A 67,444-nucleotide genomic window follows, 5' to 3' on the forward strand; every position below is an offset into this window, starting at 1 on the left:
TTGGTTCACTAGTTTATTAACTATGGTCCTCTAAAGTTTAGTAAAATATGCATTAATACTTTTAATTGAAATAATTGGTATAGGTTTAATTTACAAGAGCTAAATAGTTTTTTCTTATAACTAACTTTTATAATTTGACATTTGAACCATAAGTTCTCTATATTGGTAGGTATCGCAAGCAAAGTATGAATTTAGCAGTTGAAATTCTTTAAGAATGATTTAATAATCGTGATTTAAAATAAACTATTTGAAAGATATTTAGATAAATAGTCAATCTCAATATAGGTTTGTATCTAACTTAGGCATACTTTTAATCTAAGTTAATTACAGATTTCCAATATTATTATAACAAAAATCAAATACTATTAGGTATTAACTTGGTCCTTAGCCACCTAATAAAGAATCCCAATTGATGATATTGTAATATTGTAAGAAAAGTATGGTTGGAATATTCAAGTAACGAAAGAAAATGTAAATGTCCAAAACTAAAAAATAGAAAAGGTTATGAATTTCAACTTCTTAATTCATACTTTGCATGTGATACGTACCAATATAGGGAACCTATATGGTTCAAATTTCAAGTTTATCCCACTAAGAAAAGAGCACCACAAAACATTGCACTTTTTTCTTTACGGGAATAATACCTAAGACATTAATTTCAGCAATCGAATACCATTTACCAATTTACCATTATTACTTTAGCCACCTAATAAAGAATCCAAATTTATGATATTGTAACTTGTAAGAAAAGTAACTGTGAAGTAATTAATTACGATTACCTATAAAACAAATTAAAATAATAATACTGGAGCATGATTTTGATGATTGTATGTTAAAATAAAAATGAATGAATTATGTTTGCCAACAATTTTGTTTAAGTTTTTTTTTTTGAGGGTGTCATTAGATTATCGTTTAAACTATAAAAAGGTAGTTAGGTATAAGAAAAAATTATTTAGCTCTTGTAAATTAAACCTATACCAATTATTTCAATTAAAAGTATTAATGCATATTTTACTAAACTTTAGAGGACCATAGTTAATAAACTAGTGAACCAAAATTGATGATTTGACTATCAACATTTTCAAAAAAAAAAGTTTTACCAGAATCCATTAAAAAATATAGTAGTTGCCATTTGAAAAAATAAAGTTGATTTTGCTATTGGTACACCTGCGTGTTTAAAAATTTTGAAATTGTTATAAAAAAAATTGCCTGTTAAAAATAAAGAAACACGTCTTTTTTCGTTTTAACGAAATTCTATGTCATCGATCCATAATCGTTAAAAAAAAACCCGCATACAATGACATAGGATACACCCTGTATATAAGATGATAACATAGACACTTTGTGAACATTTCAAGTATCTACTGTTATTCGTTATTGAGTTACACAAAAAAATACTATTTTGTCATAAACTGATTACCGGTGGGTACCTATTACATTAGTATACCTATACTGAAAAAAACCATCAACACTTTGTACGAAATTTGATATGATAGTATGATAAATATGATAACTTTTGACCTTTAAAGTTATACAAATTAGTATTTTATCTATTACAATAAATAAATAATATTATTAATTTAATTAATTTACAATAATATGGTCAACCATAGTTTTAGTTCTCTGAATCGGCATCACTGATACATTAGTTATCTTGGTCGTGCCACTTTGCCCCGCCAACTATGCATGTTTCGTCTATGATGTACATATTATCATACTTCCTTAATAAAGATAGGTACCTGATTATAAATATTTATTTTGTACAAAAATTGAAATACCTAAGAGAAAGTTTGTTACAAAAACACCCTTTTTTGTTATTGTTGATATAGGATATAAGGCTTTTGGTCTTTTGGATATAAAAATTAAAAAATTCTATTAGATTGTGAGAATTGTTGGAAGATTCTTTTCGTTGATCGATGAATATTTACTACTATAGGTACAATCCTTGCGCCACCATAGCACTATCGAAATGTGTCTTTTTGACATTCAAATTTCAAATATTACGTGATTATACTTTAATTACCTTACATTTTATTTACCTGGTGAATTGTTATTTATTAGGTATATTTAAAATTTATGACATTTAAAAATGCCCTCTGCTAATATGTATTCTGTTTGAAAATGAATTAGGTAGGAACTATTGAGGCAATTTTTATGTGTACCTACCTAGTATCTACGACGAAAAATATGTTTCCTTATCACTATTATTTATTTGTATGATTGCATAATGAATTTCATTTTATTCTTTATTATATAATACAATCAACAATGGTATATTTTTAAATATGATTTGCTTATCAAAGACTCAACTATATGAAATTTATAATGTGGCTTTATAATTACGTTACTTATGTCTTAAGTTACTTATTTTTAAATACAACTATTAACATTATGTGGTTGTGTATCTTAACGACTTGTGTACATTTTACATACCTAACAAATATTTATATTTATCAATATTTATATTTTCAAAACGATTGGTACCTACATTATGTAACATTTTAAACGATTTTGATTAAAGCGTTCAAACTACGGAAAATTGTTTTCACTATAATCAATGTAATTTCGAATAATATAGTATAGGTAGGTAAATAAATATAGAGCTTTCAGAAAGCTAATTGAAATTGGCTTACAAATATAATATAATCCTACTACGCCAATGAATTTGTACAGAAATTGAATTCGTTAACAAAACTCGTTAGTTTATTATTATTACTAATTATTAGTATGTAGGTAATTGGTAGTAGTAGGTAGTTGGCATGGATAACCAATAGTATTATAGTAAAATGTATAATTTATGTAATTAAGTTGAACATTATAAAAATAGCGAAATAAGTTAATATAGTAATATATCAATTAATTGTTATAAATTTGGCACTACTAAACACATTTAAACTGAATATTTGTTGGAATAATAATAAAATAAAGGTTTTTCTTAATTTTAATCAATTATTATATGCTTATAATTTGGATTAATTTAGATAAATACACTTTACTGTTCAAATAAATATAAGAGGACAAAATCGTCGTCGCCGTCATTTTCTTAATTTATAGGTGCTCATCATATCAGATACAAAAAAAAATTTCTTTACAATATAAATCATTTATAAAAAAACGGATGGTGTAGGTAAATGTATTTTATTCGAATGGTCATCATCTGTTTTAATCACTTTCAAGATAGATATAAAACTGTGATGTTTTGTTACATTTTTAACCTTTAATATTAATTATTTACATGTTATTTACATCTATTGTAAATTTCACGCTTATAGCATTTGTAGGTATCAAAAATAAATTGTTTTAATACATCGTTGTTCGTCACTGAAATGATGATTTAGAATTTTATGTTTAAATATTGATGTAAGTAATAACTATATATATATAACAAGTAATAAACTAATAACTAGGGCTCAAAAGTTTATGTTTAGGTACTTTCATAATTTTTTCTATAATGGCATATATTAGTGTTTGGCAACGATATAATTTTCTGTATCGATATCGTTCAAATTTTTCAGATATTGTATCGCGATATCGTTATTTCTACGATATCGATATCGTATCATAAATATAATTTTATGTTTACCTAAATAATTAAAAAAAAACTTTTTGTATTAATTTAACTAAATATATATCACACTAAGGAATTTACTTTATTAAGCTAATTAATATTTATTATTTATTATTGGTACACCGACATGGTACACATTTAACATACATACTTATTAGTTATTACTTATTACTTAGTTATTTTTATTTATAATAAATTTGTTACATTTGTTTTACATTTTTATATTTTATGTTAACCTACAAATGTCAAATAGTAAATACCATGTATTTTTCTTGAAAAATATTATTTTCGATATCACGATATATCATACAATTCAAAACGATATCGATGTCGGAAATTTGTCACGATATCGATATCGTATCGGATTATCGATATCGTTGCCCATCACTAGTTGTTAATTAATAACTTAATTATTATTACCAACTTATCGTATATTATTATTATAGTATAATAAATTATTACAATAGCAATATATCAAAAAATATATACTTAATAATATAGGCTACGGACAGAATCGTTTTTCGTATTTAGTATTTACCATTGAATTCAAATTTGCCTCATCCATTACAGTGACTTACCTACTCAATGACGAGGTGCACTAGACACATACTGCTGGTACCTATAGAAGTCAGCAGAGCGGTTACCTATATAGGTAGTTTATACTTTCCTCCTTTTTTAGTTTCATATTCCCAAACAGAATATTTGTATGAGAATTTCTATAAATTAAAATATTATTTCGAACAATTACTTAGTTAATAATAAGTTATAACTCATTGTAACTTGTTTAATTATAAGCTTTGATGAGAGGATTATTGAGTGGTTTAGGGGTATCTACCCCCAAATTATTGGTCCACTACTCCGATAATATAAACGTAAAATACTCATAAAATAATTAACTACTCGTTAAGAATTCAATTTTTCGTAAGCCTTTGAAAGAATCATCTTGTATAGCTGTAGGTAGTAGGTACTTTGAAATGTTAACTTACATAATATTATAAATTAGTTTTTAAAAATATATTAACGATTAATAGTATAATAACTTCAGCTGAGTGAAAATTTATTATAATTTACTCAGTTTTTTTTATTACACAGTTTAAAGTAGTTATTTTCAAATGATTAAATTAAAATTAATTAATTGTATGATTCAAAAATATTTATGGAAGTAAACAATTTTTTTAAAATTCTTGCTTAATGTTTTAGTGTTTTACTAGAACTTAAAAAAAATATTCTCAAATGGGTAATAATCGTAGGCGCAATTTCAACTTTTGGCTTGGGGCGGCTGAATATATTAAAGGCAAGCAGACTATTGCAATATAGCATATTACAATTGTATGTCATAGGTTTTTTTTCGGGGGGGGGGGGGGGGGCTTAGGTAATAATGTAAAAATTAGTTTAAATGTATGTATGTAACAACTATAGGTCTAAGATTATATATTTTATGTACGTGGACCATACATCATATAAAGAATGGAATAGTAGATTTAAACATTTTTACTCTAGTCAGACTCTTCATAAATTAAGAACAGTTTAGATATGGAAAGATGTGTCAGCCACTGTTACTAAGAAAAAAAATCATTATTAGGTATGTATAGCTTATCAATTTCTGTTATAATATTGTTTGTAAGATCGATCGGAAAATCGATTATTAATTATTATAATAAATTCATCAAATAACCAGACTTTGACCTGGTTAAAGTGAAAAAAAAAAAAATATGGCACTACATTGGTGTATGGCTTATCTCAGTTTTAGTGTAGATGTTCAAATTTAGTGCAAATCAGCATCGCTCTACCTCGATTTCTTAAGAAATTGGACTGAGATGAGAAATCCACCTGTGGCGGATTAAATATAGCACTTAGTACACCTATTTTTGATCGTCGTCTACCTGCTCTCTAAACTTTCGTGATATCTTTAAAAACAATCTCTGAAACTGTCGTCAATATTCAATATTGTTCGACTAGTTTTTGAGTATATACGCTTGAAACACATGCGGATATTCAATTTTGTTGTACATCAAAATAACAAATAATTCATTAAAAATTATTTTCTTTTATTGAAAAACAAAATTTTCTAACAGCGCACTGTGGATCGGCTAGTCTATAGAAATTGTATTTATTTTTAAAATTGTATTCCTTTCAACTTCAGCCTAAGCCAAATTCATGTGTTAGCCATCTTATAACAAATTGGGGACTGTAGTCAATTATTTGATAATATAATTTATATATTATAATCATTCATTTACCTAGTTAAAATAATAAAAAGTAATAAGGTAAACCCTATTTGATATTTAATAAATGCAGTTCTGAGTTTACGTCAAAAAAAAATTAATTTTTCGTAAATAAAATACAATATAAATGGAATATATATAATATCATATTAATATTAATATATTATTACGTTAATATGATGTAAATAAGATTATATACAGTTAACATAATATTGAAAAGACATGTTATAATCTTGTACCTAATAATATAATGATTTGTGATTAATTTAAGTTCTACTTACGTTTCAACAGATGTCAGTGAGATAATAACAGCGAGTATACGGCTCTGGCAACAGCGTCTGCGCAAAAATTACGAACGCGGTCTTACGACGATTGTCCGTGGATGGTGATGTAACGATCATAGGTTATAATGCATATTATTATTTTCTTCTACGACCTATACGGGATAAAAAAGCGCTGTTCAGTGTTGATAAGAGCGCGTGAAATAAAAAATAAATACAAATTTTAAAAAAACGGCTTGTACAAGTTTTATCCCAATAAAAAACAGCCTAGTGCCGCCGAATCACGAACACACACTAATGCAGTTCACGCGGACCGTCGACGCTGCGCCGTCGTAGGTACTCGTATATAATTATATTGTTATTATTACTGTTATTTTCAACTAACGACGAATCGCGGGAGGTTGGGCTTGACAAGGATAACACACTGGTTCCCCTACCAGGCATACCGCGTCATATAATGTCTTCACGTGGTATTAGTTTAGATTTGATGTGCTTTAGTATTGAAAGTAATATAATTTATGTGCTTGCCATATGAGATCCTAAAAAATAAGTAAAACCTCGCAATAATTATTAGTGACCTTGACGTTGAAATTTGTAATAACTAATAGGTAACTACTATCATAGGCAGAATATTACCTACATTATACGTCAGTCGGCTATCGGTCACTTGACGCGATTTTACAACATAGTGTTATCTAACCAGTTTTACTGGTCACTACATTATACAACTGCAGCAGAACTACAAAATATGAAGAACCTTTAGAGGCAAGGCTGTCCGTAGAAATATATCGTGGGGACTTTAGAAAATATTTCTTAAATCGTTAATGGTAAATCTGTGATTTAAATAATTGGGTGTTTGTATAACGTAGTAGGTATATCATCTAAAGCGGGAGGGGGCACGGTCAACATATACAGGGCCCTCTGAGGGTGGCCTTTTCAGAAGTGAAATTATCACTAGAATTATATAATTGAATCGGATATTTGTTGGTAAGTACAACACGTATATCAACAGCCTTCAATATCGTATTTTTTTTCGTTTGTACATTTTATTATGCCTACTAAACTATTTGAGAAATAGTATTTTAATGTTATGGTACCTACTATCTATGATAATAATATTATATATAGTTCAATAAACTATATACAAACTCGTATAATTTAACTGCGTGCTGTACTGTCATAGTTATTTTATAAATAATATGTATAACGTAGTTTGTTATATAATAATATTTTAATATATGCGTGATTACTATTGGTTTAATACAATCATTTTACAAGGAAATATTTGTTCGTTATTATAACTAGTTTCATTGGATACGGTTATGTATACTCGAAATGTAAAGTATACATAATACAAATATAGATTTAGTCGATATGGGTACCTAAATACACACCAATGGAATATCTGTTTAATATATTTGATACTTTGATAGTATTTTTTTGTTTTTACTTGCAGGATTTTCTTACACCATACAAGTGGACGTGCATTCTATATTTCTATGTATGTTATACACTAATGTAAGCTCGCGAATAGTGAATACCCACCGGAAGAACTTCACCAAGTAATGACGTGACATGTTTTATTGAATTAGAGCTGAGAAGGTCGCGTTACAATTTGTTCGAGCCATATCGAATTTATATAAATATATATATTTACTTTAATACTTTGTAACAATATTTTTTAATAATTGTTTATTTAATCGTTTTCTAATGGCATTAATCGTTATTCATTATTATTTACTTACTCCGGAGAGGGCATAATATAACATATCAAAAAAAATCACATTTATTCCCACTACAGATTTCGAATGTATATATAACTTTGGACTGTAAAAATATAATAAATATATATATTTTTTGTTATATACTGACATACAATCGTATAACTTTTATACCCAAGTATAAAGTATATTTCTGGACAGAAATCTACTGATCTCCCGGTAAAAAAAAAAACACGTGAACTTTAGAAATTCGGAAAGAATAAATTTACAAGCAACGCGTTAGAAGTGTGATTAGGTATTTATACCATATACCTAGTCCATAGTATTGATATCTTTGTATTTTTACCGTTAGATGTGTTACTTGAAAAGTCACAAATAATAAAAGCTATAATGCTTGACATAAATAATATGACCATCCATAATAATTTATGAACAAAATACAAATATATTTTTTTAAGAGGTGCTTGAGCACAATCTATAATATTATACTATATAATATAATATATTCCTACATATTCCTATACAGTCTGTAATTCTGTATACATAGCATAGGTAATATAATATTTTCTAAATAGCCGTAGCTATCGTAACTATTTATTTGTGATTATGTTTTATATTTTAATTTTTAAGTTTGGGTGATACCTAATTTAATTTCTAGGTTAGGTATCATGTAATTTAAGTGAGTAGGATAACATATCATTTGGTCATCTATAACTTCGACTAGTAGGCATGGTTAAAAATATTGATTATTTAATGGATTTATTATTATTTTTTATGCATATCGTTATGTAACTTAATAATAAAAAATAAAATAACCGAGAATCATGATTTTTTTAGCATTTTATCATGAATGATGTGACCTAAAGATGGCTTTTATTAGTTATAAGTTATAACTAAATATGATTATCAACAATAATTGATAATTATTATAAATTACGTAACGTTTTTGAACACAATCATATTATCAAGAGTACCTATAAATAATATGAATGTATGAAATTGGGTTCATATTATATTATGATATTTACTAGATATTTACTAAATATTTATGATTTATAATGTATACCATAGGCAATAGGCATATACAAAAAAAAAACTACTTCATAAAAATAGTCAAATTTTAATTGGGTAATTGAAATTAATTTTGTCCAAAATAGTCTTTCAATCTATTTCGAAGGATTCAAATGTATCTATAATAAAATAATAATAATAATAATAATAATAATAATAATAATAATAATAATAATAATAATACATAATAAAAAAAACAATTTTGGTAGTTATTAACACGATTAAAGATAGTATCTATAGCCGTGGTTATTAACAAGGTTCATAGTTCATACGGTTGAAATGAAATGACTTTATTCAGTTTTAATTTGTTTCAAATGAACACATTTAACAATAGAACATGTAATTATTATCGAAATATACAATGCAATGGCTAATAAACTTATTGAAACTAATATTATGACCAATATAACATCTAACTGATGATACTGATACCAAATCATATCGTTTGATGCAGAATTCATGTGTTTAGTTCCATTATGTTTAATTACATAATCGGTCCAGTATGCAACCAGCGCTTTTGGAGACATTGGTCGATCTTTAAACAACTGATACAACTCTTGAACATTTTGTTTGTACCTATATATAAATAGAATATAATATGTTTATACGATACAAATTACAAATATATTTTACATGGAACTATATACTATTAATTTAATAATTTTAGATCACCATAATAATTATACTTTTTTAGAATTTTTTAAATCATTGTTTTTAAAAAATGTAATGTACTTTTTGTTATTGATTATTTCTTTAGCAGCAGCTAGAATTGATTTTTTATCGATTGTTTTATAGTCTAGACTTAAACCCATTCCCAAGGATACTGCGTTCGCTATGTTTCTAGGTTGGTCGCTAAATAATGGTATGCCAAGTATAGGCACTTGATTGATGATGGCTTCATTTATACCAGACAACCCACCATGGTAAATAAATAGTTTTAATTTTGAATGTGCTGTAAAAAAAAAATTATTTATATTTTCTTAATAATATTATCAGGAATAATATTCTAGTACCCATTATGTCTCTTTGGGGAAACCATTTCTTGATCATAACGTTGTTTGGTTGGTTTTCCATTACTTCACCATCATACTTCCACAGTATCCGCTGTGGTAGTTCAGAAAATGCCTCTTGTAACGAAATTTGCATTTTCGCAGGAAGTGAATCCATTTTTACAGTGGAACCAAATGAGAAATATATTACCCCTTCTGGAGCGTCGTCAATAAATTGTTGTATATCCTATTTAATATCCACAAATAATGTATTTAATTATCAATAAAAATGAAAGTTTTAATAGATTATTTAACAATGTTTATATTATACACGTACATTTTTTAAACGTCAAGGATTTATTTTGGATACTTTGCTAAAAAATATAATAATCAAAATGTCTAATGGCTATGTTTATTAATAACATGCCTATCATTACTTTAGCCCTCAATATCTGTACTCTATTCACTACAATAAATTCTTATTCTTCCAATAGATTTAGATAATAGGAATACCTATAATCCGTTAAAAATAATAAACATAATAGGATAGGATGATTTTTTAAATGTGTAACCTAATACAATATAACAAATAATAATTTTTAAAAAAAAACGTACTTTTGGCAATGGTTTAGGATCAATTACGTGAATACCTCCGATTTCTATAAGATTTGGCATCCAAGGTCTGGGTAGGTTGAAAGAGAAATGGCTGTTGACGAATATTAATGATATTTTTTTCATTAGCTCATAAGAATCCGGCACGTCTTTGCCGAAATAAGTTCTCCCAATTACCGTTGCATTGCGATTGTACCACCAACTTTGACTAATCGAATGTACGTAATCGTAAGTGTTTAAAAAACGGTCCCAAAATGTTTTAGGACTAGCCATCGCTACGTTTAATGTGGACGTGTATGAAGTAATCAAAGGATTGCCAAATTCGCCGTTCAACCTAATAAACAGGATGACGTATGTTTATACGCAAGTATAATGTTTAAAATACAAATACACTGATGTGTATAAGGAGCCAAGAAATAATGTCTAGTTAATTTGAATATGAAAACGTACCACGTCTGCATGGAAGATGTAGTAACGGCGATCATCGGAACTTGTAGTTTGTAGGCTATATACGAATCACAACCCGAGCCCAATAACTGTGTGACGAAAAGGTCATATTTTTTGGACTCGAGCACGGTCCAGAAGTCTTTACGCTTATAAATAACTTCGCACGAAGTGAGATGTGTTTGGATTAAATATTCAATACCGTCAGATCCAACCACGTAGTTGAACGGTGCCGACGCCGACCGTCTCATGTAGGAAGACGAATCTATCTTAAAAACGATAAAATTATACAAATTAGTTGGTACCATAATAATATTATGTTTAGCATTGGCATTTGACATGAAACTGTTGAGATAAAATTGAAGTTTATATCGAAAACCATTGTTGCTGTAATGCTGTGCCATGATATAAAAACAAACATAATGTAACAGCGGTAATAAATTGTACTCTTGTACATAAGCTTTACTACAGACAATGAGATAAATGCCATACCTACCTGCGTATAGTTTTCAATTTTTTCTTTTTTTATAAAAGGAGTTATAACGGTAACATTGTGGCCAGCTGACACGAGAGTTTGTAATACAGCATCCATAACGTTCCAATGACTCTGTCCATATATCGGCACGAAAGCGAATATTTGAGCTCCATAAACAACAGTCATTATAAAGTGTACATTTAAAAAAACTAACATGAAATTCATTTTAATATTTTATATAGTTTAGACATTTATAGTGAGTACCTATCGATAAACTATGTTAGGTATACGGTAAAATAAAAACTCAATTGATTGACGAATATTTTCGAACAAATGTATGATACACAATTAATGTTACATTAGATAACACAAATATAGTATCTATATTATTATTTATTTATTTATTATTCATTAAACGCCATCGATTGAAAAACACATTGAACCTAACCAGTAACCTGATTCGTATTATGCAGTACCGGTGAGTGAGAAGGCATATTATTTGTCAGGTTTTTGGTTTACATAAAGTTGAATTATCAGAAAAATTAATACCAAGGCAATATTCGTTTTCAATATTGTTATTACATTATTATTACGTTAGTTATTACTCATTATGTTTTGTTTTTGTACTTAATTGTGTGATTATCAGTGCTACCTACGACTTACCTATATAGGCTATAGATAAAAATATATACCATTATAAAAAACACAACTGCAGGTTTTCAAGTTAAGCAATTGTGAGTACTAAACAAAGGCAATAAATATGCGTATTAATAAATGATAATTTTAATTGTTTCATTAGTTAATTAGATCGTAATTATTCGTTATTATTCCACAATATCAGCAGCATTTCATAAATGCGTTCTGAGGCAGCGGCATCATCGTCGTTTGTCGATTGTCGTGTCGACGTTGCTTTGGCCGATCGATTGCTTGCGAATGGGCTGAAGAGCTTGGTGACCACGCCGACATGTTGAACTCGTATTCCAGATACACGCAGGTGGGCATATGGCATGTCACCAAACGTCTTGAGGCGTATACTACGCGCAAGCGATGAGAAACTGACAACTGTCTGCGTATGGTTCATGGTGGTAATCGCCACGAGCTTGCGTCAATTGCTCAATGTAATATAAAGTATGAAATTCAAAAATATGAAATTGGTCAAGCTACAAATTTGTAGCATGCTTTAGGTTGATAAGTCGACCTTTTCGTCGAGATAATTAGTTTGATTATGGTATGTAAAAATGTACAATACTGATAATAATATTTCCATTTAATTTACAATGATTTATTTAGTTTAATCAATATTTATCAGGGACAAATTATGATAAATTTACGGAAATATGGTATTATTTTTTTCGATAACTTCTAATAATTTAAAACATCATGTACAATTTTTATAATCATTTTTAAAAATTTTAAACCACGTAATGCACCATTGTATATTTTACTAATTTTAAAACGTAATATAGGTACATTTCATGACTAATTTTAGATTCTGAGTGAAACGATGAATGTACCTATTGGTTTTACAATGATGTGTGTTTTTTTTTTTTTTTAAATTTTTTTTTTATGTCCCGTCATCACCTTTTAGGACGGTAAAAATGCTTTAAGATTTTCTTCAACAATATCTTTTCTGATAGGAAAGTGAATCTAGTTGGTACTTTGGGGGTCAAAAGTAAAAATTTCCCAGTAGTTTAAAAGTGCCGTGAAAAACATAAGAAAAATTAAAGGAAAAACGGGAATTTTAACGCAAAATCTGTTTTCGAGAAAATTGATTTTGGTTTTGGTGCAACTCTTAAACAAATCATCGTAGGTACATGAAATTTTGACTAAATGTTTATATAAGCATTTTCTATACACCATAATATTTTCCAAATATTTTGACTTATTTTGAGCTCTTTACGGATATTTTCAGTTTCCATTTTTTTCTATAAATATCAATAAAATTTTGTTTATTAGTTAAAAAAGCTTGAAAATATAATAGAAGGTTCCTAGTATATTCTTTCAAAGGCAGATGAAAACAATAAAAAATTAAAATATTAACAATATACGTAAAAATGAGAAAAATTTGCAAATTATTTTGAGTTAGAAATTCATGAAAAATTTTCTTTTTAAATCTAAGATTTGAAAATGTAATACAAGATTCCTCATAAGTTTGCCTACCTTATTCAAAGAAAAAATGTCTACAAGCAAGTCAAATTAAATTTTTATGAGCGTTTGAAATTCATATTTTTACAACATTTGACATTCACTCGATATCTCATGTAACTATTTTCTTATTTTGTTGTAATTAAAAAACGAATGACTGTAGGTACTTGAAAATTTCATTGAATGTTTATATTAGCATTTCCTATACACGATAAAATTTTAAAAATAATTTTACTCTTTTTGAGCTGTTTACGGACATTGTCAGTTTTCAATTTTTTTAGTTTTTTTTTCTATAAATATCAATAAAGTTTTATCTGTTGGGCCAAAAAGTGTAAAAATTTAATACAAGGCGCCTGATTATTGTTAACTGTAATAGAAGTTGAAAAATATTAAAAGATAAGCATTTAAAGATCGAATTTTGACAAAATTTATCAAATCTAAAATTGAATAATTATTTTGTAGTTAAAAATTCATAAAATGTTCAACTTTTATATCTAAGGATTAAAAATTTAAAAAAAGTTTCCACGTAAATAGTTAATTCTGTTACCAAAAAATCTATAAAATACGTAAGCACAGTTTATTTTTATAGTCATTTTAAGTTCAAATTTGGACGAAATTACATATTAAAAAATCTAGAATAACTATTTTAGTTATTTTGTTGTGATTGTATAATATTATTCGTGGATACTTGAAACTACTAAAGTATACTATTATATATCTATGATAGTATCACGGTTTGTTGTTGATGTATAACTCGTTATAAGTACCTAATGGATATTGTGATATTCCTGTGTATATTATAGTGGATAATATACGACAATTTTTTTTTTAATATAAGTATATAATATATCTTATACCTAGACTGACATACCATCTCCGCTCAGAATCGTTTTTCTTATACAATGATATATCATTGAATTCAAATTTAATACCATCCATTATACAGTGACCCACTTGTAACCTACTGTACAGCATATCGACATCCACTTGCCCACCTTTTTTTTATTTGACGACCAATAATTTACCAAACAAGCAATCTCATACAACCTATTGAACCACATAACCATATTGGCAATGCAGTAAAAACATTGACTGTACCGTGGTGTTGCGCGCGTACGTACACGTCATGTCCAGCGTATCTGACATACCGACTGACAGCGGCAATCACTGGACACGCATGACCGCCGTCTAAGTTTTCAATCATCCATGGACCACAAGGTCAACCCGGAATCCGACGGCCACGGACGCCTCCGACCACCCGTCGTATCTAGACGCGCTGCTCGTCGGCCGGGCCAACACCCGTGAGTCGTGACGTTCGTCCATACCGCACGCTGATCCGGTGGTACAACGGCACGGGCCTCGACCACCGGTGGCCAAAGCCCCGGCACACCACGGTGTTCGACAACACGCACCACTCAGACGTTCATCGTACTCTGGAAATTGGTGCGGCATACGCCCGAATCGCTCACCTCTGACGAGCGTAGGTCCACTGCATCCAGTGGTGGATCCAGGGGGGGCAAAGGGGGAAATTCCCCCCCTCCCCAAACGTCCTGTAGTTGCCCTATCTTTTATGTCGTAGATATTAATACTTCTAGAGTTACAGTATTCAATAATACTTCCATACGAGAGTTTTATTGTACCTAAACATGGAAAAATTACAATCCTGAAAATTTCTCACCAGTCTAATAATAGCACATAAGTTATTAGGTTTCCTTATCATAGTTCTGGTGAATATTGACACGATAAAATCAATTACGTAATAACATAGACAACGTCCTAATGGCTAATGTGTTATTACTTATTACCTACTTATCGTACGTTTACGACAATCAAGTTCGACGTTACGTGTGCGTTAATTAAAATAATTAAATAAATAATAAAATTCAGGATGGACAAAAAATCAGTTTCTTTCAAGGAAAAATTAAAGAAATTTATGTTTTCTGAAGTTAAACAAGTACAATCTCTTGAATCTAATCAGCAGTAATTGTTGGATTCAATAATTGAAGACGCTTTACATTACCAATTATAGAAGCTTATGATTTAAGTTTATTTATACCAACAACTTTTTTGCAACAAAAAATGTGCTGTACTTCAAAATATTAAGATAGAGTATCTAATGTATCAAAGAGATTTAATTCGATTGAACCAAATATACTACATGGCAAAACTATTTTAGGTACCTAAATATAAATTGTATATCCTAGTTTTACATTGATATACATTTTTTAAAAGTGTATTAAATATAATTTTTACTTTAGGCGAATTAGAAATCTGGTGCCAAAAATAGAAAGTAATTGCTGAAGAAGGAGTTGAAAAATGTCCTGATAATGTAATAGAAGCCTTTTCTTCTTATAATGCTTAAGTTTTTCCAAACATCAAATTGTTTTTACAAATATTATCTACAATGCCTGTTGGAGTAGCATCGGCTGAAAGAAGCTTTTCCACTCTTCGCAGGATGAAAACTTGGTTGCGGTCTAGGATGGGTGAAACTCGGCTAACAGGTCTTTGTTTATTACACGTGCATAAGGAAGTAAATGTAAAAAAATTAATACAATCTGTCATAAACGGCTTTGCCAATAGAAAACAGCGACGTTTAGATTTTGTTTTGTAAACTGCAGTAAACTATAAAATATAAATTTGTGAGATATTGTGTAAATGTTGTAAAATGTTTTGAACTTTCCCCCCCCCCAAAAAAAAAAAAAAAAATTAAGCCCTGGATCCGCTGTTGACCGCATCGCCCAGTTCATGTGAGAGGACGTTTGCGTGCCGTGTTACCCGCGGGCCGCGGTTATTTTGATTTCGTTTATTGCTATGTACAACTGAATCACTGTTTACTGACCAGGAAGTGAAAACAACCGTCTACATATTATAGGTATCGTATAGTATAGGTATCTAGTCGTTTAAAAAAATAATACCTAAGATTAAGTACATAGATACGTATTAATAATTGTAGGTACCTCTATTTAATATTTCTGGCCTTGTAAAGTACATTTTTACTAAACATTTTAAAAAATCCTCCGTGACGTTTTTATCACTTTGTCGTTCTAAACATTTAAACGATTAATTTGTGATAATAACCATATGTGTGTAATGCGTCTTTTTTGACCATCGACATCACATAATATTATCTAACCTAATATATTATTTAATTTTTCTCTTTAGTGTTTTTGTAATAATATTGTGTGAAATCATCGTACACTGCAGTTCATCATCTGACCGTTTGCTCAGACACGAAATGATATATCTAAATCAGTGGTTCTCATCATATTATTTAAGTTGTGCAGATCACCAATTTTGTATAAGTATAAAAAAAACTGCTCTAAAAGTTGTCATATCGATGTATAGCTAAGTCGGTAGTAATGTTAATTCATTCAATACATTTTTGAAGAATGAAAATTGAATGTATTTTTTATTTGTTAGGAAAATATCTATCTAGGCGGGCTAGGTCCATGAAAATATTTAATTGATTAAGTAGGTACACGAACGCTCTCAGACTTTTAGCTTTTTTACCCAGGTTTATGTGTGTCATGACAGTCTATCGTGGAACTAGTTCTGATATTTTGAAAATGATATTATAATAAGTGTTTTGGTCAGGTAATTAATTGGACAATGGACATACAATGTTTTTCTGTATGGTTTAAGAGATGTGATGGACAAGAGAGAGTAATTTATTCGACGTGATCATCTTATTTTACTAGATGCGACTTCACCAAACGGTGATTTGGAAGTACAAGAACGATAATATGTACGTAGTCTGACAGGCCAAAAAATGTGACGTTGTGTATAATTAATGTATACCACAAATGTGCTAGTTACGTGAATTAAATAAACGGATATAATTTAATATTATACATTATGTTAATCCATTAAAAATAACCGTTGATGTCTGATGATATTGATAACCAAACCTAATAGGATAATTTAGAATCGAATCTATAGGTACCTACCTACCTCTTAAAGTTGTAAACTCTTCAGATAATTAAAATTTTATCCTAAGGGCATACTTGTTGCAAAGTATTGTAGGTACCTAATTGAAATACAAATAGCACATTTATATTTTAATATTTATATAATTTGATACCTTGTGATAGTGTATTAGTGTAATAGCGTAAGTACAAAACTATGCGGGATTATGGGAGAGTTTGATTAAAGAACTACATTAAGTTATCGAAAAAGTAATATTGTTGTAGTAATATTTTATATAGGAATGTAACATAAAAATTTAGAACTAGAATTGTTAATTTTAAAATAATATCATAGTTTATCAATTAGATCGCTATTAGTTTACATACACATTTTTATTTTAATTTGTGTGTTTTATTTTATATAATACATAAAATAAAAACTGTTATCGAACAACACTCATTATTTAAACTGCTTACGTTATTTGTATTAATATATTTTTGTACATAATTTTAAGTTGACACAAACCGACTTTTTTGTTGGAAACCATATTGTGGGTAGTAAACCAACATTTTGGGGGGGACCTACCACCTACCCCACAACAACTGTGCCATTCTACTTCACTAATCTAAACTTAAATGTTTAAATACTTATAAGCTACAGTACTCGGCCAAAATTTGATTTAGATATGTCGTCAAAGTAGATACCTATTACAAAAAATATTCTTTTTAGAATTAAAAATGTACACTGTCATTAAAAAAAGTAAAAACTTAAAAAATTATTACAATAAAACATAGTAACAGTATAATTTTTATGTTGTTTTGTAACGACTTGGAATTATGTAAAAAAATTATAATGCCGGGTCCACACAGTCTAGTTTTTGTTTTTAAAAACAATTTAGATAGTCCCGTCTGTGTTGGTAAAAGTTGAGTTTATGTTGTTTTATGTTATTTATTTGTTTTGTTTTTACTATTTTCATCCTACCCGGCATAATGAGTGTTCTTAGATAAAACCCGGTATAATATATATATATATATATATATAACATATAAGCGTGTGTATATTTATAATATGTATTGGTACTAATACTATGATAGCAATAATTTATATGAGTTTTTTTCAGTATTTTCAGAAAACGCCAAACGGTTGTCGTCCATTTTTCGAGACCTATATGGGTCATACGACACCCGCCGAATCTCCATGTCGTCTTCTAGGTCGAGTATTTGATTCGACATGGTACGGAAGTCGACATTACTACACTAGGCTTTTGTCAGCCGATGCGTCGTAGACTTGCCATTTAATGTTGGACATGAGTATACCTTTGTCGCACTGGCGACGGCGTCGTGACGTTACTGACACTATGGTTCGTCGTATTCTACATTCCGTTCACACTCCACTGTAAAACTACGTTTAATAACTTATATATCTATACGAACAAACATGTTATAAAGCTTGTGAGTGATGGTGGTGTGTGTTTGTTGGGAGGGGGGCGGGCTCATCCAGTATAAATGGCACTAATATTCGAGTACCTAACCAATAAATTCGATATCATAACATCTACGCCTATATTTTATATACATTATTCTAGCTTAAACAGTATCACACCCTGTTTAATTTCACTTTTATTTTTGTCTTTTGAAAAATATGTTTTCCATTTTATCCATTTACATAAAATAATGACTATAGCTAGTCTATAACGTACTTAATTTCAATATATTCCAATTTAAATATAAGTATAACAAATACTAAACGTTATGTTTACAATATATATTTAAATCGAAAAGTAATTAGGCAGAATATATTATGATGTTTCTCATAAATTACTTGTACAATAAATGTATGGTATAAATTATGATAAAATACAATTTCATTAATAGGTACATACTATACAATCTATTGATCGCTAAAATATTATAAAACAAGAATTCAGTCAATTCTTAAAGATAAAAATAAAACTTATTCTAAAATACAATACCAAAAAATGAATATTTATTTTACATTCAATATTTGAAAATACTTATTTTAAATTAGAATTTTCAGTATTCATTCTTTTTTTGTTTTACTTAAGTTACCGATACGATTTTTAATAGCTTTTAATAAAAGAAAAATAACACTAAAGCTAACTAAAGCAGTTAATACAATGGTAATTAGAATATCAATTAAAAAATATTGATACCAAGACAATTTTAGGGCAGCTGTTTTTAAATGATGTGCGCCTTTGTGTTTGATGACATATTCTGTCCAATATATTACTTCTTCTTTTGGTGTATTCGGTCGATCCTTAAATCTTCTAGAAAGTTCCATCGCTTTGAATTTGTATCTATAAATGCAAAATTATATTTTGTTTTTGAACATTAGGAAAAATAATATTACCTAAATTGATCATGTTTATTAATTCGATATAATAATATTATACTATAGACTATGTAGAGAGCCGTGATATGCAAGAGTTTGGCCAACCGCGATGTGATAGCAGCCATTAATCGTCCAAAGAATTCCCACGTTTTTTTAATTTAAAAAGTATTGACAAGTATATATTATTGCTATCGAATCAAATCATTCATGACTCATTAGAATATTCACAGTTAAATTAAAATTCAAACCAGCCAATTTATAAAATATAAAACAAATACACATACTATATATTAAGGCTCACTATTATAGACCAATGGTTTTCAACATGTGTGTCTCGAGTTTTTGAAACTCATTTTTTATAATATTTATAATAAATTAATACAAATAATATATTATTATTAGTCATATTATAAAATTTAAATAAATAAATATATAATAATATAAAAATATGTGTTTGCATCCGTACACACGACAAAAGTGAATACTTAAATTAATATTTAACTTTGATTGGAATTAAAATAATAAAATCAAACTTGACTGAATGATGTCGAATGTCAAATAATGCTAATATTTGATAGTAGAGCGATAATAATTTAGAAAAACAATAACTTGATAATCAAGAAACATTTTATAATGAAATCTAAATATACGTTTACTTTACACTTAAACAGACAACTCTAATTTTAACAATACGTCGCAGCGATTACCTGCATTCAGACAAAATATTCTAATATTTCACAACATGTACGAGGGATCGATTGAGGAATATTTTTACAATCGTATTTAGTTGATTAAATATTTAAGTTTGATATATCAAAGTCACTGATTAAAAAAAAAATCTGTTGAACGGTCCGCTGTCACCTATGAAGTATTTAGGTACTTCAATTGAAAAATGGAATTTTGAAAGTGCATTGAAATTGTTGTGAAAAGGACACGTGTGCTGTGTTTAAAAAAAGCTGAAAACCACTGTTATATACTAAAGAATTCTATATAAAATATCTTACTTGTCATAGTTAGTGATCATTTCTTTGATAGCATTCAAAAATATATCTTTGGTCAATGTTTTGTGATCTAACATTATGCCTGCACCCCAATGAGCTATGTTAGCAATGTTGTGTGATTGATCGAAAAATAGAGGTATACCAAGTACAGGTATTCCACTATCTATGGCTTCATAGATCCCAGACATACCACCATGAGATATAAACAATTTGACATTCTTATGTTCTGAAATAAAAAAAAGTGAGCAAAATATTTGATAGACGAAATATGTTTAATTTTTAAATATAGATAATCTTAATAAACAGTAGACTGCTAGTAAAGCATGCATATTAATAAATTATATTCGTTGGTGAGTTTTAACTTTTAAGTTTAAACTTATAAAGTATTAAAGTATAAGCTATATTAAACAAGTAAACTGCCTGACCTTAAATGGCCTTAGGCGGCCTTAAAATATCCTTCAATATAATTAAATAATTATCGCACAATACATAATATACATTAATTAATGAAGTTGAGTAAATAGAGTAAGTACCCACTCTAACATATTTAGCATATCTCATTATTTAATTGCTTTCTTTAGTGGTTACAAATTATTATGATACAGATAAATAAAAGCGTACCTAAAATATCTCTTTGTGGAAACCATTTCCCTATTTTGACATTTTGTGGTAAGTCTCCTATATCTGGAACGTCGTACTTCCATAGTACTCTTTGAGGTATCTCTGCCAATGCTCCGACGAACGCTTTCTGCAAATACGCTGGTGCTGTTTCCAACCGAATTACAGATCCTAACGTAAAGAATATAACACCGTTCGGAGAGTCATTGATATACTGTTCAATATCCTAACAAATAAAAATAATAAAAAATTTTAATTTAAGAGGACCCTACACATACATTTGTTGTCTACGTCTTACAAGTGCGTAACATACCAAATGTACGCTCAGGAGAACGTGTTTAGCTCCGTTGGTTTAAAAATTGGAGTGAATTGACCTATATTGAAAGTTGATGGTAAGTACATTATTTGTGTTTGTATTTATGTTTTTTACGATAGTTCAATTTTTTAGTTAGTTATGTATAAATAATATAACGTAAATTAAAAATACTCATAAATCACTTAAAAACTGAATCATCGTAAAACACCCTCACACAAACACAGATAATGTTCTTACCATCAAGTTTCATAATTAGTTGATTCACTCAAATTTTTAAACTAACCGAGTTAAACGTAATCTGATGAGCGTAAATTTGCCATGCTATGCACTTGTAAGACGGAGGCAACAGATTTCTATGTAGCGTCCTCTTAAGAGTAAAATAATATTATGTTTCGATCATATAGTTATATTGTACCTATATGACTTACTTTGGGCAATGGTTTTGGTTGGACTAAATGAATTCCACCTATGTTCACGAAATTAGGTAACAGAGGCTTGGCCAAGTCCACTGTATGATGCCCGTTGATGAACACTAATGACGTATTTTTCATTAAGGTGTCGGCATCTGGTGCGTCGGAACCGAAATATTTTCGACCGATAACCGTCGATTCCCTGTCGACCCATTTGAACACCATGTGTGAGTACAAGTAATCGTATGTGTTCACCATTCTCTCTATGAAGTTTTTGGGTACTGCGAACGGTGCGTGGTACGTGGAAACGTGCGCAGGGTTCATGTGACTTCCGAACGTATGATGGTACCATGTATGAACATGGCTAGAGACAATGACTATCTGTGGTATTTGTAAATAATATGATACGTATGCATCACACGACGAGGCTAGTAATTCAGTGATGAACAGGTCATATCTATAAGAATTAAAAATAACGTCTCAATATTATATTATATTAATATAATATGCTATATTGCTATGTATTACTTATTAGTGCTTATTACTGACTGTTTATTTTTAAAAGTAAAATGTTGATATAAAAACTATTGAATTGTAATAATTATGCATTTTATATTTTAATATATAGTAGGTACTGTAAACTTGTATAATATATTACTATTATCTAATTATATTTAAGTTATCTATCTTATCTACTATATTTTATAAATGCCTGTCGACGTTTATTTTTATAGCAAATAAATAAATAATAATGAATATAGTATTATAAGTTACTCCTCTTTTACTGACATATAATATAACGGTAAAGGGTCTTTACTTAAATCAACCATCTTTAAATTTAAAAATATATTATTATTATAAGTTGAACATAAAACGGTATTATTATTTATATTGTATTAAATTTAATTTTTTTTGTGGTTACAGGATACTAAATTTGATGAATTCGTGGATTACTGCACCAATATATTTGGCCCTTATATAATATTATACATTGTACAGTCATTGATTTTATATGTCAGGTGCCTAGTAAACTATTCAACGTATCAAACATCACTGGTACGAAAACGATAAATTGTGAATTTCGTATTTAAGTGATATTTTTAATACCTAGTTAAAGGTATTAAAATATCGACACTTTATCAAAGCACAGTACACTTGGGTTTTCACTCGTGTACGCACCCAACAGGTGGTATTACGGAATAAAAATAAACGGGCAAATATCAAATTACTATAATATTATTAATAATTATTAATTAATATTATTGTTATTTGTTCATAATAATATGGTCTCCTCACTTGTTCGTTTCGATTATGCGCCAGAACTCGTCGTGCTCGTACACCACCCGGCACATGTCCTTGTGACGACCTGAGAGAAACGGCAGGTTGTTGTGCACCGAACATTCGCCCAAGACCGTGTCCCACGGCACGCTGACGCCAGACGGCATCAGACGCGACATGTCCAGTTCCGTGTAATTGGCCACCGGCGACTTCTTGGGGAACGGCGTGATGGCCGTCACGTGGTGTCCGCGGGCCACTAGCGTCTGCAACACCGAGTCCACCACGTTCCAGTGGCTCTTGGCCGCGATCGGCATCATGGCCAGGATTCGGGCGCCGTCCGCGGCGTGGTAGTGCAGTCGTCCCGACGACGTCAGTACGCTGACCGCTATCATCGCGATGCACCAAGACGCGTTCATCTCCGCGACCTATTACGCGTCTTATATTACAGGTGACAACTGCTATTAAAGTGTTCCTGAAACGGATCACCATCAGGCACGGATCCAGAGCAAAGATCTGGGGGGGGGGGCCAACAATTTTTTTACAACACAAATACAATTATAATAAATTATTATCCTTTATTCTTAATAAATAGTAGATATTACGTATAATAATATATTATATTATCAGACATATATTATGTGATTTGAAATATAGTAATATAGTAAGTTTTAGGATCTGTAGAATTATAAAAAAAATATGTCTAAAATATGTCTGGGGGGGGCTGGGCCCCTAGGCCCCCCCTGGATCCGTCCCTGATCACCATAGGTCAGAGTAGGTCAATGATACACATAATAATATTATTATACGGATACGTATGAATACGTCATAATACCTGCACTGTATTTGATTTCAATTGGTAGGTGTTTAGATTATAATTTATCCAAAGGATGATTATCATTTTTCGTTATAATTTTATAATAATTTAGATATTACCTGTGCGATTAAACTAAATACTTTCATCAAACAAACAATTCAACGGTTGGCATTAATGTTTGTACAGAATGCTGTATATGAGTGTAAAAATAATGAAAAGAAAGACTCACACATACATCGATTTTTAATCCATTTAGATGAGACTTAATAATTCATTATTTTTAAATACACATTAAACTATACGATACATTTTATCAAAACCCAATTCTAGAAACAATGTATAAAATATATTTACCTAAATAAAATGTCTGGATTGAGAACTTTGGAAAGGGGCTAAAGTATAATATGTACCTACTTTTCAAATAAACAAAGTCCACGACATGTATATTGCTATTATTTCAATCATATTTTGTGTATAGTAATCTCATCTAAATCCGTTAAATAATGTTTAAACATAAAGTGTCCAGCTATACTATCATTATACCGTCCAGGCGCCCGCCCGCCCACCCACTGACCAGCTAATACTGAAAAAGAGCGTCTATACAGCATTGTTAAACGGTTTAAGTGCCAACGAGTATAATATCAGCTATCAATGGGTTTGAACAAAATATAAAGATCACATTTTCAGTGACAGCTGGGTGTTAATTAGCCCATTATTTATACTTATGAAAAGATAACGAAAAATAAATAAAATAACAAAAGTTCGTCACTGTGTAGATTACAGTTTTAACTACAAAACAGAAAACACTATAGTCTATAATAGAAAAAAAGTAATACCGACGAACGGACGAAAGAATACGCACCTTTACTTAATTTGCTGACCTGAAACGCTGTTGCACTACTACTGATATTACCGTAGGTACTATAACCTAACCTATACGTAATAAATCATGTTATTAATATTATTACCTATCACTGTGTTAATAATTTCTTGTAGGTACATTGATGTACCAATTTAAAATATACCACCGTGATTATAATATTATGTTTAATCTTTTTTTTTTCTGAATCATAAAATATCATCCATACACAATCATTTATACTTTAATATTATAATATCTAGGTTTTATTCGTATATTTTCTATAATAAATTCAACGATAAGATTAATTAAATTTAAAAACAATATAGCCGTACGTATTGTTTGTTAAATGCTGTTATATAGTTGTGTTGTCCACTTTATTGTCTTATCAGTTATCGAATAATTAATAACTATCGATATCAATGCTTGATTAGTATTAAAGAATAATACTCCATCAACGTAAGATAATGTACCGATTTGTGGGGAGTGGCGTACCTACAGACGACGTACATGCTTGACTCGGTGGGGCCTAACCGGCATGTGACATCCGAGGTTCCTTCTTAACGTGAATGGAATATAAGTTATTCAATAATAGAGCTTAATTTTTAATTTAATTATCCAGTGTATGACAGTAAGAGGTCATAATAGTTGTATACTTGTATACAATCATTATGATATAATTAGTTGGATTTAAAATATTACTAGGAAAATGATAACAAAATAATATAACTTGTGATAACTTGTGATAACTGTCGATTTGAGTGCACACTATGTTACACACTCTAATGCTCAAAATTAAATTATGTTTTTCACTGACTCACAATAGGATACGTTTTATTTTGTAATTTCTTATATATACAATGTAACTAGTGTCCAGACTTGAAATAAGTAATAAGTAATAACAGACTATTGCTTCTACCTGTAATAAATTGACTTCAAATAAAATAATGAAATTGAAGTTTATAAATACATTATAATAATATCTGTATTTATAAGTTATAAGTTTTAACCTAGATAATTAATATTACTCGTCATATATCATACCTACCAATTTTAAAAGTGAATAAACAGTATTGAAGACAAAAAGACCATCAGGCATGTGTTAGTATACCTAAGTCATTTTCAAAACGATATAAACAATTATAATAATTATTATAGAGACACAAAATAGCGAATTTCGCAGTGGGTTAAATCAATAATAAAAAAAAATATTATTATAATTTATAGATATAGAATATTAATACCATTCTATATTATATTGTATAGCCGTGTAGCCATAAGTACTGCAATAATAATATTAGTTAAGTTACAATTACTACGAACAAAGACAAATTAAAATACCTATTACAAATATATAATAATAGCAGTAAAACATGACGTAAAATGTCATCGCCAAGAAATTATTAAATATAAAATACGACGCTATATGAGTGCATCACAGTTTTAGTGTAAGTACCTCAGTTCAGGGGCAAAATATCGACATCGATATATTATAATATAGATATATATATAGGCTTTGTGAAATAATTCGAACAATTCCACCTGTGGTGGATTTGATATAGAGTTTTGTATATTTTTGAACGTGGTTCAAACCAAAAAATATTTTCAAGAAAGATTGTTCTAACTAGTAAAAGTATTGAAAACAGTTTTTAAAACGACGTTTATGTTACTTAGATTTTAAACAGGAAGGAATATTATTTTGGCACCTCAAACTGCGCTACACTATTTATTCAAATGGCCAACTATATACGTTGATTCGGACAAAAATTGGAAAATGCTACTTTTTCCAAACATAGGTATTAGCGACATACCTGTTAATGGCTCTTTTTATACAAATTTTAGGTTTAGTAAATTTTATGGCAAAAGAATTTTCGAGCGAACTTCAAAACTAATCTAGATAGCTTACAGCACCGCCGAGTAACAATTTGACCAAAAAAATTTTCAAAAATGTCTGTTTTAATTAGGAAAGGTATTGAAAACAGTTTTAAAACGACGTTTATGTTACTTAGATTTTATAAAGAAGTAGCTTATTTTGACGCCTTAAACTACGCTTTACTATTTATTTAAATGGACAACTATACGTTGATACGAAAAAATTTGGAAAATGCAAATTTTTTCGAACATAGATGTTGGCGACATACCTGTTGATGGCTCTTTTAATACGAATCTTACGTTTAGTAAATTTTGTGGCAAAAGAATTTTTGAGCGAACTTCAAAACTAAGCTAGATAGCTTACGGCACCGCCGAGTAACAATTTGACTAAAACAAATTTTCAAATATATTTGTTCTAACTAGGAAAGGTATTGAAAACAGTTTAAATGTTACTTTTTTTCGAATATAATTGTTGGCAGCAGTTTTTAAAATTACATTTATGTTACTTTTGTCAATGTTTCTTAACTGAAAACTAATATAAACATTTACGTAATTTTGACGATTCCTTCAAAATTCTAACTTCAAGCAATCTAAAAAACGCAGTGTGGATTTAACTGATTTAAGCTCAAATTTTTTTTAATTACAATTTCAAAACTATTTATAAGGAATCTGTCAAGTATTATTTATTGACAATTATTGAAAAAGCTAAAAAAAATCGATAATGTTTCATGGCTACAAAGCTTTAAATGTGTCATAATGTTTTCAAAATATTATCAAGTATGAAAATTACTAATATTAACTTCTAGGAGAAATTTAAAGGATTGAAGGTCAATTGTTTTTGAGTTACACCAAAAAAATAAAATAGAATCAGGCAAAAATTGGTATTAATTCGCTCCGAATATAAAATAGCATTAATTATTCATAGTATAATAAATAATCACTCAACATAACCATCCGCCCACTCACTCACTAAATTGTGTAGGTGTTACTGAAGCAACACTTATAGATTATATGGGATCGTCGCCACTGATAAGAATATTGCCTTTTGTTGTAAATTTTTTAATAACAAACAATAACTTTAATTTTATTTATTTTAAATAAAAAAATACCTTAGCAGCGAATTGTGGGTCAACTACTCGATACCAATTTTTTAATATTAATATGTTTTTGCGTTGGATATAAGTTTTTTGTTTCTGGCCGATTTTTTGGTAAAGTTTTTGTCGTCATGGTTATTTATTAACAAAAACATATTTATGGCTCATAGATTTTACTTGTAAAGGAAAAATATCGGGTTGCGTGTAATGTTTTTCTTAAATTGTATTTCTATGACCAATGGCAAACCCATGTATAAGCAAAAAAATATTCGATTGTTGTTAGCCAAAACGAAGTTCATGTGTAACTGTGTGAGTCACCCTATCGCAGCCTACAAGGGTTGAAAAAGAAGTTTAAGACACCCGCCTAGTCTCGAGGAATCTATTGATATATATATAATATATATTATAATCGGTCTATAGTAGTTTCTGAGATTAACCGATTGTAGAAGCTACTTGAAGTAGTCCAATAAGGAAACATTTTGTTTACAAAAATATATATCTATTTTTTATCTATAAAAATGAAAAGCTGTTCGTTAGTCTGCAGGCTAAAACTCATAAACGATTTGACCGATTTGGCTGATTTTTTTTTTTTTACGTTCGTAGTTTTCTGGAAAAGGTTTTAAATAAAGAACTACTTGAAAAGTAGAAAATGTAGATGGCAAAAATACAACAGTGGCGCCATCTGTCTATCAAAAATAATAAACTAAATAATAATTTATTTTTGTTTATTATGTGGTTGCTATTGGTTACAAAAAATAAAATAGTTATTATGATTGTATAAAATAATTTTAGACCTATATTTTATATTTTGTCAAAACCATATAACAACTAGTAAAAATGGTAATCCTAACGTTAATTTTTCTACCGTTAATCCCGTATCCATGTACCTATTGAACGTTTTTTATAATATTATATTATACTGTAAATAATGTTATTTTATTTTACGTATAGGTGTGGCTTTGCGAGCATATTTTAATTCCTAAGCAAAATATTTTTAAAATGACCCACCTATTACCCACTACTACATAATATATTATATATTAATATGCATAATATAATTTAAAGCTGTATGCTAATATAGAATTTTTGTTATAGAACGGTATCAATAATTAAGCATAAACAAAATACTATAGTAATTAATTATAAATTCGTATGTGCAAATTTAAAAATAATAAATATATTTCTAGGCAATCTAGGGCTAATCAGTTGCATTAGTCGTTCAACACGCCACCGCTATTAACCTTAGGTGTTGAAGCCTTGACAAATAATTAAATATATATATAAAGTTTATATTAATAATATAAGTATGTAAGTATTCAATGGTTAAAATTGTCTGGAATCATGTTTTTTATACATTAAACTAAATTACACATAATACATATAGTTAAGAAATTTATTTATTTAGTACTGTACGCATATTCATTAAGCCGGAGCTCCACATTTACATACAAAATATACGTAACATATGTCATGCTTTTATAACCATATTTACTCAATATCACGCTTTTGGTCATATAACTGTTTTCGAATTTCCATGGTACCATTTGTGGTTGGAACTTGGAAGTTGACTAAACACCAGCATAATATTAATTTAATAGTATAATTTGCATATACAATATTTAAATTTAGAAAAAAAAATAGGGAGATAAAATTATGTATTATTTTACTCACAATAATGAATAAATATATTTTATATAACATTCACATAGGTAGTGGTTCTATAAAGGGTGGAATATAAATAATCTTAAATGTTATCACCCGTTCAAATTTTGACATAAACGTATTCTCGGGTTTTAATACACCGTAATCGTTTTTTTTTTATTACTAAACTGGTTTTAATACCGTTTAAGTCCAATTTAGTATAAAAGTTGAAACTAAGTCTCGTCCAATATTTAAAAGCTTACTATTAGCTTTACCATCGCATAAAATAACATAAACATGTACCCAATTAAGATCTTTATCAATAATATAGAATTCACATGTTCATAAATCTATGGCTAAAATCTTAAATAAACAGGAAACATGAATACATTAATTCTGTCTATAAATTATGTGTTTTCTGTTATTCATAATTCTTATACATAATTCAAAAAAAAAAAAAAATGATGAGATATTGAAATGTAATGAAAAATACATGCCGATTAAAACATTGACTTCCATACTTATTCTTTAAATTAAATTATTGTATTGTACAATTATAATTATTATTTATAAATCGACTATGTAGGTACGAATGTATGTATTATTTTTTTTTAGTGAATTACATGTAATTTATAAGAATGCAAAAAAAAAATGAAAAAATTGAATCTATGAATAAATTTGGTATTTACGCATTATGTGAATTAATTATTTTTTTAACATGGGAAGACCTCATTGAATATAATATACTTAAAAATAACAGCAATATTAATACGTCCAGGACTCAGACTAGCATCGGTGTCAAGTGTTTCTACACCCAGCCTAGCTGCTATGCTTTAAAGTTTAAATTATATAATGTATACAAATTTTAAAACTCCATATAAATTACATCTGAACTACTCGCGTGATTGCATATTTTAATATTTACATCTATTCAATCGAACATAATATCCTTATGGATTGTAATATATTCACTTTGATACTCTGTCGTGGTTGCACACTCATAAAATGACTTCAGAAAGCTCATAAAGACATTCAATATCCAAACAAACTCGATAACTTCAGTACACTCAAACTTATATATACATATTTCAATGTTTGTTAAGAAAAGTAAATAAAATTTCTACAAATAAAATAACTCCCTAAAATATATTTCGTACATCATTATTCACTAGATTGATATTTTAAGCAGCCGAGTCCCGAAGTGTTAACATTTCATATCTAGGACACCCGAATTACGAATATAAGTTGTTAATTAATAATTATCATTTATAATAATTTGAAAATCCTTGTATTATGAATGAAGTAAGTAAGTTACATGAAATAATATAATACTCAGGCCATAATAATTATTGTTGTTTTTCGAAAGACTGAGAAAACGAACATTACGGTGACATCCTCGCGCTTAAATCATATTTTTGTTAAATTATCATCGTATATTCTTTTCTTACATTTTAGATTTTGTTAGTTACTATAAATACAAACAATTAGTTTAAAACTATTAATACATTATAAAAATCCCATAATAATATGAAAATCGAGAACTGAGAAAATCATAAGAATGATTCTATTAATAATGATAGGTACCTACAATTATATTATATTATTTTGTATGTTTAAACAAAATTTTACAATATAGGTATCTAGGTTCAAAGATTACCAATTATAATTTTATTTTATTGTTATTTAATCACAACCGACACCTTTAATAGGGTTTATACACTTATCGGTATAAGGGAGCTTCATAGGAAGTGTAAAAATCCCAGTATATGCAAATAACAATAATGCAATACTTTCAAAAAATATTTATAAATTTATTTCCACAATAAACTGATAAAAAAATACTTCATTTGTGATGAACAGTTTTTTCCAACTACAAATAAATTTTGAAATTGTTTTTTGAAAATATAATATATCGTGTTAATTTTCCAAGTTTATTATTTGATTGTAATTACATAAAATATTTTAAGTCAAACTAATAGAATATATTTATCACCTTTTAACTTCAGTTTAAACGTAGAACTAGGTACTCTGTAATAATATTAATTAAATCATTATATTATGTTCACTTAAAAAAAAATTAAACAAAATTGCCTATCCTAAAACCCCTTAAAATGTCCACGTAACGGTCTGTTTCAAAATTATTATCGAATTAAACACAGATAGCGTTGGTTATTACATACTATTGAGTCCATAAAACTAAACACATATCACTTATATAATATTATATTAAATCCTGAATTAAAAATTTAATTTAATCATAGTTTAAATGCATTAAGTGCATTAAGTGTATCTAACGCCAGAGAGCCACTGTAATGAATGTGTTAAATTTGCATTCAATGAAATAAAATCATTGTATACGAAAAACGATTCTGAGGGAAAACGGTCTGACAGTCTATAATATATTATTAAGTATATTTGGTGATATTATTGTGATTAAAGTAATTTATTTTAGTATTCGGCATTAGTAGAATAATAGGTTAAATTCATTTTTAACAAAAAAATTACATTTTAAATTTGTATTGCGTTCATAAAATATAATAATACACTTTAGTTTCATATACCCACAATTACATTTTTAAATCATAACAAAATAACTTAAATTGTCTGTATAAAATTAGAGGTGTTTATATATTTTTTGGTTACAGACAGTATGAACTATTTATGAGAAACCTTGTTTTAAATTTTTAATCCTTAGTTATAAAATTTTAACTTTTAATTTTTTAATTTCCACTAGGTAACAAACAGTTATGAGGACCGTTGTATTACATTCGCAGAAAAAAAATAAAACTAGCATTGCCCTTCACTGATGTGAAACCTCTTATCGAAGAGCAAGAGTACTTATCTAAATTTGGTGAGAGACAAAATAATAAAAAAGATAATGATAATTAATCAAATTATACAGTAAATTACTAATTACTAAAGGTAAATAAAGTAAACAAGAAAACAAATTCTAAAAAAAAAAAAGAAAAAAGAAGGGGATACATTTTTTAAATATGGTTTCAAAACAATATAACAGCTATAACCAATGCCGTAAAAATTATAGGCGAAGGCGGTGTACAGCACTGGGGCCCGCAGGGGCGAAGGGCCCTTAGTGGATATAAGTTAATTTTTTTTTTTTAATTTGATTCATAATAATTTTGTTATTATCTTGTATTTAATTTCATATAACAAAATGTAAAAGCCTGGTCCGTCTAGTTGGTACTTTTGGGGGTCAAAAGTAAAAATTTCCCAGTAGGTTTCAAAAGCGACGTGAAAAACAAAAGAAAAATTAAGGAACACTAGGAATTTTTTTTTTGGTTTTTGGTGCAACTCTAAAACAGATGACCGTAAGTACATTACATTTTGACAAAATTTTTATATTAGCAATTTCTATACACCATAACAGTTCCCAAATATTTTGAATTATTTTGAGTTGTTTACGGACATTTACGGTTTCTAGTTTTTTTTTCTATAAATATCAATAAAATTTTATTTGTTGGTTGAAAAAGCTTGCAAATTTTATAGAAGGCTCTTAGTATATTGTTTTAAAGGCAGATGAAAAAAATTAAAAATCCATAGCCACATTTTTTTTTTATAAGCATCTAAAGTTCAAATATTGACAAAATACGTAAAAATGACGAAAATAAGCAAATTATTTTGAGTTAGAAATTCTTAAAAATTTTGTTTTTAAATCTAAGATTTTAAAATCAAGTACAAGATTCATCATAAGTTTGTCTACCTTTTTCAAAAAAAAAGTCTCAAGAAAGTCAAATTAAATTTTTAAAAGCGTTTGAAATTTATATTTTTACAACATTAATTGATATTCATTCGATTTCTCATATAACGATTTTCTTATTTTATTGTAATTAAAAAATGAATTTCTGTAGATACTTGAAAATTTCACTGAATTTTTATATTAGTATTTTCTGTATACGATAACATTTCCAAAATTATTTGACTCTTTTTCAGCTGTTTACGGACATTGTCAGTTTTTAATATTTTTTAGTTTTTTTTTCTATAAATATCAATAAATTTTTATTTGTTGGGTGAAAAAGCGTGAAAATTTAATGCGAGGCTCCTGATTTATTGTTACAATATCAGTTGAAAAATATTAAAAATACAAGGGCACAATTTTTTTTATAAGCATTTAAAGTTCGAATTTTTTCTTTCTTAAAATAAAGCAAGCCTTGCATATTTCGTTAGCTCGGCCATGTACAACCAGTACTATATTGAGAGGTCATTTAGTACCTTAAGTATAGTAAAGACTTGGTCGCTTTAAACGATGACGGAAAATCGTCTGAATGGTAAATTAAAATAGTTTTTCATATCAATGCAAATTTTATTAATTGTATACAATGTAAATTATTTTAGGTCTCTGCATACAAAGCATGCATAGAAACTGCTAGACGAAAAAAAGTAAGAGCTACAACAGAAAATTCTAAGAAGATTTTGTGAGGTTGCTAGACGGTTGTCATTGATATAATTTAAAAATAAGAATATAAATAAGTATTTAAAAAAAAAAATTGAGTTTTAATTTGCCGCCCCCCCCCCCTCCCTGATTAAAAGCCTAGCTACGCCTATAAGGATGAAAATATAAATTAATAGTTGAACAAAATTATATGATAAAGTTGACATATTGCAATATTGTAATTGGTTCGATCACTGGTGGTTGGTGATTGTGGTATCTTCAGCTCAATAATTTTAAGAGATGATAGTTTTGTTCGGGTCTAAGAGTCCTCTTCTTTTATTTTTCGAATTCATGTAGGTACTGGTTATAAAAATAGTAAAATAGTAAAATAGTAAAATAGTAAAAAAGTTTTGAATAAAGTTTATGCCAATCATATTGTATATTATTTATTAAATTCCAGAACATTATTCACAATACAACTTACTTAATTTTCATTTAATTTAAAATAAAATAAAAATTACTTCACATAATTAAATGTACCAATATAACTACCTACACGGCCATTATGACTGAAGCCTGTAGATAGGTATTTAATGCATGCGTATAATCAATCCATTATTAAAGTTTATTTAATTTTATATAATTTTATCAAGTCTGCATGTTTTTAAACAGTTAAATATTTTGCAATTTAAACAAAAATATATAAAACACTGTCCATCCGTTTGTGGTTCGTTATCCCAAATCAAGAATGATATATTGTTTTGTATAGATACATATCTATTAATATATTATATAAATATATAATTAATCATAATATTATGAAATCATATTCAATTGCCAAACTTTTAAACTGTATATTATATAAATGTAATAAATAAGTTTATCTTATATTCTTATCTATAAATGAAAAATTATTGATAGGCTTAACATTCCTGCTCATAAACATAAAAACAGTTAAATACAACTGATAAATAATATTACATTAGGTATTTAGGTATATCCATTCAGTGTATGCTGAACCAAACAAAATATTAAATTGAAGAAAGAAAAAAAATATTCTGTAAAAATCAACACCCATATTGTCTTTTTAATTTTATATCCAGCACAATCCGTTTTTAAGGTAAGATAATTAATTTACATATTAAAATACAATATTTATCAATAAAATTACATAACATTTGATTATTTGATGAATACAAACGATATGTATACAATTTTAGAACAATTATTGTGAATAAAGTTCATAGTTTAAAATTGTGCGTTATACAAAAATAATTAATTGTAAATCTTTTTGAAAAAAAAAACCAGGGAATCACTTTGCTGTATAGTAAGTAGATTAAGTCAGTACAAACGTACAATGTGAATAGTTTTATGGTAAAAAGCTTAAAATTAATACAAATATTTTGAAAATGTAATAATGTATAGAAAATTATATTTTAAGCAGAAGTAAAATGTTTCAAAATTTCACGATTAATATTTATTGAAAAATAACAAAAATCGTTTGATGATAAACCGTTATTATACATTTAAATATTCATTGTCGTCGATATTAATTAATTTATAAGTTGAATACCTACTCATAAAAAAATCAAATATGTACTATCATAATTAGAATATAACTTGGTATGTATATAATTTTTTTGACAGTAACTCGATTGTTGCATAAATAAAAAATTACATCAAATTACTTAAAAACTAATAGCTAATAGCTTAAAATGTTTATTTTATGATGAAACAAACATAAAAACGCGTTGTGTATAGGGCGCATCTCAGATAAAGTTTTCTTCAAATAGGTATAGATATCTACTATTAATACCTATATATTGAACATAATATTTTCATTGTGCACAACCTATTCAGAATATTCTTCACCTTTGATTCAAATTAGGTAACCAAAGTTTTGGAAAATTATACCTGGAACTTATACGATGTATACATATATATAAAGATTATAAAGTGTAATAAAAGTCTAAGGTGATTTTCAAAAATATTGTTTTTTTAATAATTTTTTTATTAGGAAGGTAGTTGTATTATTTTGAAATTCAACCGTTTGAGCCGATTTCCCGTTAATTCGTTATTATGCCGCGTTTCATGTGCGACCAGTCTTAGCGTAACGTCCCTTCAAAATCTGAAATAAGGCACAAAATCCACACGCGTTACACCACACATTGCAAAGCCATATAGGTATAGTTACCAAAAAATACGTAACTAAACCAAAATGACATGTACTGCAGCAGCCGACACTAACATAACGCCGTGTGCAAATGGTTTTACAGAACATGTGTTCCGGAGCAATCCGTTTGGCCATCGTCGTGTGGTCGATCGGTTGCTTGTCGACGATTATGGCTCACCGGATCTTGGCGTGTGAACCCAGTCCCGGACACAGCCATTGGAACGTCATGTCAGCGGTGCTGGAGAGCTTGGTGGCCGTTGGGCATGAGGTGATGTGCGTGACCATGCACCCGGCCACCGACCGGTTGGCCGCGCATCCCAACTACACGCACGTGGACATGTCGTCGATGGCCATCGGTTCACTACAAACAGCTCGGGACATGAACTACGCGCATGTTATGAAGGTCTTCCGGTCGAACGCGTTCATGGTGGGGCTGGCCACCGCCCGGGCGTTGTACGTGTGCAAATACTTGCTTGACATGCCGGAAATACGTGACATATTGGACGGAAGAGGTCCCGCGTTCGACGCCGTTGTCATGGAGTCGCTGCACTCTGAGTGCATGTCCGCACTGCCCGATAGGCTTGGCGTGCCGGCCATCTACGTGATCCCGTCACCGCCAGTCAACTGGATGCCGGTGGCCACGGGCGCCCCCGACCACCCATCCTATCTAGGCGCGATGCTCTCCGACCGGCCGACGCCAGTGACGTTCGGCCATCGGCTGGCCAATGCATTGGTGTACGCGCACACCACACTGGTCAGGTGGTACAACGACGCGGGACGCGACCACCGGTGGCCGGAGCACCGGCACACCATGGTGTTCGTCAACACGCATCACTCGGTGGAACCAGGTCGACCGATGGGGCCCAACGTCCTGGAAATCGGAGGCATTCACTTGAACCGGCCGCTAGAACCGATTCCCCGAGTAAGTATCTCATCGCCCACCCATAACCTCGATTTAGTTGATGGTTTTTAAGTCGTACGCGTTCCGTATTACTGGGTACGCGGTCACATGTATTACGTTCATTACGGCATATAGTCATGTAGTCATAGTGAAAAGTATACTACTGTTTTATAATATACTATTTATCTGATATTAATAATAATATCCCCCCCTCCCCACTAACACTATCAATGAAATATTATATTACTCTCGCAGGTTCCTCTCCATAGCAGCGATAACATATTATACAAATTACAAAAAATTTAACCGCTTTATCCATATTACACTAAACATATATGAATTAAAATTTGGACCACCTATGTCTGGCCTAGTAAAATATATAATATTTTATATAAAATAGGTACAATACGTTTTATTCAAATCATTCAGAACGCTTTTATAGTTTATTTCTTAATATTTTAAGTGATTTATAATTATGACGACCACATATTATGTGTATCTCACATTTTTAGACCACCACACCGCATATTTAAGTCGCATTATATAATTTTTCTCCATACCATTATTGGAATAATATATTGAGTCCCATTATCACACCGATCAGCTGGATACAAAATATTAGGTAACTATGTCTATACTATTATTATTAGTATACTTCAATATTACATGCATTGTGGTATCTTTTCAATAACTCATTGAATTTATTTTTTAGTTGAAAATAAGCATCTTCATACTTAGATCTAGGAAAATACTAAACTAATAACATGGACGTTCTCGGCCTTATATTTCCTTATATTTTTTCTAAATTAGCTTCATGAGGTTATCGTGGAACTAATTTTGATATTATGAAAATTATGTTATAATAAATGTTTTTGTTAATTATTCGGACATCATTGTTTTCCTGGAGGATTTAGCAGATGTGTTGGACAGCAGTAATGAATTCGGCGTTATCGTCTTTACTTTTGGTTCTTTGGTGGCCATGAACACACTACCCGATGATGTATTAGATAAGTTTAAAATCGTGTTTAGCCAACTCCCCCAAACAGTTATTTGGAAGTACGAGAACGATACCATGCCTGACAAGCCAGAAAATGTGGTGTTGTGTAAATGGTTACCTCAGCGTGCTATATTACGTAAGTTAAATAAATACATTTAGAGTTGTTCATATTTGTTAAATTAATTAAAACAGTTAATATTATTGATAACTAGTCTTAATGGACTTGGACCCACACAGGTCATTTAAAAACCAATCTATGCCGTATCAATTATTTAAATCATTAAAATGATTGAATAAAATAATATCATTATAATTATGAATATATACCAGTATACTTAGTACGTTAGTACAATAGTACGTCGTTATTATTTATATAATTTTGACAATACTTGCATGTGTAAATCCAACGACCCGACAAGGTCACGCTAAGTACAAAAAAGAAAAATGCGTCTTAATAGGTTTCGTTCAAGAATTTTATTTAAGTGTAATAATGTATTTTGAAATGTTGAATTTTTAGACCATCCAAATGTCAAATTGTTCATAAGTCACGGCGGGATGAGTGGAGTGTATGAAGTTGTAGAGGCGGGAGTTCCAGTTCTTGGCATGCCATTGTTTTATGACCAACCGAGAAACATTCAAAATCTGGTGGACCTCGGTATGGCGTTATCTATGAAGATCAATAACTTGACACATACAGCACTATCTGAAGCCATAAACCGAATAATCAAAGATAAAAGGTACTATCAATTATAGTTACATCAATTTTATCGGTGGCTTATTATAAATATAATATATTTTTAAATCATCAAATTAATTTTGATGTAGGACGACGACGTCCTTTATACGTCCTATCGCATATTATACGTATATTATGTCGTGTGGGTGGTATTAAAAAAAGAATAATTAAAAAATTGCTGTCTTCAATTTTTTGAGAAGGTATAAAATCAAAAATGCTATGTTGTACATTAAGTGTCTATTAGCTGTCATTAAGACCGTTTGTCAGCCCTATAATATGTTTATTTGATGATATTATTGTGATTAAAGTAATTTATTTTACAATTAGCCATTAGTAAAACGAGATTAAATTAATTTTTGTCAAAAAAATTACATTTGAAAAATATCATTGTGTTTATAAAATATAATTTTAGACTCTAAACTTTTCATATACCCGTGAATTTTATTAACTAAAATCGTTATTATCGGTTTAAATATTATGTAATTTCGTCCAAATTTGAATTTAAAATGTACCTATATCAAAAATAACTCTGTAAATATATTTGTTAGATTTTTTGGTTACAGTACGAACTATTTGTGATATTCGTTGTTTTAAATTTTTAATCCTTACCTATAAAAATTGAACATTTTATAATTATTTACAACTCTAGAGCGTGTCACAGAATTATAAGTTGCGGGTGACGCGTCGCCACTCCGACAGCCGTCTCATGACCGCCGCGTTAGATATTTCACATCAAAAATTGAATTTGAAAAAGTCATTGTGTATAATAATATAGGTACATACTTTAAAAGTGTCAAGTACCTACTCACGAATAGTATTTTTAAATTACAATAAGATAGCTAAAATTGTTATTAATAACATAAATATGTATTTGGTTTGGATACACGATAAAAATATGTTATTTTTCGTAAGGTTTTCGTTGTCGTGATTACTTATTAGTTATCATCGTAACATACTTATAAGTTATGATTCATAGATTTTAAAAGCATAAAATCGGTGTTTATGAGATATTAGTTCTTGTGATTCGGGGAGGTGAATTAGCCCTGTCAATAAACACGTCCCAAATTATAGATTCATATAGGTACCTAATACATAATATTATTATAATTATATTCTAGTAACGTCAGCGTAAAACAATATCGAACGCACGCCTAATTGTACGGGTGCGACACGATTGTTTTTGGACCCTCCACCCTCGTTATTCGCTCACATGTTTCGGGGACCCCACACGTATCATAGTCGGCAAACATAACCGAATCGAAAACTTTGCGGTGGAGGTTCAATGATATTTTTAGTCGTATGGATGTGATGCCGAGATAGTACATTACAATCGTCGATCTTGCATTGCAAGTAATACTCGAATAATATTGACGCACCGACTATAACTAGAATGTGGATAGGTTTAAACTGTTTAAAGCACCTATATGCTAGTACAGGAAGTCAGTTATACAGTGACGCTTTGGTAGGTATACTATAGATCTAATATTAATAAATTTAAAAAAATGATCAAAATATATTATATTGTTATGTAACGTTCTGTTACATAATATATTGTCCTGTGTGAGAAGAGGGGGAGTTATATGTAAAAACGTTGCATTCTGTGGTATGTGATGAAAATTATTTATAACTTGTTTGCAGTAATGTAATATATACCTATATAATAGTTTGTAATCAATATGTTTTTCAGCCACTGCAAACTGAAAAAAGTCCTATACTTACCTAAAAATGATAATTGCTTTATATAATATGATTTTTATGATAGTACGCTATAATATCATTACATTTTGAACCAACTTATTTTATATTTAAGTTTCGGGGAGAGGAAATCTACGGATGATATTCTATAATTGTACAGATACGTCTTTACCAATAATAAATTGTTTAACTGAAAGCTGATTTGGAGGGCTATGGTACACAAATTTAGGGGGTGATAATGCCTAAAGCTCCTCTAAGTCCACGTATCACGAATGGACTGCAGATCCACCATTTCGTTTCAACAGTGCAGGTATCTTGTGTCATAGGTAATATTGTAAATTTGTAAATCATAAACATGTACCTACCTATACACACTTACCATTTAACATAACATATTTTGTAATGTTAATCGCTATATTGTTAGATATTTTACAAGTTTGTTTTTTTTTCAGTTTTTCGGAAAATGCGAAACGGGTGTCGTCCCTGTACCGAGATCGCCCCATGACACCCTCCGAATCCGTCGTCTACTGGGTCGAGTATTTGATTCGACACGGCACGGAAGCCGACATCAGACCTTTGTCGGCCGACGCGTCATGGACTAGCCATTTCATGTTGGACATGTGTGTCGCAATGGTGACGGCTTTACTTATAATATGGTTCGTTACGCGCGCCGTCCTGCACGTGGCGCTCAACAAATCCATTCAGTCCGATGTAAAATGACGTACAATCGTACGAATTCATGTGCACAATGGCGTGGGGGGGGGGGGGTAAGGGGGTAGTCGAATGATAGGTGCCTCTGAGTTTTTAGGGTAGGGTAGGTGGGTGTGTAATAATTTAGTATTACCCAATTATTACGTATTGTATATATCTTAGTATTTACTACGACAGCAAATTAAAAATATGACAGTAAATGCCTTTATCGAGTATTGACTGGGTGGATATGAATAGCTTCTAAAAAATATCTAGTTCACGGCGTTCCCCGCGCCATTGCGTGCCTGAGACACTATAGATTCGTATGTTACGTAATACGTTTGACTGTAGTACGACCGATGTGTTATCAAAGTTCAAAATAAAAATCACAATACATATTACGAATGTATTAAATAATTCCATACCAATAAAAACTTATAGTACCTACCTACTTCTAAATGTCTAATATTTTCGGACGTGGTCAATATTTATCGTTATAATGGGTGCGCGTTATAAAATATATTGGTAATATATAACCAATAATTTAATACTTAGAGATAAAAATGTAATATATTATAATAATACCGAATTACACTAATAATATGCAGCATGACGGTATTAATTTTTAAATTAACTATGCAAATTGTTGTATTTAAAAATATATCGATTACCTATACGAGTAAATTATTTTGTACCTAACGATAATTTACTACAATTATCAAACAAAAACTAATCAGTCAATTTATTAGTCATATTGAAAATACAGCATGCACAATGCACATCTATAGGTAGTTTAAACAAAATATGTAAAATATATTTTAGATAGATAAAGATTTAATTAATTAAAATTTTAAATTATTTTTTATGTCAATAACCAAATAGTACCTAGGTATATTATTTAAAAATATTTATTTTATTCGCTAATTATGTAGTTGTTACTGGCATACTCATAGGTATATTTTAATTATTTGTTTGAGTACTGATGGCTGACAAGTGCGGGAGGTCTTTACCAATAATACATTTATCTTATTTATTAAAAAAAGCCTTTATACCTGTCCATAAACATTAAAACAGTTAAAAAAAGCTGATAAATAATATTATACTATAGTATAGGGTTCCAGGGGCGGACTGGGAGGTAAACAGCCCAGTATTCCATAAAACAAAACGGCCCAAACCCATTTAGAACAGCTTCTTTATGAATACCTACTTTTTAGGGTATAAATTATAAATAGACAATATTCAATAGGTTTTAATTAGGGCTAGGATTTTGTAGCATTTGCATTTTCTTTCATAGTACTACAGGACACAGCTAATCAAAAACAAAATTCGATTCATTCATCACAGAGTTCAAATATGGAATTTTGATTTTGCTTTTTTTGCATTTTCTTATGATATTCGTAAATAAATGCTTTTTGGTACTTTTTTGTCAGTTTATTAGCTTTTTAATTAATTTTTGTTAATTATACGCATATTTAACATTTTTAGAACATTTACGTACGTATTTATCTAAATTATTATTTATTAATTTATTTTAATTGTGTTATTATATATACTTATTTCATGATTTCGTAGTGAAATATTATTGCCTTATCGGAAATTATTTCTGAAAATTGATTCTTAGATTTTGTCAAAGTGATTACCGAGTGGGGAGTAATGGTTACGTAATACGTCGACATTTATCGACATTTAATAAAACGGTTTATAATTTATTTTTTTCAATATTTATAAATTGAACTTAGTTGTTCTAAGAATTACTTAGTGTGAACATATAAAAATGTGTTTAATAAATTATTTTTTGATATTAAAAATATTTTTCAGTTAAACTTAAAAATGTTCAAGTCTTTTTTAGTTGCATTATTGGCAATTTTTTAATTCCTTTATTGTAGGTTTTTAGTGCTTTATTTTCCTAGCCCCCTACTTATAATATTATACATTTTATAAGAATCATAAATGTATAATCCTTTTGATATTTTTAATATTTGTTTAGTTAACTATTGTTTTTATCATTTATTTCATCGTCACAATTCATACTCTTATTAAACCAAAATCATCTTCATGAGTTTCAGAATCATTGCGTTATAGTCATTACTTTTAATATAAACTTTGTATAAAATATGTTATCTGTTCTCTTTTTCAACAAATCTACAATATTTTCATAAATATTTGCAAATGGTTCTACAATTGTAGTTTATCAATAACTTTCTGGCGGTCGATGTACGAACCAAATCACCAAATCAGATAAAGTGTTAAAACATTTTTCTGATTTTTAAAATTGTTGCTTAAGGAATTATAATAAACTATAAGTACTATTTACCTAATATGCTCATACAATTATCGACTATGAACTTATTGTAGCATTGTACCAACCAATAGCAGTGTTTTTTAAACTGTTTCGTATTTAAAAATAAATTTAAACAAATTTATTAATAATATCATCAAATTATCAAAATTTCAAATGCCCCGGCGGCCCGGCCCACACATACAACCCAGTCCGGTGTGCTACGGCACACTAGCACACCTGGCCAGTCCCCCCCCCCCCCTGTAGGGTTCCCATTCAGTTGTATGTCTAATAAATGATATTTATATATTACATTAATAAGATAAAAATGAATTAAAATCTATCATTGTCTTGTAAGGTATGGATATTGTTTATTTTCATATACTCAGCGGTCAAAACAATCAGCTTTAAACGTGAAATAATAAATTAATCTATAAAAATTAAATTACAACATAGTAATACATTTTATTATTTATTATTTTAAAAGAAAATATTAAATAAGAGAACATTTGATTATTTGATGCACACAAATGATATTATGTTTACTAAATTGTAAAAAATATTTATAATTTAATATTGTGAATTACAAAAAAAAGATAATAACAAAATAAAGTGAAGTCACTTTGTTTTGTAGTGTATTTTTATATAGTAATTGAATACCTAGGTAAAAATAATGGATGTGTTCAATCAATTTTTCAATAAATTTGTTTAATTCAATGTTAAATCACGTATTACGAAAAATGCTTATGAGTAGTACCTAAACCGTCAGCATATATTTATATTTTGATATAGGATATTTTATTATTTATTTATGTTATTACTCGTATTTTATTTTCTATTACTATATCAAGATAGGTTGAACTAATTTTTACTAAAAACAAGTCACATAGGTATTTGTATATAATAATATTATGATAACATACATTTTTCATATAATATGATTAAGTACCTATCTGTTATTAAATTTTACGTTAGTATAGAAATACCGTAGAACGATGTAAATAAGTTCGTGGTCTAAAATTCTAAATAGCTTATACCTAATCTAAATATTTATAATAGAAGAATATTTTTACAAATAATATTTTTTGAATAATAACAAAATAACAAAAACCGTTTAGGGTTAAAACATTTTATTATACGTGTGATTATTCAATGTTGCCAACATTAATCAATTATCAATTATCTATATATCAATATACATTTATCAATTAATAAGTTTCTTAGGTATACCTACCCATAATAATATAACCAAATAATACCATAATAAAATTGGAATAGAATCTTATCTAGGCTATATAATTATTTGTTTTAACAATAACTCAATTACTGAATAAATGAAAGCTACATCAAAAACTAAGATACTAATAATTGCTTAATCGTATATTTTATGATAAAACAAAAATAAAAACCCATAATTTAAAGTTACGTCTCAGATAAAGTTTTATTGTATTAGATATAAGATAGGTATCTATATTTTGTCCAGCGAGAGAACACGCCACGACCAGACGATAATCGTTTCTTCTGCGCATCTCTACTTGACACCCAACCATAGAGAAACCGGTCGCCGGTTGTCGTTTGCGCATCACTATTGTTATTTTTGACCTTTTTTTTTGTAAGACAGTTGGGCATCGTTCGATTTTTGGGTTATACATCGCTTGCACATCGATCGTTTAAAAGGTCGTACATCATTTGCGCATCAATATTATTTAACAATAGAACTGAAAAAAGTTGTATACCTAAAAGCGTTTAGGTTTTCTCAAGCTATATGTATATTTGTATTATAATTATAACTATGACTGTAATATTCCTAATTGAACTGAACAAAATTTAATTGAATTCATTTTTACTCAAACTACCTATATGTTATATTATGTATATTTTTTATTATAACTATGGCCATGTAATGTACCTCATTAAACTGAATATTAAATTTTTAACTACAAAATAATTTGCAAATTGTTGAGCTTTTTATAATTTTGCTCAACATTTGAACTTTAAATGCTTATTGAACAAAAACTTGTGCCTATGTATATTAAATTATTCTTTATCTATATAATATTATATGTGTGTATAATTATTTTTATACCCGTCTATTGTTTAGAACTTTGATGCGCATATGATGTACGATAATTTTGTACAGGTAAACAGACGATGCACAAACGATAATCTGCCGCCAATGCGCAAACGATGTACGATATTTTGGCACAGGTAAACAGACGATGCGCAAATTATATACAGCCAAACCGGTGCATCCTAAATGGCTCCCAACCATTGTTTGCTTATTCTCGACGAAAAAGGTCTTACGAACAGGTAAATTCCCTTAACGGCTCAGATATTCGACAAATATTTTTAAGGTTATTGACATACTGATCTAAGTACAATTTGAAATGCAAATAAAATATCACAATCATGTTAATACACCTAGCACAAAATCAAAAAATAAATACAAGAGTTCATTGGATCCATCATTAACGAATTTTCATCAATAATTAAATATCCTGAAGAGTTTATAAAAATTAATAAAATTGTGCCTCAAAAATATACCCATAACGCTGATGTATGATTTTTTTTATTTCTTCATTTTTATATTTTGTTGAAGTTAATTTTATAATTTACTTACAAAATAAAATTTTAATAAAACGCTAACACATTTTTAACCTTTTGAGACAGTCTTAAGTCTGTATGAAGGGGGGGGGGGGAATTTGTGTTGTCAAAAACGGGAGCCGTTTAGAAATTTACATTTTGTAAAGCGGTAGCCGTTTAGGTAAAACGGGAGCCGGTGAAACCGGTTCGACGGCAGGGTGTCCTGTACCTGCGCAAGATCCGCATTTACTGTTTTGGTCATTGTTGTGGTCCATTGGCTGCTTATCGGGGCTGCAATGGCGGGGCATGGCGTGGCATATAGAATAGACGTCTCTGAGTTTGTATAGGACTATAGGAGTTGTGGTCGTTGTGGATGAGTGGGTGGGCCACAGTTTATTATTAACTTGAAGAAATTATTGAAAACACCTTTATCGGGTATTGGCTGGGTGTGTATGGGTGGAATATATTAGACAAGCCTCTGAAAAATATCAAGTTCGCCACGCCACTATGTGTACGAGACATAAGATTCATCTATCTAGTGTTATGCATGTCTATATATGATCGACAAGTTATCGAAGTCCACAATGTACCTAGGTACCTATACATAAGAATGAAGTAAATAATTCCAATTGGATGCCAATAAAAACTCAAAGACCTAGTCACAACTAGATCACTAGGACTACATGGCTTGTAATAATTATAAATTTACAACAATATTTTATATATACTATTTATCTTGTATGATTCACCAATCAAGCGCACCCCCGTTTTTTTTTTTTAATAATTTATTTATAATAATTTTTTAATACACTTAGGACTATATTTTAGATTCTAAGTGGAACGATGAATGTATTAATTTTACAATGTGTGTTTTTATTTTTATTTTTTTATATTTATTTTTTTTAAATTTTTTAATGTGATTGTATAATATTATTCGTGGGTACTTGAAACTTCTAAAGTATACTATTATATATCTATGATGGTATCACGGTTTGTTTGATGTATAACACGTTATAAGTACCTATTGGATATTGTGATATGATTAATTTGGAATTTATTGCAGGTACCTATAATAGATCAATATAATATAATATTATGTCTTATACCTAGACTGACATACCGTCTCCGCTCAGAATCGTTTTTCTTATATAATGATATTATATCATTGAATTCAAATTTAATACCATCCATTATACAGTGACCCACTTGTAACGTACTATACAGCAGAGCGACATCCACTTACCCACCTTTTTAATTATGCAAATTTATAACTTAGAAGTACAAAGTCATCTTAAAAATTGAAAATAGTTGGTTCTCATTTGATAAAAATAGTTTAACAAATCTAAGCATTTGCCAAATTTCAGAAACAGTCATGCAACATACTCGTTCTTAGCCAATTTAACGCCTCATTGAAGAAAACGTTAACTGTTATTAATTATCCAATGGATATTAATTAGGGTGCTAAGCCGGGGGTCCAAGCCCCCCCCTCCCCCACCTTTCGTTCCTATGATCGTACTTCGTCTGAGAGTTGCGGACACGATCGACAGTTATTGCTATAGTGGACGCATGCTTAAATTATTTGGGTAATATAAGTAATAATTAATAAGTTAGATATTTAAAGATAAAAATGTAATATATTGTAATATCAAATTACATTAAGAGAACGCCACACCGGCATTTGTTATCTCCATTTCATAAACATAATGGCAAATGTTACGTTTACAATAACACATTTTACTCTGTAATCCCTAAAATTACAGTGAATTTACCTCTTATAAAATTTAAAAGTAAGAATATTATTTAGAACATCTGGGAGGGTTTTATTGATAATAATATTTTTAAGGAAGTTTTGATAATTATTTTAAAATGCATGAAAAACGTAAAGCTTAAAAATGATCATAACCTGCTTATAGTCCTAAATAATAATCTTACCTTTACATTTTATTAGAGGTGAATTCACTCTCATTTTAGAGATTACGGAGTAAAATAAAAAATAAAAAAACAAAATTAGTTACATGAAAATAATACAATAGTTTCCTTATTCGATTAAGTTGTACTCTTCAATAAGTTTTAGAAATGTAAATAATGTAATAATTGTGTTGGTGTTGGATTGGATTGGGCTGAAGGCTTTGAAGAGGTCAGGCATTTCTAGGCTTTTTTTGGTATACATAAAAAGACATTGGCATGGACAAATGGTAGGTAATAGGTACTGCATTAATGTTATCAAAAATTAATAAAATAAAACCACATGTGCTATATCGACATCGCTCATGACGTATGCATTACATGTAAAAATAAATTTATCTCGTCCAAACGGTATAACTGATAATCGCCCAAATGGACTAAACATTTTTTGAACAGAATTATTACATTCGCTCAAACGACCACTGCCCCAAATTTTGTACACATGTCATATATTATTTAGGACCCCGGACGAATCATAAGAGTATAAGATTAGGAGCCATGGTAACAGCAATTATAGGTATATAAAAGGCAGTGACTGAGAAATCAAAAAAATACTGGTCCAATTTTAAAGATTCAACGAAAGTTTGATATTTTATTGAAGCAGTTAATTAAGCGTGCGTATGCTTGGTATTAATAATATTTAAATCTTAACCGCATATTCGAATATTTCTTCTTACTATTGGTTACACGTAAGAAAAAAGTTTATTACTAGCTATGTAGTTTATATATGAATAATTTTAGAAAATGTATAAGCTGTAAGTTAACATTAATTTTTAATTATTATTTTAATTATTATTATTATTATTATTATTATTATATGTATAGTATGGGCACAATAGCCAAAATCTAATATACGACGGGTAGGTAGTAGGTACCTACTTTTGTTAATTGAATTATTAAATTATTTATATTATACGGGATAGTCGAATTGCATTTATTACCTAAATAGAAATGGTCAAATTGCATTTGGGTTCAAAAAAGGTAATGGTCGAACTGCACTCGTTCAAAATAAGGAGATAAAATTTAAAGTCTGTACTATGGACGTTCACGTTTATTATTGTAATAATATTTGACAATATAAAAAAAGAATTACTAAAAAAAATAATAATATTCGACGATTTAAAATAATAATAAAAAAATTATATACATATATATATTATTACTACAAAAATTATCAAAATTAGTAAAAAAAAAAATTTTTACTAACCACAATAATACAATTTGATGATTTAATATATGTATACATAATATTATATTAACACGATGGACAATGGTATGTAAGAACAGTAATTATTTATTATTCACTAGGTACGCCAAAGATAAAAATCATTGTCAGTCCTAAGCCTGTAATTAGGAAAGGAAATTAGTGTTTTACAAATTTTAATCCCTTCAAATGCATGATATTTTTGTTGGAATACCTTTTTTTGAGTCCAAGTGCAGTTCGACCATTACTTTTTTTGAACCCAAGTGCAGTTCGACTAAAATAAGTGCAATTCGACCATATCCATATTATCAATATTTTGTTCATGGGTTTTTGAGTTTTTCTACGCCAAGGTAATCTAATGAGAACATTAAAAATTGTACTATCTAGACAAACTTTCCAATCAATGGATATTTAAAATTATAAGAGTTCTCCATCGCCTAGTGAAAAGGGAAACATAAAACTAAAAAAAAGTCATCAAGCATTGAAGTGCACTTGTGTCTTTAGTATCAAACTAATATAGTATTAAATTAGTTTTTAAAATAACATTTTTTTATAAGTATTATTGTAGTAGTACTAATAATAAATATACAATGCTTATACAATTCTTTAAAATTTAGTGGAAGTTTAACTCATTAAGATTTTGTGATTTCTTTTCCAATGGTTTTTTTTTTCTATTGACTAATCACAACAAAAAGCTTACCTATACTTTGTCGTCGCTCATTAATTTTGCTTTGCTTCTCTGCGATTTATCTTAAAATCATTTCTTTTATAACCCATGTATTAAATTTATTTTTGTAGTGAGATATATATTTCATAATTCTTAATTATTAATTACCTAATAGCTTACATTTTAATATTTTATATTTTCAAATTATACGTTAACAGTCAAAATATAGAAAAATCATTAGTAATTCGTAATCTGTAATATGTTCTTATTTTATTTGTGATTTTCCAATCAATTTACCATAAATATTTAAGATGGTAAATTAATAAGTATATTAAAATTTAAAAACGTTAGTATATTAATAATAGTTATATAATAATACAATATAGGTAGGTACCATTAAATAGGTACATATTATTATGAAATAAGTGTAAATTGTTTAATCAATGGCCTACTGTAATAATAGTTCTAATCAGAGGTGTTTTTAGGATATTTCAATGGAGTGAAGTAAAAAAAAATGGTTACAATATAAGCCGAAAGGGTTTTGCCTTACAACTCCCATATTATAATAATGAATATTAAAATAATGATAGTTGATAATATCAATTAATCAATTCAAGTCATTTTTTATTATACTTTTTATTTATACTATAAAACAATGTTATGAATCCGTTTAAATTATTTATTTTAATAATCCGTTTTATGTTAAATTCAAATTAAAATATCGATTTTTCTCGATTTCTGAGCCAAAATGTCAAGAACTTTTTACGGATTAATAGGCACATCTTTGTTCTATACTTTCTTTATTCTAGATAATAACAATTAATGGTATTATCATATTTCGCCGACAGGTATTCATTTTACCGTTCTTTTCAAACATATTAGTGTTGAATTATTCGGAGAAACCAAAATCATGAAATTAAGATAAAATTTTAAAATAATTCATAAATAATATCTATATTCCTAGAAACGGGTTTTTGCTTGGTTAATTATGACCTTATTTCAATTTATATTTATATATAAGCCATAAAGTAGATAGTAGAATAATATAAACATTAATTAAACCAATTTTTTTTTCCATTGTTCCTACAAGTGCGTATTTGCATCATACCAGCTGCAGTGTCCGTCCGAATTGGTTCTGTCCCAACTATTTTGTTTTTACACAGCAGCGTGAAGAGCTGCTCGTGATCAATTTATTTCCAGACCTGTGAGGTGTTTCTAGTGGCGGGGGTCTACCGCGACCGGTGTAAGTCGTTCTTTATCTTTACTATTTAGTTTTGTGTATGGACATTTAGTGCAATACGGCGGTGATTGACTCACGCACTCATTATGTCCAAAGTTAAAGTACAATATTATTACAGGTGAATTAGCACATGTGAATCGGAAGCATTCGAAAGATGAATTAATGCGTGATATTGTCCTACTCCACATCAGTACCTACTCTACTAATACACGAAGGTTAGTTTTAGCTATAGTACACAACACGGTTTAAGATATACTAAACCGTGGTACACAACTCTAATCAGCCGCACAACTAATTCGTTAACAACAAAACAACAACATACATAGGCTAGCGTCAATTTTCACGGAATCGAACAATATCGGTAATATTATAATATTTTTAAACGGCTAAAGATGAAACACAAATAATATTAATTACTACAAATAGAAAACAATAATTATTAAAATATAGAAACATTTTATTAAACGCACATGGTACTACTGTTTATTTTAAACAGATTTTACTACGATATTTAATATTTTCTAAGAATATTAAAAATAATGATATGGTCAATCCCTATAAAAACCCAAATAATTTTTACAACCATTAAATATTAATCAAAACATCCGTTCACAGATGTAAAAAAAATTGTATTAACGCCAGATAAATTATAACATAATATTATGTGTTCTTCACCTTTTATTGGAAATCATTGCGGAATGTATCGTTTTGATTTTATAAACCATATTTCAATTATTTGTATGCACATGGTTTTAGATGGATACGAGATGTTCGCTTTGCATATTATTACTAGCACTGGCGACTACGGACACGATAAGTGCTGCAAAAATATTAGCCATCACGCCGATTGGAGGAGCCAGTCATTGGAATGTTATGAGCTCCGTACTGGAAGTACTATTAAATCGGGGTCACATGATTACAGTAGTGTCGCCATTTCCGAGGAAGACACCGCACGAGAATTATACAGAAATCGACGTATCTAAGCTAGTGCCGATTGCAATAGCATCGCCTTGGGAAACGGTAAAAATATCCTCAAACGATTTGGAAACGTTATATTTTACACTATAAGTATTAATACCTACGGCCCATATTTAGTGGGAGGCCCGGGTAATTTAACGTAAAAATAACATTGACAGATATTTTTAAAAGTCAAATTAATAACAATTATTAATTATTATAAAAGCTAAGGGCTTAACCAATAATTCAAGTACTTTTAAAATATATATTTATCAATGAATGAGCTTCAGAGTATAATAATAGGATACTACAGGAAGGTACCTACACGAATCTAGGATATAGATCATTACTATTATGTATCTGATTCTGATAGAATAAAATCATCCCGGTATGACATTAATATAATATTCCAAGTTAAGCACATTTAAGCTAATTGAATAATCATAGTATTATAATATTATGTTTGTACAATGTACACTAAAACATAATATAATTATATACTATTCAACTGTTAAATATATTTTGTAAGTAGGTTCAGTAAGTCACAGTACCTATGACTTCTGTATTTTTTTAGATTACCTACTAATTTTTTTTTATATGATAATATTATAATAATTTATTAATTTATATGAAACAAGTTATGTTTGTATGTCAAAAAGCTTTAGAACTTAAAAGAGAATGCAAAGAGTTTTAAAACTCAAATGCCTAGTACAGTTTTAAATTACGTATTAAAATAATATATTATATTATTATGATTTGTTTGCATTAATATTATGTTATATGAGGGCGTCGTATACACTTGTGCTGTCTCTGTCTAACTATACGCTTAGCATACTAAATTTTACATAACAATATTGGCGATTGAAAGCTTATCAATTAACTGGCCGGCGGGGTGTGGACCTGTAACGGGGAACATGTAAAATAACATACAAATGATACACAGCGTCCCCGTTACATCTTATCAATTTCAATCGCCAATAACATACATATTTTAATGTAATATTGAATTTACCCATTGTAAAACTTAAAGGTCAGAATATTATTTATGACCTTAATTAAGGTAATTTTTATATTTTAATTTAAAATACCTACTTATATAACTTGTTTTAAAATCTTAATATGAATTAAAATCTACGTGGCGCCCTAAATAATATACTTATCTTTGAAATTGATAACAGGTCGAATTACCTACTCTACTAAAAATAATACAGAATGAAATTAATTATTCTGAACGTAAAATGTTCGAAGTTTTGCGTTAGTTAGACGGAGCACGGAGCAACACAATATCATGAGTACAACGTCCTACTAAAAAGGTTATGCATTTATTACTAATGGGATCGATAATTTTAAGATTTTAACCACGTATCAAGACAACAAAATATAAAATGTTTGTATTGAAATGTAATTATTTAATTTATAATTAGTTATTACATACTATAGTATTAGTAGTATTGTAGTATGCATATCAGCATATGTATCACCATTCGTATAAATTGTATAATAATAATTAAGCAATGAAAAATGAACAATAAATTATATTTCGTATAACAAATAATACAATTAATGTAATCAGAACCAGTTCTTGTCACAGAAAAATAACTATAAATAATGTGGGCAAATGAGTAGGTAGTATTTATAGTATATAAATATTAGGGGCAAGTTTCAAGTATCTAGGGTAATTTATTCGTTTTTAAATTGAGAAATCATGGGTAAGTTCAGTGAAAATACAATGTGGAAAACATTTGAACTTCAAATGCGCACATAAAAAATGGATTTTACTTTTCGGTTAACTTTTTAATTTTTTTAAGGTAGAAAATATGAGGAATATTGAAATACATTTTCAAATGTTATTTATAAAAAAAAAATACATATGAATTTCTAATTCAAAATAATTTTCTTAAATGTTAGTGATTTTATTATTGAACAATAAAAATGGTTTTCAAAAAATTTTACTTAACATATATTTTATCCACTAACTTTTCAACCATAAATAACCGCATTTCGATCTGCGAAAACCGATGTGTCTTTTTTGAGGGTCAATAATAATATACTAAAGTAAAACGCATTACAGGTGGTCGGAGTGTACAAGCCCCCTACAAGATGTCTGAAATTCCTAAACGACGTTCAACAGCACATGTGCCGCACAGCATTCGACCACCCAGACCTCCAGCTTGCGCTACACACGCAACACTACGATCTCGTAATCACAGAGTTGCTTGCCTCCCGGTGCGACTTGTACTTGGCCAGCCACCTGGGTATACCACACGTGGCCATCATGTCCAGTCAGATGCTGACCTGGTACCAGGATTCGTTCGACAGCCCGTCGAACCCGTCATATATCACGACCCTGAACTCGCCGTACCCAAAGCCGGAGACGTTCGTCCAACGGTTTTGGAACGTCGTCGACTATGTGACAATTTTTATGTACTTCAAGTACATTGACACTGCGGCCACGGTAATGGGCCGTCAATATTTCGGTGACGACAGGCCGCACGCTGAGGCCTTACTCCGAAACGTATCGATGGTGTTCCTCAACACACATTCGAACTTCGACTTGTCCAAACCGTTGGCGACCAATTTCAAAGAAATCGGAGGCATACACTTGAAACCGCCCAAACCGTTGCCCACCGTAAGAATGCATATTATAATATAAAAAAAAAATGGTCTTATAGTGCCAAAAAAATATCAGGAGAGACACCTCTATATAATTTTGACCAATATTAGGTACCTATACTTATATTATATGCTTAATAACCAGACTTCATTCGGGTGGTGAATAGGATTTTAATTTTTTTTTTTTTAATGTCGCGATAAAAGCCGAAAGTCTGGTGCCTTTGGTGTATTCCTACTTCATGTCTTATTTTTCCAGAAGCAGAAGTTGGGTATCGAGTCAATAGTTCCACTGTTCCAGGGGACAACACGCGTTAAAAAAATATTAATTTCAACCTTATATAATATTATGTAATAATAGAAGATAATTGAAAAACTATATGTATACAAATTTCACCTATATTATATATAATATCATTGATTATAATTTATAAATAGGTATATAGTATATATAATCAATAATATACAAAACAAAAAAAATAAGTAAAAAATAAAGGACTTTTGTAAAATTATAAAGATTATTAGCTCACTAGTTATCATAGCGACCTAGGTGACGAAAGAAACTGAATACCTACCACAAAAATTGTATGGTTTTTTAATATTAATATGGTAAGCGATGATTAGCCATGGCCATGGACTGACCTAATAATTCTTGACGCTTTTTAAACTGCTGAGAATTTTTTACTTTTGATCTCTCAAAGTACTAACAAGATTTACTTTACTACCTGCAGAAAAGATGCTGAAGTAAAAAATTCGAAGCATTTTACTGTCTCAAAAGATGATAACAGACCCAAATAAAAAAAAAATAAAAACTCATATCATTGTAAAATCAATACATTCATCGCTCCGCAAAAAATGTCAAAACGACTGACGAGGGTACTTATACTAGCTATGTTCCTAATTTATGCGTAGACAAATTAAATGGATGGCATTCTATGAAAAAGCTGTATTTTGAACGATTTATTTTAATTAATATTTGTATTTTTATAAGAATATAGTCATTTACGTGACGTTCAGAAAACAGATCACAGTTATCAGTCATAAATTCAATTTTACAGGACTTGCAGGAATTTATCGACGGCTCTGAACATGGCGTAATATATTTCAGTTTGGGGTCCGTGGTCAGGATGGAAGATTTACCAATTGCCATACAACACGGACTCAAAGAAGGATTCGGAGAATTACCGCAAAAGGTTTTATGGAAGTTGGAGTCAGATCGACCAATCATCAATCTGCCCAAAAATGTAATTACAAGAAAATGGTTTCCTCAGTATGATATTATAAGTAAGAATATTTCTATTTGATGGATAAACAATAATTATAATTTAACATATATTATAAATTATAATATACAACTGAATAGTTGTTTAAAATTAGATAATGTAAGAAACTGGCATCAATAAAATTGTATAAATGTCAATTATTTATTAATAAAATAATCAATCGTTTTAACTAGCTCGTAGTTATATAACAGCATACCTATGTTTTAATTATATTTAACAGAATAAAATAATATGTTAACAGTAATACTTAAAATGTTAGTATAAAAATAAATGTACTACCTACTCTAACTACATACATATTCACAGTATGATTTTTATAACTCTAAACAGTATTTATTCTTTTTTATTACAAATGTATATTTATATAAATATGTAGAACCGAGTAGTAGGTAGGTAAGTACTCAGAATTTTGGTCCTAAGGTTTTTTTTAAAAGTAAACTTTTATATAAAAAATGTTCCAAGTTCTCTTATATATTAATAATGTCATATTAATTACAATAATTTTTAACTTGCATTTTAGATTAATTTTTTTAGGTATGTGCCTAACGAATAATTCAGTAATCAAATTAACCAAGCGCGCTCGCAAGATAAAATTCTACCCGGGGCAAGATAAAAATTACTTATAATTTAATATTAGTTATAGTGATATTGATATGAAAGTACATGCAGTCAAACATTTCCAGGGGGGCAATGGCCCCTTAGCCCCCCCTCCGGTAACGCCATTGATATTACATAGCTATAGTAGGCTAGCTATAATATATTATCATATATACAATTTTTATTTATATCATTTGAATTATGGATTATTAACAACCATAGTTATAAACAAATAGTTGATCGCATCCCTGTTGATATTTATACACTGTTGAGTGTTGACTGTTGTATACCGTATAATTTAGGATTTATTAATAATCATTACGAAAACAGCATTAATTTAATGATTTATTATCCATTCAAGCGAGACATTGATAACAAAAACAACAAACGATTTTATCTATATTTTCTTGTATGAATTAAAAAAAAAAAAAAAAACAAAATGGATAAAGTTTTAAAAGTTTTGAAATTCTTGCACATATGTGTGTGTGTATATTTTTGTTATTTAAAAATAGTAGGGTGGCTTTTACATCGGCATAAATTTAATGAGATAAAAGAACAAGTTTCAAATAAAAGTTTTTTACAGTCATAAATAACAAATAAATAGGAAATGTTTTCCCGGTAAATGTTCTTATGGTTAAAATATCTAGGGGAGGAAAAGGGTTATCAGCGTTCATTCGTGTATGAAGCGCATTGATTTTTCAATACATTTAGATGGTGGGTTAGAAATCTGGACAGTACCTATTACCTATATATTTTAGTCCATAATATTACTTATACAGATAATAATATTATAAACCCGAATAAATATTTTTTATTTTTTTTTTAATCAAAAAAAACTCATTATCTATTCAGTGAATTATATGCACCTTAAAATCATACAAGGGCGAATCCTAGATGTTATATACATGTATGGAGGGGGAAGTGGTATTTGTAAAGACGTCGAGAAAATATGTTAGCCTATATGCAATATATCACCTGAATATTAATCATTAAATCGTTTCAACGGTGGTCGGGTGGTATATAGGTAGGTAGGTACTTTAGATACATTAAAAATGAAATATAATAATATACCCAATGTTTACACAAATTATTGTTAATTCTACCTTTTTATTTTTTAGATCAATCGCTATAACTCGATAATTTTCTATATTTTGTATTTTACAACGTGTACAAATTCATTTTTTTATATTGTCTTGTTAATATCTATTTCAGGACATCCAAATGTAAAACTTTTCATCACACACGGTGGTAATTCTGGCGTTATCGAAGCGACTAGCGCAGGCATTCCGGTACTAGGCTTTCCGATATTTTTTGACCAGCCAAGAAATTTGGAACTTTTCAAACATTGGGGTTCCGGCTTGTTTGTTGACTACAATAATTTTACGAAAGAAGACTTTGTATGCAAGATTAAACGGATTCTAAGCGATCAAAGGTAAGATGAACGTTGTTATTACATAAGTAAACACTTATATCAGAATAATTAATATAATGGTTTATGATACATAAAATACATATAAAATAAAATATCAAAAATTTGACATTATTGAGCAAAAATACAATATATTGTATCTACAAACTAAATATTACTATCTAAAAATAAGACAGTACCTATTACTTTGTAAAATTAGTACCATGGCTATTATTGTGCTCTTAAATACTTCTTTATTACTTCAGAACTAAGAGTTTCAATGGTTATTTTTTTTTCTATTAAAACTATAAATTACATAGGTACTCTCACATTAATTCATATTATCAATATACAGTACCTACACCATCCAATAATTGGAATAAAAATATAAATAATGCAATGCTTAATTTATTATTATTATTTAAAATTGTCAATAGGATATCGATACGCAGCAAAACGTATGGATGGTTCTAAGGCAGTAAAACTCGTGTGGCCGAGTCCATAAGTTCAGTGTACTAACAATAATAGTTCTTCGTGATTGAAAAGATTTAAACTCAAATTAAACTAATTCATATGCTTGATTTAAAACATTTTCTTGGGCGTAATGATTTATAGATTGGTAGTTAAAATAGAAGGTACCTAATCTCAATCAAATGAAACAAAATGTACACATAGAGAATAAAATATTTACATATTGCTTGCAATAATAATAAAATTGTATGCAAACATTCATATAAGTTATAAGTTATAACTATTAATAAATATTATTTGAACTTTAAACTTTCAAGAGAAAAATAAATTTGACCTATTCACGCGAATAGAAAATATTTTTAGCTTTATGATTCGTATTATTATAACACATTTTAGCTTAAGAAAATATAAGAAATCCTTTACTTGAGGAAGTAAGTTGTCATCGTATTAAGAATTTACATAACCATTATAATTTATAATCTTCTGGATATGTAATAAGTAATAAGTAACAACTATTAAAATTTAAAACTATACTTTCTAACTTTTTCTTACAAAATAAATACACAATTGGGTATATAAATTAAAATAAATATAATATTATAATTCTAATCCGATTATATTTAAATTATAATATTCTCCATCGTAAAGTTTAGCAGTTGTGATTTTTTCTACATTTTTAAAAGAAATTAAAATCTTGTAATAAAATATTTTATAAAACAGCTATAAATTAAATACTTGATACTTAAACTGAGACATAAATTGTGTATTATAAATAAATTATGACTATTTAAATTACAAACGTATTAATGAACATTAAAATGTGTATACTTGTTTGTATGCTGAATACCATGAAATAATAACAATGAATTAAGTAATGTATATTTAGTTATTTAAAAAAAATATATATTGACTTTTATCCTAAAGTTGCTACCTATCATATAATGCGATTAATTCACACACAATCGAACTTTTATTAGTACCTATGTTGAGTGTTAGGTATATAGGTATAATTTAAATATATTACTTGCATGCAATTTACAGCAGTAAAATTACATACATGCGAATATGTCCGGTGTGGCGGTGTTAGAGATATTATTTTGATTTTTAATCTCAAAATATTTAACAAATTTAAAAAAATATATTTAACATTAGAACAGTAAGTTATGACATATGACAAAATTCAAAACATACCAAAAAAATATTGTGTTAAAACAAATTAAATTAAATAGATAGTTATTTACAATTTAGTTATTTCTGTAATTAAATATATAAATAAAATAATTTTGAACATTAATTAATAATTGTTAACGCGTATTATTATAACTTAATAAGTATATCCACCAAAAATTATATAGAAAAACATAATATTGGATTTAAGTAAATATTTGATATAAACTACTTGTATTTTATTTTAGGTTCAAAGACAATGCCGTGGACTTATCGCACCGTTTCCACGATCGTCCACATAATCCTAAAGACACAGTGGCCTATTGGATAGAGTACGTGATGCGACACGACGGCGCACACCATCTGAAATCGGAGGCCGTAAATACTGAATGGTATCAGTACTTCCCGTTTGACTTTCTTGTTATAGCTTTCGTTATTATCATATCATTATTGTATTTCCTTTACAATGTTATTTCAATTATATTAAAATTAATACCTTCAATATAACATGGGATAGTCGCTCGTTTTTATGTTTTTGTTCTAATCTATATTACCATGTTGTTGGTCGATATCCTTTTGTTCCGTGTTACTATCAATTGAAATATAATATTTTATACTACTGTTAATTATAAACTTCCATCGAATAAATACCAGCTGAATTTGTAGCTTCAAAAACTTTTATACAGTTTTCGACTAGATTTTTTAAGGTAAAAAAAAATTCAAAAATGTTGCCGAGTTAAAATTTATAAGACCTTTGGCTGATTCGTATTTCTTTTATCTTCTCCAATTTTACACCCCTTCCATTACGGTCTGGATGTTGAAACTTTTAGCTCGAAGCGGTAGGTAGTTTCCCCAAATTCGTTCACACAGCAACAGTACAAACAACAGACGAAGAAAAATCAATAACCGTCTTACTCGTCTTTCAAAGGCCAGTAATTAAAAAATAATAATAATACCCCCAAAAGTTGGGCACATCTACAAATCTACAAGTAATAATTTAACATAGATTAAACTTTAGGTATATTATTTACTTTTTAATCACTAAGATATAGGTATAACGTATAAGTAATTATAACAATTATATAGTTTAATTACATATTCCATAAACTGAATGTGTTTCTTGACTGAAATATTATGTTATATTTTACATGCTATTGCTAACCGGAGTATTGATATTTGCTACAAGTTCATCCAAATAGTTATTTTATTTATACTGAGCAGTTACGATATTGTTAAATTAGCCACCAAATACCTAATAACGATATGTTTTTAGTCTTAATGCGGTGTACTAATTTAATACACACATATTATTATGCGTATAATACTCCCTATCAAGCCTGCGCTTGTGTGTGTGTGTTCAGTATTTTAGTCTATAATTTAATGATTTCTACCTGAACGGTGATTCTCTAATAAATTATACTTATGTGATACAAATATTGAAAAGTTAAAATTGGAATAGAAAATCAATATATAATTCTTCCTGTATGTATTGTATGCATAGACTGGAACGGAGTTGTATGACGTTTACATTTAATTTAATAGAAAATGGTAGAATCAAATGGGTATGATAAAGCGTAAGGATTTAGCTGGATGTTTTTATGGTTTATTTTAGTAATGCAATGTAACATGAATATCAATACACGGGTTTAATGACGATAATAATAATAATTCTATAAAAACGAGAAAATCCATTGAATATCAATAAAAGTTTTTTTACTCAATTCAATTTTAAAAGTTTTATTGTTAATACTGTTTTAGTATCCACAATGTAGGTTATTAGCTATCAATTTATGTTTGTATCATTAAGCAATAATAATCATGAAATGTATTAACTTATTTTATATAATATACACAACGTAATTACTTAATCATAAACCCTAATAAGATAACTTACAGTATGTTAAAATAAGACATTTTGTGTTGAAAATGTAGGCTTATGGCCTAGAAATTGAAACCTTTATTTCTGATTAGTTGTAAAATGTTGACAATATAAATACAAATATACAATTGAGAGTATGAGGTATTAATATATATATATTAAATAATATTTGTACACACAATGATGTGTCACACATTTATAGCATAATAGGAAATAGCTGATTATTTTCAGTTTATACGTTTACACTATACATTTAATCAGTGGTATTCTATATTTTTCTTTATTTATGAAAGTATCATCATAAAATGTTGATAAGCTTAAAGTATAATGTTATTACTCAAAAATTACTGTACCTAATAATATACACAGTCAATATAAAAAACAACACAAGTATTAAACTATTGTTTGAAATTTTACAAAACAAATAATGCACTCTAGTTAAAAATATTGAAAATGTAAAATAGTATTTTATTTGAATTTATTTACGAATAATGGAAAAAAAAAATGAAAAGTAGTTATTATATTATTATATCGGTACGTACCTCTACTAATATATTTGTTATTGTACACAAATTCTATAATAATTGCAATTATATTATATACATTTATTTATTCTCATAAGAAATACATATTTTGTAAAATAATATAATAGTATAATAATATACATTAATAGTAATAATTAGCGTTAACATCGCGTAATTTAAAATAAATTATTGTAAAATACTTACCTACCACTTTAATTTTCTTAGATTTTTTTTTAATGTATGGTCTATAACTATTTTCTTACGGTTAACTAAATTTAAATATTATTTATAAATTTTATAAACCATTTAATCATATATTTTAATTATTTAAGTAAATGTTGATCCTAGATTAAAAGATACAAATATAGTGAAGATAAAAAAAACAATAATTATCAAAATCCTACTTAATTCTATGAACTATGACAATTTATAACTTCTTATAACTATAATTTATTATTCAAAGTAGTTTAAGCATATTTATGATTCATTTTAAGATCCTTAATATATTTTACATCTTTATAGGGAAACTAAAATTTAAATATACTGTAAATGAGTTTTGTAGACTTGGAATTAAATTAGAAAAATGGACTAAAACGTAGGTATAAATGGTTTTTTAAGTCCTTTTTAACTTTCTTAAAGTCTAATATCAAAAACTGGTAGAGGCAAAAAAATAAAACATTTTGCACGCAATAAAGTTTAAAACATGAAATATATTGTTTACTAAAAGGAATTGGTGTGGGTGAAATTAAATTCAAATTGAACTTCTGCAAAAGAATTCCAAAAGTGTACTCTTCGTTTAGTTCCACTTGTTCTAGTAAAGCATCCTCTTCAAAAATTCCTAAAATAACACGTACAAGTAAATTAAACTTCTTCCTAAATTTATGTTTAGAAATTACATTAATTTGAATAAAAATGTACTCAAAATACAAAGTCGTTGTAACTATTGTTAACTCAATGGAGTTTAAAACACGAATTTAAAATCAAACCATTGACCTTCTACAAAAACTTCTGAAAAATATTAAAATCAATAAAAACGTTGTTTTTAGATTTTAGAGACAAACAGTGTTGTTATTTAAAATAGCATTTAAACTATTCTATAGTAATTTATTTCACTATTCAAATTAATATTTATGTACCTACATTGTTTAATATATATTATTATAAATCATTATTATTATCGTATTATTTTACAACAATGATATTGTACAATATGTAAAAACTATTTTGTTAATTAGAATAGTCTATAAAAGTACCTAATTTATAAAAATAAATTATAAATTGAATGTAAATAATGGCCTCTGAAGTCTGCTGTCAATGTTATAATATTAAATATCAATAAAAACAATTTGTTTCAGTTAGGTACAGCAATAGTGTACGTTGGGTGCACCTTCAAAGGAAATCGAAATAATCCATATACGGATATTATATCAATATTAATAAGTAATAACCAACTATGTTTACAAAGCATCCTTTTTTTATTTTCTAAAATGCATTTTGTGATTAAAACGTTGGTAAATACAGAGAGCTCAGCGTTTTTAATGTTAATGACTATTTAATTAAAGCAATAGAGTAATGTAACTATATTCAAAAATTGCAGAACGGATGAATTCTATGCAAGATCAAAAGTCTGTTTACAGCTATTATATCAAATATACTTGCTCATGCATTATGCAATTATGTATAGAATGTATTTATAAGGTATCTAAGGTCCACATCATCAAACATGTATCAAATATAATGATGCAGATTGCAGGGCGTAACGTTTCGAAGTCTAGATATCAATATATAATATATTTTCATCAGCTTTTTACAATTTTTTTTAAAATTTGATAATTTAATAGAATTCATTTTTGGACGATGAATTATCAAATACTATATTATATATAATATATAAATTGTAAAGTCGTAAGGAATATTATTAAATATACTTTCTGACACATTTATATGCAGCGTATATATTAAAATACTAAAATGTATAAGGAGCAACATCTAACTATATTTTAAATGTTTTATTTGTATTGTATTTTTCGGTTGTAATGATTAACAAACAAATTATAAAAATTGTTGTCTTAAAATATTATAGTCGATAACTTTCAGTGTCTAAACTAGATAAAATAGTGTCGCAAATTAATAAATTGCGTTAATTAATTTAAATAAATATAGTTAATATATAATATTACGTACCTAAGTGTAAAAAATAAAATACTTTTAACAAACAGGTAGTGGAAGTTCTTTTTTTCCTCCATGTAAGATTCTAAACCAGAATCTTAAATAGTATTATTTATTTGTTTTGTACAGTCCAACAAAATACGTGATGTCTCACCGAAATAATTTTTGTGTTAAGCGTATTAAGTTTTGACTTTCAAATTAATTGTTTTCTCGGAATATTTAAAAAAAAATACAAAATTATAAATTTAAAAAGCAATTCCATATAGGTATGTTACGAATGGTTAGCAATATAATATTATTGTTGTGGAATAAACGTTGGTACCAATAATATTATATGAAACTATAATATATGCGTATGAATACAATTCATTATCCAATTCCAGTGAATTACAAATTTTCGCTGGATCAGCGTAGAAACGTATATTAATTAAAAACCTAAATAGGTTTTTCACAAAATCATGCCCAACTATCGGTTTTCAAAACCTGCATACTAGGTATAATAGTATAATAAATATATACAACCTCTATAGCATTTATACGGCCTCAGTTTATGGTAGTATTTTTTTATTTTTTTTTTATTCGTTAAACTTTAAGCTGCATTCAGAGCCATAATAATTAAGGGTACCCACCCCGCGAGCAATTAAAAGTTAGTTGAACGGTCTTTGAGAGGTGTGCGTTTTAAATCCCCGCACCAAAAGACTTACACGCGAGCGATACGGTTTTATATTGACATAGGGGTAAAACAGTATTTATATGCATAAAAAGGAGACATATATTACAAGCGTTATATTATACTACTATAATGCATTAATGTACATTATGTATCCTACATGTATTCACTAGCGTAAATGGTTGCAGGTGCAGCAAAGGGAGGATTCTCAGACCACCCCTTTTCTGATAAAAAACAACGCAAGTTTTGAAAAAAAAAATGTAGGTACCTATTTTTTAAAATCAACGTTGTATTGTAATTAAAAAGAAATCAGCCACGCGTGCTTTTGTCTGTTTTTTCTTGTTTTGTTTTTAAACGAAGCAACACATGGTCCTGCACGTGTATGTGTGTGTGTGTGTGTGTGTGTGTAATATAACATATAATATATTATATACTTATATGTATAATATAGGTGCGCGTTACGGATAAACGACTTCAACGTACTGTACAATCGTACGTAATGTTTGTTTAGTTTCGTGTATTGTATATATATATATAAAATGTATACAGTATACTCTTGTGCATTAAAAATAATAAACTTCAAAACAAAATCATGCGTTTAACGAAAAAAAAATACTCCCGACTCGCCGACTCCCGAGGTCATCCAGTCATTGGTTTGTTTTCACGTGGTTGACTAATAGTGTTTTCGTATCGCTGCACCTTTACGCTCGGTGCTCAGTAGGTTCATATTATTATAATATTATTTTCTATTAGACTTCTTCGTACACATACCCACTGTAACTTGTTCTACAGCATCACGCTTAAACTTTACTATGACAATTACCATTTTCCACACCAAATAGTCAGACTTCCTTGAGTATTAGATACAATTGTATTTTATTAACTAGGTACATATAAATGTATATACCTACAGATAATTAATCGTCAAAAATATTCAAGTCCTATTTTAAATATTAAATTTTATGTATTGTAAATTTTAAACTTCTGAAAAATAAATAAACCTTTTTAATCCAACGCGTTATTATGATTTGAGTGGTCCAAAACAGCGCATCGAAAGCAATATAATATGTATATTATATTATTATGCTAACAGCAAAGAACCAAAGTCTCTATATTGTCTAAGCTGTATAAAATAATACTTTTAACATTTTACATTTCCTTTTTGTATAATGTATGGAAAATAAAAATCTTACTGTTGCGACTTCCAAACTTCTAATGATAAACTATATTTATTACTTAAACAATTTTTTTTTTAAACGTATTCCGCATTTAAACAAATTGTCATATTACCGAGAAATAAATGTTCAAAACGATTTTATAAGTTAATAGCTTACGTAATTATAGTTAATATTTTATTAACTGTTAATAGTTTATATAACTTAAGTTCCAATGAAGGTAAAAATTATTGCACAGAAAAAAATTAATTAAAAAATAATGATCAGAAAAATCAAAACGCATCTTGAGAAATTATCCACCTTTTTAAAAATATGGATAGTCAATAAATGTTCAATCCCTAAAAATGGCTTCCCTTGCGATTTCTCTTGGTTACTTGTACAAGGACAATATAATATTTTTTGTAATTCATTGCCATTTCTCTAGAGATCCCCTACATAAACTTATTGTGCATTTGAAGCATGAATGTGAGTTTCGTTCTACAGATGAAAGTTTGATATTCTATGTCAAATAATTCTATATATTTTTTTACACTATTGAAATTATATATATGTATTTATTATTGATGATACCGATATATGAATATAGTACCTATATATCGAGTGAATCCTGTAGAATAATGTTTATTTTTATGGTGGAGTAATCGAATTTCCACATAAATTTAAAGTATATATTTTATTATTCAAGAATTTATCAATAAATTATGCATTACGTGCATGTCCAAATAGAAAATCTTAATTTACGAATAATATGAATAAAATATATTTATTTCAACGTTGTGTAAAAATGTTTTAGGGTTATATGAGTTTATGTTATTGGAATAGAAATACATATAATATGATCCCATATTTATCATACTATTCAATTTGTAAACTGTAGAATACTAGAATCTTAACATACTTGTATAGGTAACTAATAATAATTCCTGTAAATAAATTTGAGAATTAAACATTTTCATACTGTATTAAATAAAATGTAGTTAATTTCAAATAAATTTTCAATTTTACTATAAACTCAATGTAATAACAGTAATATATTCGTTGTGAATTGTGAAATTTTAAATTTATGTAGAATTTAAAAATCTTGAATTAGGTAGGTAATTATTTTGATTTAACTTGTGTAGTTAAAAGGACGTTATACCCGCATGTGTTGTCTCCGTCTTACAAGTGCATAATATAGCAAATTATACACTCGGCAAAACACGTGTAGCTCCGTTGGTTTAAAAATTAGAGTGAATTGATCTCTTATAAAATCTAAAGGTAAGATTATTATCTAGACAACCTCATGAGATTTTTAGTATATTTTAATTTTTAAGTGAGTTATGAGTA

General features: G+C 28.6%; 4 protein-coding genes across 6 annotated transcripts in view; 2 read left to right on the top strand and 2 right to left on the bottom strand.

Annotated features, from left to right (window-relative positions):
* The window catches only part of LOC100160380 (UDP-glucuronosyltransferase 2B10), a 13,591-nt gene extending 7,459 nt beyond the window's left edge, over positions 1-6,132 (bottom strand). The window contains exon 1 of the mRNA XM_001948082.5: positions 6,075-6,132. The gene's annotated coding sequence lies outside the window, so the exon portion shown is untranslated. The remainder of the gene's footprint in view (positions 1-6,074) is intronic.
* Positions 6,133-8,895: 2,763 nt separating this feature from the next.
* Positions 8,896-23,884, bottom strand: LOC100163099. The gene is made up of 11 exons (XM_001944347.5): positions 23,431-23,884; positions 22,153-22,591; positions 21,412-21,634; positions 20,794-21,016; positions 19,479-19,754; positions 11,408-11,618; positions 10,918-11,180; positions 10,471-10,801; positions 9,880-10,102; positions 9,599-9,818; positions 8,896-9,442 (listed from the first exon to the last, which is right to left on the bottom strand). Exons 1-11 carry the CDS (start codon positions 23,826-23,828, stop codon positions 9,157-9,159), a joined length of 3,093 nt encoding a protein of 1,030 aa, XP_001944382.3. The 5' UTR covers positions 23,829-23,884; the 3' UTR covers positions 8,896-9,156.
* Positions 23,885-35,056: 11,172 nt separating this feature from the next.
* LOC100162411 (UDP-glucuronosyltransferase 2B1) lies at positions 35,057-41,672 on the top strand. 2 transcript variants are annotated; one of them, XM_029487149.1, is made up of 6 exons: positions 35,065-35,199; positions 36,097-36,263; positions 36,356-37,174; positions 38,061-38,286; positions 38,668-38,887; positions 41,034-41,672. In XM_029487149.1, exons 3-6 carry the CDS (start codon positions 36,359-36,361, stop codon positions 41,299-41,301), a joined length of 1,530 nt encoding a protein of 509 aa, XP_029343009.1. In that variant the 5' UTR covers positions 35,065-35,199; positions 36,097-36,263; positions 36,356-36,358; the 3' UTR covers positions 41,302-41,672. The 2 variants fall into 2 exon arrangements, with proteins under 2 accessions (XP_001947757.2, XP_029343009.1); XM_001947722.5 differs by lacking the exon at positions 36,097-36,263 and having other exon boundaries at positions 35,057-35,199.
* Positions 41,673-51,015: 9,343 nt separating this feature from the next.
* On the top strand, positions 51,016-60,231 carry LOC100169261 (UDP-glucuronosyltransferase 1-7). 2 transcript variants are annotated; one of them, XM_003246736.4, is made up of 7 exons: positions 51,016-51,211; positions 51,327-51,423; positions 51,965-52,228; positions 54,237-54,794; positions 55,834-56,059; positions 57,868-58,087; positions 59,950-60,231. In XM_003246736.4, exons 3-7 carry the CDS (start codon positions 51,965-51,967, stop codon positions 60,206-60,208), a joined length of 1,527 nt encoding a protein of 508 aa, XP_003246784.1. In that variant the 5' UTR covers positions 51,016-51,211; positions 51,327-51,423; the 3' UTR covers positions 60,209-60,231. The 2 variants fall into 2 exon arrangements, with proteins under 2 accessions (XP_003246784.1, XP_003246783.1); XM_003246735.4 differs by lacking the exons at positions 51,016-51,211; positions 51,327-51,423 and adding an exon at positions 51,430-51,569.
* The last annotated feature ends 7,213 nt before the right edge of the window (positions 60,232-67,444 follow it).

This window comes from Acyrthosiphon pisum, chromosome A1 (assembly GCF_005508785.2).
Source record: "Acyrthosiphon pisum isolate AL4f chromosome A1, pea_aphid_22Mar2018_4r6ur, whole genome shotgun sequence".
Lineage (NCBI taxonomy): Eukaryota > Metazoa > Arthropoda > Insecta > Hemiptera > Aphididae > Acyrthosiphon > Acyrthosiphon pisum.

Bases quoted from the DNA above. Each gene is read 5' to 3' on its own strand.
- LOC100163099 (XM_001944347.5), bottom strand. From the start codon at position 23,828: ATGAACGCGTCTTGGTGCATCGCGATGATAGCGGTCAGCGTACTGACG. The intron at 11,619-19,478 runs AATACTGAAAAT...AACTATATAAAA, and splicing joins AGTAAAACAAAAAAAGAATG to TATTAAAATGAATTTCATGT. The intron at 9,443-9,598 runs GTACATTACATT...ATTTATATATAG, and splicing joins GAAATAATCAATAACAAAAA to GTACAAACAAAATGTTCAAG.
- LOC100162411 (XM_001947722.5), top strand. From the start codon at position 36,359: ATGTGTTCCGGAGCAATCCGTTTGGCCATCGTCGTGTGGTCGATCGGT. The intron at 37,175-38,060 runs GTAAGTATCTCA...GTTTTCCTGGAG, and splicing joins CGCTAGAACCGATTCCCCGA to GATTTAGCAGATGTGTTGGA. The intron at 38,287-38,667 runs GTAAGTTAAATA...TTGAATTTTTAG, and splicing joins ACCTCAGCGTGCTATATTAC to ACCATCCAAATGTCAAATTG.
- LOC100169261 (XM_003246736.4), top strand. From the start codon at position 51,965: ATGGATACGAGATGTTCGCTTTGCATATTATTACTAGCACTGGCGACT. The intron at 52,229-54,236 runs GTAAAAATATCC...AACGCATTACAG, and splicing joins TAGCATCGCCTTGGGAAACG to GTGGTCGGAGTGTACAAGCC. The intron at 54,795-55,833 runs GTAAGAATGCAT...TCAATTTTACAG, and splicing joins CGCCCAAACCGTTGCCCACC to GACTTGCAGGAATTTATCGA.